At 46.4% G+C, this 70,817-nt stretch overlaps 2 protein-coding genes across 47 annotated transcripts; one reads left to right on the plus strand and one right to left on the minus strand.

Annotated features, from left to right (window-relative positions):
* Positions 1–13,529: 13,529 nt before the first annotated feature.
* On the plus strand, positions 13,530–36,922 carry ZNF268 (zinc finger protein 268). 46 transcript variants are annotated; one of them, XR_012420917.1, is made up of 8 exons: positions 13,530–13,562; positions 13,977–14,061; positions 21,078–21,263; positions 25,737–25,863; positions 26,155–26,250; positions 27,703–27,808; positions 32,192–34,847; positions 36,744–36,922. XR_012420917.1 is itself a non-coding variant. In XM_074008537.1 (8 exons), exons 2-7 carry the CDS (start codon positions 14,029–14,031, stop codon positions 32,208–32,210), a joined length of 567 nt encoding a protein of 188 aa, XP_073864638.1. In that variant the 5' UTR covers positions 13,530–13,830; positions 13,977–14,028; the 3' UTR covers positions 32,211–32,254; positions 36,744–36,922. The 46 variants fall into 41 exon arrangements, 33 of the variants coding, with proteins under 33 accessions (XP_073864638.1, XP_073864623.1, XP_073864634.1 ...); XR_012420920.1 differs by having other exon boundaries at positions 13,530–13,830; XR_012420918.1 differs by having other exon boundaries at positions 13,530–13,830; positions 25,782–25,863.
* A 14,202-nt stretch (positions 36,923–51,124) lies between these two features.
* Positions 51,125–67,117, minus strand: ANHX (anomalous homeobox). Its single transcript, XM_015431893.4, has 9 exons — positions 66,869–67,117; positions 64,004–64,131; positions 60,276–60,399; positions 59,394–59,610; positions 58,776–58,896; positions 57,993–58,285; positions 54,012–54,159; positions 52,039–52,123; positions 51,125–51,733 (listed from the first exon to the last, which is right to left on the minus strand). The coding sequence occupies exons 1-9, from the start codon at positions 67,115–67,117 to the stop codon at positions 51,647–51,649; spliced, it is 1,452 nt and encodes a 483-aa protein (XP_015287379.3). The 3' UTR covers positions 51,125–51,646.
* Between the last annotated feature and the right edge of the window lie 3,700 nt (positions 67,118–70,817).

A 70,817-nucleotide genomic window follows, 5' to 3' on the forward strand; every position in this document is an offset into this window, starting at 1 on the left:
CATTGTGTGTGTGTGTTTGGGGGTGGGTGTTTTCAGGTCTTTAGTATATATTTATTGATAATGATAGATGACAAGAAATTTTTATGCAAATGTGATTTATGAAAAAACATTTTTAAAGAGAACTGGTTGTGGTGGCTCATGCCTGTAATCCTAGTGATTTGGGAGGCTAAGGTGGGAGGATTGCTTGAAGCCAGGAGTTCGAGACCAGCCTGGGCAACACAGGGAGACACCATTTCTACAAAAAAAATTTAAAAATTAGCCAGGTATATATGTTATATATATTATATAATGTAATATACATAATATGATATATATTATACAGTTGCACCCTGTATTCCTAGCTACTTGGGAGGCTGAGATAGGAGGATCACTTGAGCCCAGGAATTTGAGGTTGCAGTGAGCTATGATCGTGCCACTGAACTCCATCCTGAGTAATAGAGTGAGACTCTGTCTCTTAAAAAAAATTTTTTTAAAAGAATAAATGTAAGAAAGACTTTCTAAATATAAGGGTAAATAGAGGTGAAATGTAAGGAGAAGAAAAAATATATACCATGCATACAGTAACCAAAAAAAAAAAAAAAAAAGCTTGCATGTCTATATTAACATCAGACTATGGCAAGAAATATCATGAGAGATAAAGAGGAAAATTTTATAATAATAAATGGCAAACTCGACAGGAAAATCTAAATGTCTTAAATAGATAGCTTGAGACATAAGCATATTCCAGCTTGATTACTGTGACAACTTTCTGTAGTAGAGGATCTGCCAGTGTTCATCAAAACTGTTTGCTTTTTCCTCATTAGCAACTCTTTCCAAACACACCTTAAGTTACATGGAGTCAAGTGACCAAGTTCTGGCCATGGAATATGGGCTAAAATGGGATATACTGCTTTCAGTCCTGTCCCATGTGATGAAGAATAAACATTCTTTAAATTATTACATAGGCCGGGCGCGGTGGCTCAAGCCTGTAATCCCAGCACTTTGGGAGGCCGAGACGGGCGGATCACGAGGTCAGGAGATCGAGACCATCCTGGCTGACACGGTGAAACCCCGTCTCTACTAAAAAATACAAAAAACTAGCCGGGCGAGGTGGCGGGCGCCTGTAGTCCCAGCTACTCGGGAGGCTGAGGCAGGAGAATGGCATGAACCCGGGAGGCGGAGCTTGCAGTGAGCTGAGATCTGGCCACTGCACTCCAGCCTGGGCGGCAGAGTGAGACTCCGTCTCAAAAAAAAAAAAAAAAAAATAATAATAATAATAATAATAAATTATTACATAAAGTGGGAAAGACTGTCAGGGAAACTTGAAAAATAATTAGACATGAATAAAAATATTACTTTGTATTTTCAGTGTAAGTCTAGCATTATTTAACGCACTCTTCCATATTATATCTGCTTTTCATTGTCTTTGAGATATTTTACAACCCTATACTTTATCAAAAACTCATAATACAAGTTATTATTCTTTATAGAAATGCAAATATATTATGTCTAGTTGAATGCAATTCTTTAGTTTTGCATCTTTTCGTAAATTCATCCTAGTATTTCTTTCCTATATATCTGTGGTTCTTTGAATTCTTCTTTGGACTATTTACAACAGCTTACTGGTACACTCATTAATTAAGAAGGTAATTAAAATATTTGGCACATGTTTATGTTTGTATGAGAGTCGTGACTTTATCTTGTTTTTTGAAACAGGGTCTTGCTTTGTCACCCAGGCTGGAGTTGCAGTGTCGTGATCATGGTTCACTGCAGTGTTGACCTCACAGGTTCAGGTGATCCTCTTACCTCAGCCTCCTGAGTAGCTGGGACTATGGGTGGCACACCATCATGCCTGGCTAATTTTTTTTTTTTGGTATTTTTTTTGTAGAGACAGGGGGTCATGCTATGTTGCCCAGGCTGGTCTCAAACTCCTGGAATCAAGCAATCCCCCCATCTTGGCCTCTCAAAGTTCTAGTATTACAGGCATGAGACACTGTGCCCAGCTGATTTTATATTTTTAAAAATCTTGTGACAGTTTATTAAACACCCTGTATAAGTTCCACTCTCTCTCCCATCCACCATTTGCAAGCTGGATTTTAACGTAAGAAATCTTTCAGAATCACATACTGAAAACAGTAGACTCTGTAAACATGGGTCTCTGAATGATTCAGTTTAGCAGAGACTCCCCCCGACCCTCATTGCACTAATATAAGTGAAAACATAAGGTACAAATTATATATCATAAAATGTAACCATTTAATATATATAATTTCATTTTAAAACTATTTTTACAGAATTGTGCAACCATCTCTATAATTTAATTTTAGGGCCGGCCATGGTGACTCACACCTGTAATCCCAGCACTTTGGGAGGCCGAGGTGGGTGGATCACCTGGGGTCAGGAGTTCTAGACCAGCCTGGCCAACGTGGTGAAACCCCGTCTCCACTAAAAAAATACACACACACACACACACACACACACACAAATAGATGGGCATGGTGGCACACACCTGTAATCCCAGTTGCTCGGGAGGCTGAGGCAGGAGAATTGCTTGAACCTGGGAGCCAGTGGTTGCAGTGAGCTGAGATGGCACCACTGCACTCCAGCCTGGGTGACAGTGAGACTCTGTCTCAAAAAAAATATTAATGTTTAGTACATTTTCATATACCCCCCTCCCCAAAGCTTCATATCCACTAGTTATCAGACCTAGGCAACCAATATTCTACTGTTTCTATAGATTTGCCTTCTGAGAACATTTCATGTAAATACTATCATACAATATGTGGTCTTGTAAGACATACTTCTTCCATTCAGTATAATGTTTTGAGGTTTATTTGCTCAGACATGTACTAGTACTTAAGTCCTTTTTTGCCTAATAGTGTTACATTGTATAGATTTGTCTCATTTTGTTTTTCAAACATCAGTTGTTGGACATTTGGGTTGTTTCCACTTTTTGGCTACTATGAATAATGCTTCTGGGAACATTTATGTACATGTCTTTGTGTGAACATTTCTTTGTCTTTCTTCTTTTTTTTAAGAGTTGGAGGTCTCACTCTGTCACCCATGCTGGAGTGCAATGGTGTAATCATAGCTCGCTGAAGCCTTGAACTCCTGGGCTCAAGCAATCCTCCCACCTCAACCACCCAACTAGCTGGGACTACAGGCATGTCACCATACCTGGATATCATTTCATTTATCTTGGGTAATGAGCTTTGCTAAAGAGCACTTTGGGAGACTGAGGCTGGAGGATCACTTGAGGCCAGGAGTTTGAGACCATCCTTGGCAACACAGTGAGACTGTATCCCTCCAAAAAAAAAAAAGAAAAAAAAAAAAGTCAGGCATGGTGGTGCATACCTGTAGTCTTAGTTACTTGGGAGGCTGAGTTGAGAGGATCACTTGAACCCAAGAGTTTGAGGTTACATTGAGCTATGATTATACTACTACACTTCATCCAGGGCAACAGAGCAAGATCATGTCCCTAAAAATAAAAATAAAATTTATAAAATGTTTTAAAGTCTGATTTTTTAAAGCCTGACATACTTCTTTTTTTTTTCAAGAGACACATAGGCTGGAGTATTGTAGCATGATCATAGCTCACTGCAGCCTCGAACTCCTGGCTCAAAGGATCCTCCTGCCTCAGCCTCCTGAGTAGCTGGGACTACAGGTGTGCACCCCCACCCCAGCTAATTTAAACAAATTTTTTAGAGATGAGGTCTTCTCAAATTGCTCAAAGTGCTGTGGTGGCATTAGCCACCACACCCAGCCTAGTTGACATACTTAATCTACCTGAGATTTATTTTAAATATATTGTGAGACAGTCATCTTTATTATATTATTATATAGCTACTTTGTTGTTCCGATACAATTTATTGAAAAGTTTATCTTTTCCATAATGACTTTTCCCCTAATATTTTCTTATGAAAAATTTCAAACTTAGAGAAGAGTTTAAATAATTTTACAGTAAACACTGATATTCCCAATTTTAAGCGGTTATCTACTGTGTTGAAATTTGCACTGATGGTACAAAACGATGGTAGGTAAAACTGCTGGCACTTCAGCATGAATCAAGGTAATAGCAAAAAAAGATATTTATTAGTAGCCATTGTATTCTTCATCACTACACATTCATAGTTTTGTTCGTTTGCTTGAGACAGGGTCTAGCTGTGTTGCTTAGGTTGGAGTGTAGTAGCATGGTCATAGCTCACTACTGCCTCAAACTCCTGGGCTCAAGCAGTCCTCCTGCCTCAGTCTCCTGAGTAGCTAGAACTACAGGTGCTCACCACCGGACCCAGCTAATTTTATTTTATCATGGATGGGATCTCGCTGTGTTATCCAGGCTGGTCTCATACTGCTGGCCTCAAGTGATCCTCCCACCTTAGCCTCCCAAGTAGCTGGGATTACAGAGATGAACCATTCCACCCAGAATTGCATTTTTTAAAGGAAGTCGATTTAACTTCAGGATGTCTTTGATAAAGCAGTCAAGAGTCATTTTATTAAATAACAACTCTGAAATACATCTTTTTTTTTTTTTTTTTTTTTTTGAGACAGAGTGTTGCTCTGTCTCCCAGGCTGGAGTGCAGTGGCTCGATCTCAGCTCACTGCAAGCTCCGCCTCCCGGGTTCACTACATTCTCCTGCCTCAGCCTCCTGTGTAGCTGGGACTGTAGGTGCCCACCACCATGCCCGGCTAATTTTTTGTACTTTTAGTAGAGACAGGGTTTCACCGTGTTAGCCAGGATGGTCTCGATCTCCTAACCTTGTGATCCGCCCGCCTCAGCCTCCCAAAGTGCCGGGATTATAGGCGTGAGCCACCGCGCCCAGTCTAAATACATCTCTTTTTAATATCTGTGCAATGAACATTCTGTGCTGTATACTGAAGTTCCGTAGTTGTCTCAAGAAACAGCATTTGTGTGATTATTTGCATTGGGAGCTGAACTTTAAATTGGGAGCTGAACTTTGCATTAAAGAAGGACCTAGCCGGGCGCGGTGGCTCAAGCCTGTAATCCCAGCACTTTGGGAGGCCGAGACGGGCGGATCACGAGGTCAGGAGATCGAGACCATCCTGGCTAACACGGTGAAACCCCGTCTCTACTAAAAAATACAAAAAAAAAAAAACTAGCCGGGCGAGGTGGCGGGCGCCTGTAGTCCCGGCTACTCGGGAGGCTGAGGCAGGAGAATGGCGGGAACCCGGGAGGCGGAGCTTGCAGTGAGCTGAGATCTGGCCACAGCACTCCAGCCTGGGTGACAGAGCGAGACTCTGTCTCAAAAAAAAAAAAAAAAAAAAAAAAAAGAAGGACCTAGAAAGCTTGGCAGGTATTCTCTCAAAAATCAACCAAATAAACTTGTCACTTAAAGGAAGGCAAATGACAGGGTTTTATTTATTTATTTATTTGTCAATATAAAAGTAGAATTTTCAAGAGAAAAATACAATTTTGGTTTTTTTCCCCCAAGATGGCTGACTAGGGCTTTTTCAGGTCACCTTATCCACTTCCGTGAACCAAAATAGTGTCTGGGCAATCACACTTTGAACATATTATCCAAGAGGGAACATAGGAGTTCAAAAGAAAAGCAAAGGGAAACTCCAGAATCTGGGAAAGAGAAGGAGGGCAAGCAGCCTGCATGTTTGCAACTGGCCAAAAACCGGGAGTGAATCCTGATATGGGAGAGGGTAACTGAGTGCCTTTCTGTGGTCCACTTTCCCTCTAGGGAATTGTGCAATCCAGGCCACAGGAGAGCACTCTGATCCTTCTAAGCCCTGGATCTAACTTGGGAGCAGTCAGTAGACTGTGAGTAGGAGCTGATTTGGGAAGTATCCCACGCGCTCCCCAAGACCTGGGCGTCTACAATAATAAGATGTTATTCTCAATCCTAGCTCTTATAAAACTGTGCTGAGTCCAGGGAGCTAGCAGTGGCATCAGTTGATTGTGCTCGAGACTCATGGTGGGACTCAGGGAACTGGGACTCAAGTTGGTGAGGGACTCCTACAGCCAGAATGGAGAATCGGGTATGGTGTGGGCTCCAACTGCTGGCACTTGAACTGGGCTGTCCCCACCTTCTGACTGGAGCAGGGGGAGAACTTCTGGGGAGGCATGGTATTGAGCCAGGCAATGACTCCTATTGCCTGGGGCTGCATTGCAGAGTAGAAGGAAACTGCAGTGACTGAATAAATATCCAGATTTGCTGACACAGTCTGGGTTGGGGAGTGAGCCTTACTGGGACTGAGATGTGACAGGGAAGCAGGCCCCGCTCTTGCCTGCCATGGCTGCAGTGCTGAGACTGCCCTACTCTCTCCATGCTGAGCCGCTGACACAGGAGCACTTGCCCCTAAGCTGGGCATTTCACTGTGGGCCTGAAGACTGCCCCACCAGCCTTGTCAGTGTTAGTGCATGCACCTGTCATCGGTGATCTCAGTGCAGTCTTGCTTGTTCCAGCTCTATCCAGCCTTGCCATCCCTCTGAGAGGGCATGTGGGATCCTGGCCCCTGGGGGTTTCATGGCCCAATCTACCACCTGGGACACCCAAGTACTTCTTCCAAGGAACCAAGGTTGGGCAGAAATCCCACTGCTACTATTGTAGCTAGCTCATACCTAGAAGTACCACCTACTGGCCTGGATGCTGGCCCACACAGCCCACTGAAACAACTCCTCCTACAAGAGCACAGCACTTAGGAATGAGAATAAGTGGTATGGTTTAGATCTGTGTCCCCATCAAATATTGTGTTACTTTGTAATCCCCAATGTTGGAGATGGGGCTTGGTGGGGGGTGACTGGATCATGGGGGAAGATTTCTCATGAATGGCTTGACACCATCCCCTTGGTGCTGTCCTTGAGGTGGTGAGTGGTTTCCCATGATATCTGGCTACTTAAAAGTGTGTAGCACCCCCCCCCCCCTTACTCTGCCTTGCTCTTGTTCTGGCCTTGTGAAATGCCACCTATCCCTTTACTTTCTGCTATGAATGTAAGTTTCCTGAGGCTTCTTCAGAAGCTAAGTGATGCTAGCATCATGCTTCCTGTACAGCCTGTGGAACTGTGAGCCAATCAAACCTCTTTTCCTCATAAATTACCCAGTCTCAGGTGTTTATTTTTTATTTTTAAATTTTTTAATTATTATTATACTTTAAGTTAGGGTACATGTGCACAATGTGCAGGTTTGTTACATATGTATACATGTGCCATGTTGGTGTGCTGCACCCATTAACTTGTCATTTACATTAGGTATATCTCCTAATGCTATCCCTCCCCCCTCCCCGCTCCCCACAATAGGCCCCGGTGTGTGATGTTCCCCTTCCTGTGTCCAAGTGATCTCCTTGTTCAATTCCCACCTATGTATGAGTGAGAACATGTGGTGTTTGGTTTTCTGTTCTTGCTATAGTTTGCTGATAATGATGGTTTCCAGCTGCATCCATGTCCCTACAAAGGACACAAACTCATCCTTTTTTATGGCTGCATAGTATTCCATGGCATATATGTGCCACATTTTCTTAATCCAGTCTGTCACTGATGGACATTTGGGTTGATTCTAAGTCTTTGCTATTGTGAATAGTGCTGCAGTAAACATACGTGTGCCTGTGTCTTTAGAGCAGCATGATTTATAATCCTTTGGGTATATACCCAGTAATGGGATGGCTGGGTCAAATGGTATTTCTAGTTCTAGATCCTTGAGGAATCACCACACTGTTTTCCACAATGGTTGAACTAGTTTACAGTCCCACCAACAGTGTAAAAGTGTTCCTATTTCTCTACATCCTCTCCAGTGCCTGTTATTTCCTGATTTTTTAGTGATTGCCATTCTAACTGGTGTGAGATGGTATCTCATTGCGGTTTTGATTTGCATTTCTCTGATGATGAGTGATGATGAGCACTTTTTCATGTGTCTGTTGGCTGTATGAATGTCTTCTTTTGAGAAGCGTCTGTTCATATCCTTTGCCCACTTTTTGATGGGGTTGTTTTTTTCTTGTAAATTTTTTTGAGTTCTTTGTAGGTTCTGGATATTAGCCCTTTGTCAGATGAGTAGATTGCAAAAATTTTCTCCCATTCTGTAGGTTGCCTGTTCACTCTGATGGTAATTTCTTTTGCTGTGCAGAAGCTCTTTGGTTTAATTAGATCCCATTTGTCAATTTTGGCTTTTGTTGCCATTGCTTTTGGTGTTTTAGTCATGAAGTCCTTGACCATGCCTGTGTCCTGAATGGTATTACCTAGGTTTTCTTCTAGGGTTTTTATGGTTTTAGGTCTAATATTTAAGTCTCTAATCCATCTTGAATTAATTTTCATATAAGGAGTAAGAAAAGGATCCAGTTTCAGCTTTCTACTTATGGCTAGCCAATTTTCCCAGAACCATTTATTAAATAGGGAATTGTTTCCCCATTTCTTGTTTTTGTCAGGTTTGTCAAAGATCAGATGGCTGTAGATGTGTGGTATTATTTCTGAGGGCTTTGTTCTGTTCCATTGGTCTATATCTCTGTTTTGGTACCAGTACCATGCTGTTTTGGTTACTGTAGCCTTGTAGTATAGTTTGAAGTCAGGTAGTGTGATGCCTCCAGCTTTGTTCTTTTGGCTTAGGATTGGCTTGGCAATGTGGGGTCTTTTTTGGTTCCATATGAACTTTAAAGCAGTTTTTTTTTCCAATTCTGTGAAGAAAGTCTTTGGTGGTTTAATGGGGATGGCATTGAATCTATAAATTACCTCGGGCAGTATGGCCATTTTCACAATATTGATTCTTCCTATCCATGAGCATGTTATGTTCTTCCATTTGTTTGTGTCCTCTTTTACTTCACTGAGCAGTGATTTGTAGTTCTCCTTGAAGAGGTCCTTTACATCCCTTGTAAGTTGGATTCCTAGGTATTTTATTCTCTTTGAAGCTATTGTGAATGGGAGTTCATTCATGATTTAGCTCTCTGTTTGTCTGTTACTGGTGTATAAGAATGCTTGTGATTTTTGCACATTGATTTTGTATCCTGAAACTTTGCTGAAGTTGCTTATCAGCTTAAGGAGATTTGGGGCTGAGATGATGGGGTTTTCTAAATATACAATCATGTCATCTGCAAACAGGGACAATTTGACTTCATCTTTTCCTAACTAAATACCCTTGATTTCTTTCTCTTGCCTGATTGCCCTAGCCAGAACTTCCAACACTATATTGAATAGGAGTGGTGAGAGAGGGCATCCCTATCTTGTGCCAGTTTTCAAAGGGAATGCTTCCAATTTTTGCCTGTTCAGTATGATATTGGCTGTGGGTTTGTCATAAATAGCTGTTATTATTTTGAGATACGTTCTATCAATACCGAATTTATTGAGAGTTTTTAGCATGAAGGGCTGTTGAATTTTGTCAAAGGCCTTTTCTGCATCTATTGAGATAATCATGTGGTTTTTGTCTTTGGTTCTATTTATATGCTGGATTACGTTTATTGATTTGTGTATGTTGAACCAGCCTTGCATCCCAGGGATGAAGCCCACTTGATCATGGTGGATAAGCTTTTTGATGTGCTGCTGGATTAGGTTTGCCAATATTTTATTGAGGATTTTTGCATCGGTGTTCATCAGGAATATTGGTCTAAACTTCTCTTTTTTGTTGTGTCTCTGTCAGGCTTTGGTATCAGGATGATGTTGGCCTCATAAAATGTGTTAGGGAGGATTCCCTCTTTTTCTATTGATTGGAATAGTTTCAGAAGGAATGGTACCAGTCCTCCTTGTACCTCTGGTAGAATTTGGCTGTGAATCCGTCTGGTCCTGCACTTTTTTTTGGTTGGTAGGCTATTGATTATTGCCTCAATTTCAGAGCCTGCTATTGGTCTATTCAGGTATTCAACTTCTTCCTGGTTTAGTCTTGGGAGAGTGTAAGTGTCCATTTCTTTTAGGTTTTCTAGTTTATTTGCATAGAGGTGTTTATAGTATTCTCTGGTGGTACTTTGTATTTCTGTGGGGTCGGTGGTGATATCCCCTTTATCAATTTTTATTGCGTCTATTTGATTCTTCTCTATTTTCTTCTTTATTAGTCTTGCTAGCAGTCTATCAATTTTGTTGATCTTTTCAAAAAACCAGCTCCTGGATTCATTGATTTTTTGGAGGGTTTTTTGTGTCTCTATCTCCTTCAGTTCTGCTCTGTTCTTAGTTATTTCTTGCCTTCTGCTAGCTTGTGAATGTGTTTGCTCTTGCTTCTCTAGTTCTTTTAATTGTGATGTTAGGGTGTCAATTTTAGATCTTTTCTGCTTTCTCTTGTGGGCATTTAGTGCTACAAATTTCCCTCTACACACTACTTTAAATGTGTCCCAGAGATTCTGGTATGTTGTATCTTTGTTCTCATTGGTTTCAAAGAACATCTTTATTTCTGCCTTCATTTCGTTATGTACCCAGTAGTCATTCAGGAGCAGGTTGTTCAGTTTCCATGTAGTTGAGCGGTTTTGATTGAGTTTCTTAGTCCTGAGTTCTAGTTTGATTGCACTGTGGTCTGAGAGACAGTTTATTATAATTTCTGTTCTTTTACATTTGATGAGGAGTGCTTTACTTCCAACTATGTGGTCAATTTTGGAATAAGTGCAATGTGGTGCTGACAAGAATGTATATTCTGTTGATTTGGGGTGGAGAGTTCTGTAGATGTCTATTAGGTCCACTTGGTGCAGAGTTGAGTTCAATTCCTGGATATCCTTGTTAACTTTCTGTCTCATTGATCTGTCTAATGCCGACAGTGGGGTGTTAAAGTCTCCCATTATTATTGTGTGGGAGTCTAAGTCTCTTTGTAAGTCTCTAAGGACTTGCTTTATGAATCTGGGTGTTCCTGTATTGGGTACCTATGTATTTAGGATAGTTAGCTCTTCCTGTTGAATTTATCCCTTTACCATTATGGAATGGCCTTCTTTGTCTCTTTTGATCTTTGATGGTTTAAAGTCTGTTTTATCAGAGACTAGGATTGCAACCCCTGCTTTTTTTTTTTGTTTTGTTTTCTATTTGCTTGGTAGATCTTCCTCCATCCCTTTATTTTGAGCCTATGTGTGTCTCTGCGTGTGAGATGGGTCTCCTGAATACAGCAAACTGATAGGTTTTGACTCTTTATCCAATTTGCCAGTCTGTGTCTTTTAATTGGAGCATTTAGCCTATTTACATTTAAGGTTAATATTGTTATGTGTGAACTTGATCCTGTCATTATGATATTGGCTGGTTATTTTGCTCGTTAGTTGATGCAGTTTCTTCCTAGCATCGATGGTCTTTACATTTTGGCATGTTTTTGCAATGGCTGGTACCGGTTGTTCCTTTCCATGTTTAGTGCTTCCTTCAGGATCTCTTGTAGGGCAGGCCTGGTGGTGACAAAATCTCTAAGCATTTGCTTGTCTGCAAAGGATTTTATTTCTCCTTCACTTATGAAACTTAGTTTGGCTGGATATGAAATTCTGGGTTGAAAATTCTTTTCTTTAAGAATGTTGACTATTGGCCCACACTCTCTTCTGACTTGTAGAGTTTCTGCCAAGAGATCTGCTGTTAGTCTGATGGGCTTCCCTTTGTGAGTAACCTGACCTTTCTCTCTGGCTGCCCTTAATATTTTTTCCTTCATTTCAACTTTGGTGAATCTGACAATTATGTGTCTTGGAGTTGCTCTTCTCGAGGAGCATCTTTGTGGCGTTCTCTGTATTTCCTGAATTTGAATGTTGGCCTGCCTTACTAGGTTGGGGAAGTTCTCCAGGATGATATCCTGCAGAGTGTTTTCCACCTTGGTTGCATTTTCCCTGTCACTTTCAGGCACACCAATCAGATGTAGATTTGGTCTTTTCACATAGTCCCATATTTCTTGGAGGCTTTGTTCATTTCTTTCTACTCTTTTTTCTCTACACTTCTCTTCTCACTTCATTTCATTCATTCGATTTTCAATCACTGATACTCTTTCTTCCAGTTGATCAAGGCAGTTACTGAAGCTTGTGCATTTGTCACATAGTTCTCGTGTCATAGTTTTCATCTCTATCAATTCTTTTATGGTCTGCTCTGCATTGATTATTCTAGTTATCCATTCATCCATTCTTTTTTCAAGGCTTTTAATTTCTTTGCGCTGGGTACATAGTTCCTCCTTTAGCTCTGAGAAGTTTGATCAACTGAAGCCTTCTTCTCTCAACTCGTCAAAGTCATTCTCTGTCCAGCTTTGTTCCATTGCTGGCGATGAGCTGTGTTCCTTTGGAGGGGGAGATGCGCTCTGATTTTTTGAAAAAAATCAGTGGGCGCCTGTAGTCGCAACTACTTGGGAGGCTGAGGCAGGAGAATGGCGTGAACCTGGGAGGCGGAGCTTGCAGTGTTATATATACATAATGGAATACTATTCAGCCATAAGAAAGAATGAAATTGTCTTTTGCAGCATCATGGATGGAACTAGTGGCCACTATCTTCAGTGAAACAACTCAGGCACAGAAAGAAAAATACATGTTTTCACTTTAAGTATGAGCTAAAGGATATGTACACATGGATGAAGAGTGTGGGATGATAGACAATGAAGACTCAAAAGGTGTTGGGGGGTTTCAGGGACAATGATAAATTACCTAAATGGTACAATGCATATAACGTACAATAGGGCATGGATACCTTAAATGCCTTGACATCACCACTACACAATTGATGCATGTAACAAAATTACACTTGTACCCCATAAATTTATAGAAGTTTTTAAAAGCCAAAAACAAAAGAATTTTAGAAAACTTGTATCTGCCTTTGTGAATGTCACCCCTTCCCAATACTTAAGATCAATAATGATGTTAGTGGATATTTTCAGTTGGTGCAAAAGTAATTGCATCTTTTGCCATTAAAGCCGCAATTACTTTTGTACCAGCCTAATAATTCTTTTTGTATAATGAAATGTGTTGACATTTGCAAGAGCTGCAAAGCTCACTAAACTGATATTTTCCAACTGGGCAATGCATGATGTTATGAAATCATGCATGATAAAAGAATCCATTCAAAGTGCAATGTAGACCAATGGATTTTATGTAATAGAGTAGAAAAAGTTCATCTGCATGGCTTAAGATTGTACACTAACAAACCTATCTCTTGTTCGACTTGTATCTTTATATACTTTAACAAAAACAACATATGCAACAGATTAAACATAGAAGCAGATATGAGAATCCAGCTTTCTAGTAAGTCAGAAAAGACTTAAACATAAAACGAAGCCACTCCTTACTAAATTTTTTCTTTTGTAAAATATATGTAATTTTCATTAAAATATTATTTATGTTAACATGTAATGGGAATTTTATGAATCTTTGTTATTAAAATGTGAAGCAAAATAAGACTTTTACCATTTCAGTAAAGCATGGGTTAGAATACTTGTAACTTAATTTACATCCCTCTAACCGTTGGGCAATTGGTGTCAAGTATTTTGATTCCCTTTATAATTTAAAACTCCCAAGTATGGGAGCTCAGGGACTGGGCCAGGAGGGCCTGAGCTTTCGGGTCACTTTAGCACGCCCCCTCCCGGTGGCCCTTGGCCGGGGCCCTCCGGTGACGGAGTAACTCCTCGCAGAGGCCTCTGGGAGTTGTAGTTTTTCGCCTTCGACTCTCAATGACGCAATTCCTGTGCGACACACGTAACGGCCGCCATTGCTCTGCGCCCACGGTGAAACCCTTGTTCCGCAGATAGCGTTCATCACCCGTCGTGGTCACCGGGTTACCCGAGTCTGGAGTGGTTGCGAACCCTCCTGGCTGCAGATTCGGAGGTGGAGGCAGTACCCCGGACTCTATCCTGCCGCCCCTTCAGGGTTTGGAGGAACCGGAGGCGCGGAATTCCTCCAGTTCCAAGGCGGCGGGACGGGACAGAACTAATCTGCCTTAACTCTCTCCTGCTGCAGACCCGGGGCGGTTGCCTGACCCTAACCTGTGTGTTGGTGAGGGGGTGGAGATGGTGAATCCCGTGGCTGTGGGCGGGAAGGAGCCTCAGCTCCGAGAATGGCAGGCAGCCCTGGTGCCTCGGACCCGCCTGGGTTTGGGCACTGCTGGGAGACCGCTTTCTTCACTGTGCTCTCTCTTCTAGTATCCCTTGCGTCCTGTCACCTCCAGCGAAGCACACAAAAGTGACCGTAGGGATGGCCACCAGGGTCCGAACAGCCTCTATTTGGGTGAGTAGGGTTTTCTTTCACTCTTTTTTTTTTTTCTTTTGAGACGGACTCTGTGGCCCAGGCTGGAGTGCAGTGGCGCGATCTCGGCTCACTGCAAGCTCCGCCTCCCGGGTTCACGCCATTCTCCTGCCTCAGCCTCCGGAGTAGCTGGGACTACAGGCGCCCGCCACTGCGCCCGTTTAATTTTTTAGTATTTTTAGTAGAGACGGGGTTTCACCGTGTTAGCCAGGATGGTCTCGATCTCCTGACCTTGTCATCCGCCCTCCTCGGCCTCCCAAAGTGCTGGGATTACAGGCGTGAGCCACCGCGCCCGGCCTTCTTTCATTCTTGAAAAGCTCTCCCTGAATGCCAACGTGCGCGCACTCCATCTACTCCAAAGTCTGAATGTGCGGGGAGCTTTCTCACCCTACCGCTCTTTTAGGCAACTGGATTGTCGTTTAGAGCATGTTAGACTTTTCAGAAATGCTTCTTGTCATCCGACTTCCTTTTTTCCTCCTTTCCTCAGTCTCTTTTCTGACAACTTTGTACTTTGAACGTTTGAGTTAAACAAGGGATACTAACCTCTTTCAGTTTTTTCAGCCTGCATTTACTGAGGGTCTTCTGTATCTGGGATCTTTGAACCTTATTTTGGAAATTACAGACTTTTTTATTCACTTGTTCAACATTTTTGTTTATTTTATTTTGTTTGCTGGACCCTGGGGCAGGTGCTAAAAATGTAAAGATGGGTTGCTCATTATCCCTGTGTTGAAGAACAGTGGTCTAGGAATGGCGCATAAGAAAGACACAATGACAAGTTAATGAGTGCTCTGGGAGCAGGCTGTGGAAATACACGGGGGCATGCAGGAATGAATCAATTTTGGAAGTAAGGACACCCCCTAACCCCTTACTCCCAGATGCTTCAATGATTCAGAGAGTCTTAAACTTGGGTTTGAAAGATGACATACCTAAAGTAGACGAAGGATTAAAACTAGCCTGGGAAAAAGAAGTAACATGCAAATTAGGCTTGAAATGACCTCATATGGTGAACTTTGGGCACTTAAGGGTTGCTGAAATGTAGAGTTTAATGGTGATAGTAGAAGTGTATATTAAAAAATGAGGCTAGAGCCGTAGGCCTAAGATCATAGAGGGCTTTGAGGACCCCATTAAAAACTTGGATTTTATCATATAGGGCAGGCGGTCCCTAACCCTCAGGCTTCAGACTAGTACCAGTCTGTGGCCTGTTAGGAACTGGGGTGCATGTCAGGAGGCCAGTGGCGGGTTAGCATGATCGCCTGAGCCCCGCCTCCTATCAGAGGTGAGTGGCGGGTTAGTGAGCATGACTGCCGGAGCCCCGCCTCCTATCAGAGGCTGCATTAACTTCTCATAGCACAAACTCTGTTGTGAACTGCACATGCGAAAGATCTAGGTTGCGCACTCCTTATGGGACTCTTAACTAATGCCTGATGATCTGAAGTGTAACAGTTTCATCCAGAAGCCATTGCCACTCCCTACTCCCTGTCCATGGCAAAATTGTCCTCTACAAAACCGGTCCCTCGTTGGGGACTGATGGTATAGGGGAAGGAGTTTACTTATTTAAGTGTTTTCACAAAGAGTTTGAGGGTAGAACAGTCTAGTCTGCAGCAGGTAAGAGAATATAAGGGTTTAAGTAAATTAGTCGTTTTGAGAAAAGAGAGGAGGTAGCTGGGTGCAGTGACTCACACCTGTAATCCCAGTTACTCGGGAGGCTGAGACAGGAGAATCACTTGAACCCAGGAGGCAGAGGTTGCAATCGGCCGAGATTGTGCCACTGCACTCCAGCCTGGGCGACAGAACAAGACTCTGTCCCCAAAAAAAAAAAAAAAAAAAAAGAGGTAAAGAGGCAGAAGAAATTAGATTTCATAACTAGTTGGGTGCAGTGGTAACAGAGGCAGAAAAGCCAGGGATGACAACTAGAGTTGTACTCTGTGGGCCTGGTTGGGAATGTCACCATTTGCTGAGTAAGGGAAGACTATCAGAATTGTGATTGATAGAGGGGGGAGATTTCAGTTTTATATGGATTGGCTCCTCTAGGTAGAGGTTGCTAGTGGGCAGGCGGGCAGGCATGTGTTTCAAGAGAAAGGTCTGGATGAGGTTGCACCAATTAGGTGTGGCCAAAGTAGCTCAGGGAGAATGTGTACCATAAGAAGATAACTGAGGACAGTGGTCAGGGAAATGACAAGAGAAAGCAGGGGAAGAGGTGTTGGAGACTGAGATGGAATCCAAGAAAAGTGAGACAAAATAGATACATGTAATTCACACTTAAAGAAAAGGAAACCTCAAAAATGCTTGTCAAGTGACATGTATGAGGGAGATCAAGTAATATTAGATCATTGTCTTAGTCTGTGCTGCTGTAACAAAATATCACAGACTGGGCAACTTATAACAGATACTACTTTCTCATGATTCTGGAGGCTGAGAAGTTGAAGATCAAGGTGCTGGTAAATATGGTATCTGATGAGGTCTGCTGTCTGTTTTTTTTTTCTTTATTTGAGACAGAGTCTCTCTCTGTTCCCAGGCTGGAGTGCAGTGGTGCAATCTTGGCTCACTGCAACCTCCGCCTCCCGGGTTCAAGTGATTCTCCTGCCTCAGCCTCCCAAATGGCTAGGACTACAGATGTGCGCCACCACCCAGCTAATTTTTTTTTTTTTTTGTATTTTTAGTAGAGACGGAGTTTCACCATGTTGGCCACAATGGCCTCAATCTCCTGACCTTGTGATCCACCCGTCTTGGCCTCCCAAAGTGCTGGGATTACAAGCATGAGCCACCACACCTGGCTCTGCTCTCTTCTTTCTTTTTTTTTTTTTTTGAGACGGAGTCTCGCTCTGTCACCCAGGCTGGAGTGCAGTGGCGTGATCTCGGCTCACTGCAAGCTCCGCCTCCCGGGTTCACGCCATTCTCCCGCCTCAGCCTCCGGAGTAGCTGGGACTACAGGCGCCCGCCACCACGCCCGGCTAATTTCTTTTTGTATTTTTAGTAGAGACGGGGTTTCACCGTGTTAGCCAGGATGGTCTCGATCTCCTGACCTCGTGATCCGCCCGCCTCGGCCTCCCAAAGTGCTGGGATTACAGGCTTGAGCCACTGCGCCCGGCCTGCTCTCTTCTTTCAAGATGGCACTTTCTTGCTACATCCTTACATGATGGCAGGGGGCAAAAAGAGAAGACTGCTGTGTCCTCACATGGCCAAAGAGATGGAAGGGCCAGACGGCTCTCTGAAACCTCTTTTAAGGGGTATTAATCCCATTCCTGAAGGAGAGCCCTCATGATTTAATCACTATTAAAAGTCCCCACCCCCCCCCTTTTTTTTTTTTTTTTTGAGGCTGAGTCACTCTGTCGCCCAGGCTGGTGTGCAATGGCAATCTCTGCTCATCACAACCTCTGCTTCCCGAGTTCAAGTGATTCTCTTGCTTCAGCCTCCTAAGGAGCTGGGATTACAGGCACATGCCACCACACCCAGCTAATTGGCCCCACCTCTTAATACCATCACAATGGGGCTTAAGTTTCAACATGAATTTTGGTGGGATGCAATCATTCAAACCATAGCAGTCATAAAAACCTAAATTGAATTTAGTGGTGATGGGCTGTGTGTGGTGGGTCACGCCTGTAATCCCAGCACTTTAGGAGGCGGAGGTGAGTAGATCACCTGAGGTCAGGAGTTCGAGACCAGCCTGACCAACATGGCGAAACCCCGTCTCTACTAAAAATATGAAAATTAGCTGGGTGTGGTGTTGGGCACCTGTAATCCCAGCTGCACGGGAGGCTGAGGCAGAAAAATCGCTTGAACCTCGGGAATCGGAGGTTGCAGTGAGCCGAGATTGCGCCACTGCACTCCAACCTGGTGTCAGAGCGAGACTACGTCTCAAAAACAACAAAAAAAGAAATGACTGGTGGCTACTTTAGCTTGGGTTCTCAGGGAAGGCCCCCACTAAGGAAGTGACATCTAAGTCTGAGTTACAATAGCAAGCCAGCCTTGTTAAGAGCAGGTAGAAGATCATCCAGGATGGGAACAGCCAGGGCCAAGGCTGTAAGGCAGGAGAAGTTTGACGCCTTTGTAACCTGGAAGGAAGATCTTTGTGGCTGGGGGTAGGGAGTGAGAGAGAGGAGAACAGATGAACACAGGTGGCCAGAGGCCAGATCAGGCTAGGAAACCGTGGGGTCCAGGAGAGGGTGTGGTGCTAAGAAAGGGAGCAACATGATCTGCTTAGGATTTCCAAAGACCCTTCTGAGTGCTGAGTAGAGAACAGGTTGTAGGTGGACAAGAGTAGACACAGAAAGGGGGAAACGAGACTGATTAGGTGACTACAGTGGTTCAGACAAGAGGTAGCAGGGATTTTGTGTAGTGTGGTAGAAATGGAGACACTAGTTAGAGTTGGGGGATGTTTGAAGGTGGAGTCCTCTTTTCTAAGAACCAGCATATGCTTTTCATCTTGGTGATTGTCATTTTGTAGTGTGGTTTATTTTCATTAAGTATTCCTGGTTTTTGGTTTTGTTTTCTTTTGCCATTTCAACCAAATGTTAATGCTCAGTGTCTACTACGTATGAGGTTCTGTGCTAAATCTTTTATTAGGTATTACCACGTTAAAACCTCACAGTGGCCAGGCGCGGTGGCTCACGCCTGTAATCCTAGCACTTTGGGAGGCTGAGGCGGGTGGATCACCAGGTCAGGAGATCAAGACCATCCTGGCTAACACAGTGAAACCCCATCTCTACTAAAAATACAAAAAAATCAGCTGGGCGTGGTGGTGGGCGCCTGTAGTCCCAGCTACTTGGGAGGCTGAGGCAGGAGAATGGCGTGAACCTGGGAGGCGGAGCTTGCAGTGAGCTGAGATCGTGGCACTACGCTCCAGCCTGGGCAACAGAGCAAGACTCCATCTCCAAAAAAATAAATAAAGAACAAAACCTCACAGCAGTCCTAGCCCCAGGTGGTGGTGAATACTGTTATTCTCCTTTGATGAGTAAGGATACTGAGGCCCAGAAAGGGCTAGTTGGAGACCAGGTGGCACCCCTGGTCAGTGTAGAGCCAGGACTTAAAACCAGACAGTCTGGCTCTATGTGCATTTTCCTGGCCTGTGTACTCTTATTTAGTCTCTGGATACAGGTTGAGGATTTCTTAAGAGGCAGAGATTCTAGAATCCTCGATCTTGAAATGTAGAGCAAAATGTAGAGTGGGTGGATAGTGCCCAGTGTTCCCAGAGAAGGCTCTGAGAGATAAGCTGTTGGTCCAGGGAATAATCTTTTTTTTTTTTTTTGGAGACGGAGTCTCGCTCTGTTGCCTAGGCTGGAGTGCAGTGGCACTCACTGCAACCTCTGCTTCCCAGGTTCAAGCAATTCTCCTGCCTTAGCCTCCCAAGTAGCTGGGACTACAGGTGTATGCTGCCACGCCTGGCTAATTTTTTTTTTTTTTTTTGTATTTTAGTAGAGATGGGGTTTTACTGTGTTACCCAGGCTGGTCTCGAACTCCTGAGTTCAGGCAACTCACCCGCCTCAGCCTCCCAAAGTTCTGGGATTACAGGCATGAGCCACCACGCCCAGCCTCCAGGGAATAATCTTAATGTCCATTAACGGTGAATGATGAAATGTGATGGAATACTATTCAGCAACAAAAGGAACAAACTATCGATATGTGCTATGACAAGTATACACCTCATTATGCGAAGTGAAAGAAACCAGACACAAAAGACTAGATACTATGTTATCCCATTTCTATGGCAAACACATGCATATACATATACTAGCAATGCCCCTTCTTTTTTTAACACAAAAGCCAGCTTTCTGTATGTGGTATTCTTCCCCTTGTCGTCATCCCTCAGAGTATGTATTGATCATTGTATTATACCAATACTGGTGCATAGAGGTTGTTCTCTCTTCCCTGTCCTGTCACCGTTTACTGCTGTGTAGATGGCCATAGCATTTTCAACCAGTTATGTAGTTACAGATATTTGGGTTATAAAAATGCCTCGGTGAACAGCCTTTTCATGTCGTTTCATTGTTTCTTTTTCTAATTTTTTATTCCCTTTTTTTAGGCTTTCCCTACTTTTCACCTCTGCTGCCTTCTAGGTCATTGCTACTTTTTTGTGTTCCTCCTAATTTAATCTTCATTTCTGAATTTTATTTCCTAATTTATTCTGATATTTCTCATTTCACATTTTCCAGATGTCTAAGCATCTACCTTCTAGGCTCTTTTATTTTTTGTAAATCTGTCCTCTCAAAGTTTCGTTTTTCTGATGTCTTTTTTTTTTTTTTTTTTTTGAGGCGGAGTCTCGCTCTGTCGCCCAGGCTGGAGTGCAGTGGCCGGATCTCGGCTCACTGCAAGCTCCGCCTCCCGGGTTCACGCCATTCTCCTGCCTCAGCCTCCCGAGTAGCTGGGACTACAGGCGCCGCCACCACGCCCGGCTAATTTTTTTGTATTTTTAGTGGAGACGGGGTTTCATTGTGTTAGCCAGGATGGTCTCGATCTCCTGACCTCGTGATCCGCCTGTCTCGGCCTCCCAAAGTGCTGGGATTACAGGCTTGTGCCACCGCGCCCGGCCTCGTTTTTCTGATTTCTTTTACTTCATTGTGAAATGTTGTGTAACAGTTTTTATGTGGTCAGATATTTTGGTTATGTTTTTATTGTCTGTCAGAGCCTCATTTGGTTCCTTTTTCCCTAATAATAATGTTATATTCCCGCTGCCCTCCCAAACCAGCCTATTAAGACGTCATTTGGTTTGTGGCAGGAAGTCCCTGTTTGGAGCTAGGATGAGCCAGGATCTTTCTGTAGCTTTGCTGTTTGAGGGCCCTGCCTCTGTTTTTGTCATGAAGGGCTCAAAACACGGCCTGAACTCTTGGTGCTAAGCCTTGTCAGGAAGCCATTTCTTTTCTACCTCTAACCCTGCATTTCCTGAAGTTAAACCTGCCTTGTTTTCTAATGTGTTTCTCTCACGTTTATGTGATGTGACCCCTATTTCCTTTTTCCAGAAGTAAATTATGCTTCCTAAAGTAAATTTGCTCTTGAGTCCACAGGTCCCACCTCTCCAAGAACGAAACAGTTCATGGGATAGGATCAGAAAGCTCCAAGGGCAGGAATCCGTCTTGGGCCTGCAGCACCTCCCTGGAGCACCCAGGCAGAAGCGGAAGAGTCGCAGAACAGAGAAAGTCCTAGAGTGGCTGTTTATTTCCCAAGAGCAGCCAAAAATCACCACGTCCTGGGTGAGCTTCTCATTTGTTTATTCCTAGTGTTTTATTTATTACTTTTTTTTTTTTTTTTTTTTTGGTGTGGAGAGGGATGGAGATCCTTAGGTCAAAGGGTTAAGTTAATCACTCCTCAGTTCAGGTCAAGCACCCCCCCCAACTTTTTTTTTTGTGACAGGGTCCTGCTCTGTCGCCCAGACTGGAGCGCAGTGGTGCAGTCATAACTCGCTGCAGCCTCCAACTCCAGGCTCAGGTGATCCTCCAGCCTCAGCCTCTTGAGTAGCCTCTTTAGTGCCACCATGCCTGGCTGAGGTTTTTTATTTTTTATTTTTTTATTTTTTTATTTATTTTTTTTATTTTTTTTTTGTTGAGACAGAGTCTCGCTCTGCCACCCAGGCTGGAGTGCAGTGGCCGGATCTCAGCTCACTGCAAGCTCCGCCTCCCGGGTTCACGCCATTCTCCTGCCTCAGCCTCCCGAGTAGCTGGGACTATAGGCGCCCGCCGCCTCGCCCGGCTAGTTTTTTTTTTGTATTTTTAAAGTAGAGACGGGGTTTCACCATGTTAGCCAGGATGGTCTCGATCTCCTGACCTCGTGATCCGCCCGTCTCGGCCTCCCAAAGTGCTGGGATTACAGGCTTGAGCCACCGCGCCCGGCCTGAGGTTTTTTATTTTTAGTAGAGAGAAGGTCTCCCTATATTGCTCAGGCTGGTCATCAACTCCTGAGCTCAAGCGGTCCCCCTGCCTCAGTCTCCCAAGGTGCTGTGATTACAGTCATGAGCCACTGTGCCTGGCCTGTGGTCCTTTTATCATTGGTTCATGTAAGGTCCTTTATGCCTTTATTTATATATTCTCTTATTTCCTCATCATCAATGTCCATCTCCTTCCCCATCCCTAAAAAGTTATTTTGTGTTTTATTTGTATCCTGTTTTCAAAAAAATGTGTGTTTACAAAATATGTATTGTTCTGGAAGCTTGTTAGAAATGCAGAATATCAGAGTTCACCTCAATGCTGTTAATATAAGACTCTTCATTTTAACAAGATTAAGTGATTCATGCACATTAAAGTTTAAAACAAACTTTATATGAAGCCTATATTCAAATTTTTACCTGGGGTGCTTGTTTTACTTCCAATATTGGCTTGCTTTTTTACTCTCTTAATGCTTACTTTTGATGAACAGGTATTTCTAACTTTTACTGAGTCTGTATTGCACATTTTTTTCTTTTATTGCTAATGACTTTTGTGTCCTATTTTTTTCTTATCCTAAGCTCATAAAGATCTTTTTTTTTGTTACTTTATTACCTTACCTTTAACTTTTAGATTTACCGTACGTTTGGGATTGAGTTCAAATCCATGAACACAGGGTCCTCCCATTATTTAGATCTTTGATTTTTTTTTTTTTTTTTTTTTTTTGAGACGGAGTCTCGCTCTGTCGCCCAGGCTGGAGTGCAGTGGCCGGATCTCAGCTCACTGCAAGCTCCGCCTCCCGGGTTCACGCCATTCTCCTGCCTCAGCCTCCCGAGTAGCTGGGACTACAGGCGCCCGCCACCACGCCTGGCTAGTTTTTTGTATTATTTTTTTAGTAGAGACGGGGTTTCACCGTGTTAGCCAGGATGGTCTTGATCTCCTGATCTCGTGATCCGCCCGTCTCGGCCTCCCAAAGTGCTGGGATTACAGGCTTGAGCCACCGCGCCCGGCCTAGATCTTTGATTTTTAAAAGTCAGTGTTTATAGTTTTGAGCATACAGATCCTACACAGATATTTTAGATTTATATGTAAGTTCTTTCTGTTTCGTTGTTGCTGTTGTAAACAGTATCAGTATCTTAAATTTTTTTTTTTTTTTTTTTTTTTTGAGGAGTCTTTCTCCGTCACTCAGGCTGGAGTGCAGTGGCACGATCTGGGCTCACTGCACCCTCCGCCTCCTGGGTTCAAGCAGTTCTCCCGCCTCAGTCTCCTGAGTAGCTGGGACTACAGGTGCGCACTACCACACCCGGCTAATTTTTGTATTTTTAGTAGAGACGGGGTTTCGCCATGTTGGCCAGGCTGGTTTCAAACTCCTGACCTCAAGTGATCCACCTCCCTCGGCCTCCTAAAATGCTGGGATTACAGGTGTGAGTCATGGCACCAGCCAGTTTCTTAATTACAAAATAAAATGATTTATTGCTGTTATATAGACATATAGCCAACTTTTATGTATTGACCATGTATCCTGTGACCTTGCTACATTCACTAGTTAGTTCTAGGAACTTTAGATTTTTTGATATTTTCTTTGTAAACAGTCATGTCATCTTAATCTTTTTGTTGACATCGTCAGTTTCCTTCTTACTCTCTCTGTAAAAAAGGACAGTTTTGTTTCTTTCCAATCTGTATGATGTTAACTGCAAATTTTATTTCTTTTTTTTTTTCTTTTTTTTGAGATGGAGTCTCACTCTGTCACCCAGGCTGGAGTGCAGTGGCACCATCTTGGCTCACTGCAAGCTCCGCCTCCCAAATTCACGCCATTCTTCTGCCTCAGCCTCCTGAGTAGCTGGGACTACAGGTGCCCACCACCATGCCTGGCTAATTTTTTATGTTTTTAGTAGAGATGGGGTTTCACTGTGTTAGCCAGGATGGTCTCGATCTCCTGACCTCGTGATGCACCCGCCTCGGCCTCCCAAAGTGCTGGGATTACAGGTGTGAGCCACTGCGCCTGGCCCAAATTTTATTCCTTTAATAGATATATAATTATTAATTAAGCTTATCTATTTGTTTGTTTGTTTGTTGTCTTGAGATGGTGTCTCACTCTGTCGCCTAGGCTGGAATACAGTAGCACGATCTTGGCTGACTGTAACCTCTGCTTCCCGGGTTCAAGTGAGTCTCCTGCCTTAGCCTCCTGAGTAGCTAGGACTACAGGTGTGTGCCACCATGCCCAGCTACTTTTTTGTAGTTTTAGTAGAGACGGGGTTTTACTGTGTTAGCCAGGATAGTCTTGTTCTCCTGACTTCGTGATCTGCCTGCCTTGGCCTCCCAAAGTGCTGGGATTACCGGCGTGAGCCATCCTGGCCCGTTTATCTGTTCTTGAGTAAGTTTGGTAATTTGTGTCTTCCAAGTAATATGTCCTTTTCATCTAACTTACCAAATTTATGTGCATAGAGTAGTTTGTCTTTTCATGTCTGTGGGTTCAGTAATGATAACTTCTTTTCATATATGATACTTGCCATGTATGTCTTCTCTTTTTGTTTTAACGTAAGTTTTCATTTCATTTGTATAAATACCTAGGGCGTAGTTGCTGGATTATATGGTAAGACTGTTTAGATTTGTGAGAAGTTGCCAAACTGGCTTCCAAAGAGACTCTGCCACTTTTCATTCCCACCAGCAATGAATAAGAGTTCCTGTTGCTCCACATCCTCTCCAGCATTTGGTGGTCAGTTTTTTGGATTTTGTCCATTCTCGTAGATGTGTAGTGGTGTCTTACTTTTGTCTAGATTTGCAATTCCCTAATGACATATGGCATTGAGCATGCCTTGTATGCTCATTTACCATCTGTATATTTTCATGTCTAGGTCTTTTATCCCACAGAGTGGCTGCTACTTACGGCAGTTACCTTTTTAGTCCATAAAGTTTTAATGTGTCTTTTCTTCTAGGTACCTATAGTACCCTTTCACAGATTCCACCTGACCCTGTCAAATAGCATTGCTTACTTCTTCCTTTGTGCCCATGTTGTAATCTGTGTTCTTTTATTTTAACTTCGTTGACTTCCAGTTGCATTTGCATATGTAGCTTTCCTTCCTTGTGCAGTGCTGAATGCTTCTTGGGGGCAGGACTCTATTTCATTCATTTTTATATTCCCGGCACCTAGAGGTCGGTAACTGTATTGCAGATGTAGGAGTGATCATTCGAACTTCTTTGTCTGACTGTCCTGCCTTTAGTACTGAATGTCCCATGTCTGAGGACCCTTGTATAGATGGTTTCTAGGATAGCTTAAAACTTTAAAGAGAGTTTATTGCATTTGTTAAAGAGAGTTTATCTAGTTGTCAAATGTTAAATGAAAGATGACTGATTTATGGCCAGGCGCGGTGGTTCACACCTGTAATCCCAGCATTGTGGGAGGCCCAGGCGGGCAGATAATGAGGTCAGGAGATCGAGACCATCCTGGCTAACACGGTGAAACCCCATCTCTACTAAAAATACAAAAAATTAGCCAGGTGTGGTGGTGGGCACCTGTGGTCCCAGCTACTAAGGAGGCTGAGGCAGGAGAATGGCGTGAACCCAGGAGGCGGAGCTTGTAGTGAGCCAAGATCACACCACTGCACTCCAGGCTGGGCAACAGAGCAAGACTCCGTCTCAACGAAAGAAAAAAAAAGAAAGATGACTGATTTAATGCACATTGATGCATGTTTTCAGTACAATTTTTGTTCTCACAAAGTTGAACATCAGTAATAGACACCCTAAGCAGCTAGTTTTCCACAAACCTAGTAAAATAACTTGAGATTGGATGAGAGTATTGTATTTCAGGGACCATTGTCATTCATGGATGTGTTTGTGGATTTTACCTGGGAGGAGTGGCAGCTGCTAGATCCAGCACAGAAGTGCCTGTACAGGAATGTGATGTTGGAGAACTATAGCAACCTGGTGTCCCTAGGTAAGTGCTGCCTCCCTGAGGAGGTGTGTGCTTGATCTCCAGGCTTCTTCTTGGTTGCTGAAAACTGGAGGCCTTCTGTGAAATACTTAGTGATTTTGGACTTAGATTTTAAGGCCAGATTTTCTTAGTTCCCTGTTGGCAGCAGAGTATGCCAGTTGAATGGTCTTTACTTTGCCAAATTGCAACAAGGCAGCTTCATCATGCTACCTCCAAACCAAATCTTCCCCATTCTTCAGAATCTCTGAATCCCAACCTGTTTGTTCCAGGTTGTCTGTGATTTTCTGTTTATAGGGTATCAACACACCAAACCTGATATCATCTTCAAGTTGGAACAAGGAGAAGAGCTGTGTGTGGTGCAGGCCCAAATTCCAAATCAGTCCTGTCCAAGTGAGTGATGGAGACAAATCTTTTCCTCTTTATTCAGAATTAGCATGAATTCTAATGTGATGTACTCCTCTTGTTTGTACTGTGCCTCACGTAATACCATGCGCTCTTTTTTTTTTTCTTTTTTTTGAGACAGAGTTTCACTCTGTTTCCCAGGTTGGAGTGTAGTGACATGATCTCGGCTCGCTGCATCCTCTGCCTCCTGGGTTCAAGCAGTTCTTCTGCGTCAGCCTCCTGAGTAGCTGGGATTACAGTTGTGCGCCACCACGCCCAGCTAATTTTTGTATTTTTAGTTGAGACGGGGTTTCGCCATGTTGGCCAGGCTGGTCTCGAACTCCTGACCTCAAGTGATTTGCCTGCCTCAGCCCCCTGAAGTGCTGGGATTACAGGCATGAGCCACCACGCCCAGCCTTACCATCCACTCTTAATCTTCTGGTTGGCGTCCTTATTTCCCTCCTTACTCTGTCTTGGTGATAGACTCACTTCATTATGCATTTTAGCAAACCTTTCCTCTTTCCTTCACTTGATGTGACTCTCATACTCCTTCTCTTTCCTTTCTGTAGTTTGAAAATTACGTTTAAATCCCTTACACATAAATTCAACAGCCACAGTCCCATCTTCCTTCTTTTTGAAACCTGTTAGTAGATTCTACCCCTTTTATGCTTCTCTATGCTAATGGCCTTTTTTTTTTTTTTTTTTTTTTTGAGACAGAGTGTCACTCTGTCGCCTAGGCTGGAGTGCAGTGGCACGACCTGGGCTCACTGCAAACTCTGCCTCCCGGGTTCACGCCATTCTCCTGCCTCAGCCTTCCGAGTAGCTGGAACTACAGGCGCCCGCCACCAAGCCTGGCTAATTTTTTGTCTTTTTAGTAGAGGCAGGGTTTCACCATGTTAGCCAGGATGGTCTCGATCTCCTGACTTCATGATCCACCCACCTCAGCCTTTCAAAGTGCTAGGATTACAGGCATCAGCCACCGCGCCCAGCCTTGCTAATGGCTTTAACATTAATCACTCTGTACCTTCTGAGCACATTCCTTTGTCATTTGATAGTGCCCATGATCCTGCAGTGACACCTGTTGATCCTGCTCTTGTGCTGCATGACCAAGCACTTTTTCCCTTCATGTTCTCCTGGGCTTCTCTTGCTCTTCTGAATCCAAGGGGTCTTTATTCTTCATTTCCCTCATATAGTGTAACTTTTAAAAGGCTCACATATTAGCTGAGCATGGTGGTGTGCACCTGTTGTCCCAGCTCCTTGGGAGGCTGAGGTAGGAGGATTGCTTGAGCCCAGGAAGTTGATGCTGCAGTGAACTATGATTGTGCCACTAGACTCTGGCCTGGGTGATAGCGAGATCTCATCTCAAAAAAAGAAGACTTCTGTCTGAGTCCATTTGTGTTGCTATAATAAAATACTACAGACTAGGTAATTTTATAAAGCACAGAAATTTATTTCTCACAGTTTTGAAGGCTGGAAAGTCCAAAGCCAAGGTGCTGGCAGGTTTGGTGTCTGGTGAGGGCCTGCTCTGTGCTTCCAAGATGACTCCTTGTTGCTGCATCCTCTGGAGGTGAGGAACACTGGGGGACAGAAAGAGGGCAAAACAGGCCTAAGATCGTTCCCTCAAGCCCTTTTAGAAACCACTAATCCATTCATTAGGGCAGGACTTTGTCTTCTTCTCTTAATACCACCACAATGGGGATTAAGGTTCAACATGAATTTTAGAGGGGACACATTCAGACCTTAACAACTTCCATTCGGAAGATTTAAGCTCTTTTCCTCTACTGGTAATTGATAGCCACAATGGTCTTTTATCTGCCCTTTGGTCCTGGTTTAGATTGATTCACTGGCATCTTCCTTGTACCACTCCCTGGCCTCATTTTCAGAAACTGAAATTGTCTCTCCCACTGCTCCATAGCCACGTACATACCACCTTCTTTTCATCTTTCTTTTTGTTCATCCTGCTGTTTCTTCCATTTTAAGGTTTTTTTCCTAACACTGGATAAGTCAGCTTGAATTTCCTTTCTGTGCAGGGCTCCCTTACTAGTTTTGGTACAGTCTGTTAGCATTTTGTTCCTTTAAAAAGAGGTCTTTTAAAACCCTCATTGTCTCAATTCCCACTCAAAAAGAAGCCAATATTGTCATGTCTGGATTGTTGTACTTAGCTAAATTTATTCATTTTACTCTTTTTATACTAATTCATCTTTGGTGTTACTGTCAGATATGTTTCCCTGAACACCCCATTTATTCTATCACTAGCTTGACAGCATAAATCAACAGTTAGTCCTTGTATTACTAGGATTGCTTCAGCTGCAGTTGTTGGTCAATCCCAGACCAACTAATTTAAGAAGTGATTTATTATTACACATCACAAAAAGTCCTGAGGTGGGGCAGCTCCAGGATCAACTAAGTGATTGACTCACTCAATCACCAAGGGCCCATCTAGGTATGTTGGCATTTTCCTTAGGTTATCTTCTTTAATGATCCTCAAATGGCTCTTGCAGTTCTAGTTGATGCCTGTGGATATACCAGTGGCTAGTGAAATAAAAAGGGCTGTTTCTTCACACATGAGTCTGTCAGACAAGAAAACTCATCCCAGGAGGTCTCAAGCAGACTGATCGTGTTCAACAGGCTAAATTTTTGTCACATGCCCCTGTCTGAGGAAGGCTCTGGAAAGGCAAATGGGGCTATCTCTGTTGGCTTAGATAAATTATGCTTTACCTTTTGGAAGCCGGGCTGGGGATAGAAATGGGTCCTCACTTCCCTGACTGAAGCACATCACCGTAAGGATGGGGGTGGAAAAGAATCAGGTTACTGCCAGCCAGGAACAGGGCAGAAGAACCACTGGGTAAGCAGCACTGTCTGCCTTCACCTTCCTTGGCCAGGCAGCACCTGTCACACCCTTCTTCCCAACCATCCATCTTCAAATATTTGCTGCAACCCATATGTTTATTCTTGTACTACATTAATACAAGTCTAGGATCCTGTTCCCATTCAGAGCTGGGAGTAGTTATCTATGGTCTATAGACCTATAATCAAAGATAAATTAAACACATCCAGTCATCCAAATGTAGCGGGATAGAGACAAGTCTAGGGTCCCCCAGTTCCAGGAGGGCAGCAGCAGTGAACATCACATGGTAGCCACTGGTTTACACTCTAGGCTTTGTCAGGATTTCTTTCTGTGGCAGTGAAATAAGCTACCTGAGGAACCTTTGTTTCTGCTCTGCAAGCATAATTTCCTTTTCCATCATCATCTGTGATTAAACTCAAGATGGTCACTGGGGAGACTGCTTTTCTGTAGCTTCAGAATCTCAATTCTCTTGGTGTTTATTTGGGTTCCCAGTGATTGCCTTTGGACCACAGCCAGGAACCATATTTAATATGGTCTTGAATCATATTTAAATAATTTTCAAGCTTTAGAATGCCTGGGCCGGGTGCAGTGGCATTTGTCTGTGATCCCAGCAGTTTGGGAGGCCAAGGTAGGAGGATCACTTGAGGCCAAGAGCTTAAGACCAGCTTGGGCAATATAGTGAAACCCCAGCTTTACCAAAAATTTTTAAAAATTAGCTGGTCATGATGGCTGTTGCCAGTGGTCCCAGTTACTTGGGATGTTGAAGTGGGAGGATCAATTGAGTCTGGGAGGTTGAAGATGCAGTGAGCAATGATTGCACCACTGCACTTGAATCTGGGTGACAGAGAGGGATCCAGTCTCTTGTTTTGTTTTGTTTTGTTTTGAGATGGAGTCTTGGTCTGTTGCCTAGGCTGGAGTGCAGTGGTGCAGTCTTGGCTCACTGCATCCTCCACCTCCCAGGTTCCAGCGATTCTCCTGCCTCACCTGAGTAGCAGGGATTACAGGTACGTGCCACCACACCTGGCTGATTTTTGTGTTTTTAGACAGGGTTTCACCATGTTGGTCAGGCTGGTCTCGAACTCCTGACCTCAGGTGATCTGCCCGCCTCAGCCTCCCAAGGCGTTGGGATTACAGACATGAGCCACTGCGCCTGGCAAACCCTCTTTAAAAAAAAAAAAAAAGGCCAGACACTCTGGCTCATGCCTGTAATCCCAGCACTTTGGGAGGCTGAGGCAGGTGGATCATGAGGTCAAGAGATCAAGACCATCCTGGCCAACATGGTGAAACCCCATCTCTACTAAAAATACAAAAATTAGCTGGATGTGGTGATGCATGCCTGTAATCCCAGCTACGGGAGGCTGAGTCAGGAGAATTGCTTGAACCTGGAAGGTGGAGATTGTAGTGAGCCTACATCACACCACTGCCCTCCAGCCTGGTGACAGAGTGAGATTCCATCTAAAGAAAAAAAAAGAAGCCTGTCTTTTAGTTACTGGGTTTGGTATTCCCTGATTTTTTAAATTCTTTGAACTCCACCTTGGGGTGTCAAGTATAATCCTATTTTTGCCATTATTGTTACAAAGAGCATGCTGGAGAGAAGATACATTAGATTTCAAATGATGAAAGCAGAGCTATAGGAACCAAGCAAAGATAAGGATGGGTATGTTACCAGCAACAGAAGGAATGGAAGGATAAAATATAGGATTTGATAGTTAGGATGGCTTCAGTATCAAACAGCTGTTTGCCTACCCTGTGCCCATTCTTTTCTATGACTGCTAGAGAAAACATCTTCAGTGTCTTTTTAACTCTTGTGGTAGTTGCCTCCATATTTCTAAATAACCAGCTTATTCTGCTACACCTTGGCTTTCTCCCCTAATGATTGCTCAGTATAGAAAGGTGATTTACTTCTCTTTCACTCTTCTCCGTCCATACCTTCCCACCGTATGCACACTTATGATGGAGACATGTCTCTTCACGTGTTCCCATACCTCCATCATTCTGATGCAGTTATTTCATGTTTTTGGTTAGATCTGTCTTCAATTTTTATGTTGGTATGACTGTAATTTCTGTTTATAGGTAAATCATGAAAGTATACAGTGATTTATATTTGTTTCTAAATTTGTATTTTTTTCTGTAGTTAAGTTTTTGCTTGTTTAATTTTGTTATCATTACGGTATTAATCATGTATTTAACTGCAGACTCTCCTTTCAGTATCTGAATATTCTTGGCTGATACTTTCAGCCAAATTATTAATTGTATTCCTTTTTTCTTCCTAGTGATACTGACTGCTAAGTTTTTCTGACTTCCTTCAGAGTAGCTTAGTTTTTCTTAAGACCTTCTGTGCAATTTTTATCCTAGGATCTCCTTTTTGATTTTATTTTCTATATCCTGTGTCATTTCTTTTCTTGGAGCAACTCGAGTAGCTTCCTGGAAAAGGGTGATAGAAACATTGAGACCTCTGTATCTGAAAATGTTTTGACTTTATTCCTCATTGCTCTGTTTTCTGTCCTCTAGTTTTCCTAATGAGAAGTCTGATGGCATTCTAATTTTTGTTACATTGTAGGAAGCTTTTTGTTTCGGTTTTGATTTCTCTGAATAGTTTTAAGAACTGCTTCTTGTCCTGTTAGGGAATGATGTTCCCTCTCAGTTTATTTTTATCCATTTGCTAGGTATTGAGATGTTATTCCCAGGAGGACTGTGCAGTAATCTGCATTATCCTCTGCCATTTCTTTAGAAGGTAGCATAGTTTTTGGCACATAGTAGGCATTTAATAATTATTTTTTGAATAAATCTAATGTTCATAGATCCCTAATGACATCTTTATATTATCTTCATTGTTCCTTGTGCCTATTTTGCCTTCTTTATCCAATATGCAAAACTTTTTAACTTCTTATCAGTTTACTATGCTTGTCTTCAGTTTGGTTTTTTTTTTATTTTTCTCAGTATCCAGTAGTTTGAGTGTTTTTACACCTGAGAATTTATTTATATTCAGATCTGATATCTGAAACTAAAAAACCTCATGATATGGCATTTCATAGGCAACTTTCTAGTATACTACAATCATGTTGTTATTTATAACATATGACTAATTGTTCTCATTTCTAGACACAGTCTGGAAAATTGATGATCTTATGGAATGGCATCAGGAAAATAAAGACAAGCTGGGAAGTACGGCAAAAAGCTTTGAATGCACTACATTTGGAAAACTATGTCTTCTTAGTACAAATTATCTTTCAAGACAAAAGCCTCATAAATGTGGCACGCATGGAAAGGGTTTGAAATATATAGATTTCACTAGTAATTATGCTGGAAAAAATCCTAATGGGTTTCAGGTACATGGAAAATCATTCTTCCATTCTAAACAGGAGCAAAGTGTTATAGGAATAAAATACTGTGAAAGTAATGAATCTGGAAAAGCTGTCAATAAGAAATCGCAACTTATGTGCCAACAAGTGTATATGGGCGAAAAACCCTTTGGATGTAGCTATTGTAAGAAAGCCTTCAGCAGCAAGTCATACCTTGTAGTGCATCAGCGAACTCATGCAGAAGAGAAACCCTATGGGTGTAATGAATGTGGGAAAGACTTCAGTAGTAAATCATACCTCATTGTACATCAGAGAATTCATACAGGAGAGAAACTGCATGAATGTGGTGAATGTGGGAAAACATTCAGTTTCAATTCACAACTTGTTATACATCAGAGAATCCACACAGGTGAGAATCCGTATGAGTGCTGTGAATGTGGGAAGGTCTTCAGTAGGAAAGACCAGCTTGTTTCACACCAGAAAACTCATTCAGGACGGAAACCATATGTGTGTAATGAATGTGGGAAAGCTTTTGGTTTAAAATCACAGCTCATTATACATGAAAGAATTCATACAGGAGAGAAACCATATGAATGCAATGAATGTCAGAAAGCCTTTAATACAAAGTCCAACCTTATGGTACATCAGAGAACCCATACAGGGGAGAAACCTTATGTTTGTAGTGATTGTGGAAAAGCCTTTACATTCAAATCACAGCTCATTGTACATCAGGGGATTCACACAGGAGTAAAGCCCTATGGGTGTATTCAGTGTGGGAAAGCATTCAGTTTGAAATCACAGCTCATTGTACATCAGAGAAGTCACACAGGAATGAAACCTTATGTATGCAACGAATGCGGCAAAGCCTTCAGGAGCAAGTCTTACCTTATTATACATACAAGGACTCATACAGGAGAAAAACTCCATGAATGCAACAATTGTGGGAAAGCCTTCAGTTTTAAATCACAGCTCATTATACATCAGAGGATTCATACAGGAGAGAACCCCTATGAATGCCACGAATGTGGGAAAGCCTTCAGTCGGAAATACCAGCTTATTTCACACCAGAGAATTCATGCAGGAGAGAAGCCTTATGAATGCACTGACTGTGGAAAAGCTTTTGGTTTAAAGTCACAGCTTATTATACACCAGAGAACTCATACAGGGGAGAAACCATTTGAATGTAGTGAGTGTCCGAAAGCCTTTAATACAAAGTCAAACCTGATTGTACATCAGAGAACTCATACAGGAGAGAAACCCTATGGTTGTAATGAATGTGGAAAAGCCTTTACGTTCAAATCGCAGCTCATTGTACATCAAGGAGTGCACACTGGAGTGAAGCCCTATGGATGCAGTCAATGTGAAAAAACCTTTAGTTTGAAGTCCCAGCTCATTGTACATCAGAGAAGTCACACAGGAGTAAAACCATATGGATGCAGTGAGTGTGGGAAAGCCTTCAGGAGCAAGTCATACCTTATTATACATACGAGAACTCATACAGGAGAGAAACCACATGAGTGCAGGGAATGCGGGAAATCCTTTAGTTTCAATTCACAACTCATTGTGCATCAGAGAATTCACACTGGAGAAAATCCCTATGAATGCAGTGAATGTGGAAAAGCCTTTAATAGGAAAGACCAGCTCATTTCACATCAGCGAACTCATGTGGGGGAAAAGCCTTATGGGTGCAGTGAATGTGGGAAAGCTTTTAGCAGCAAGTCATACCTAATTATACACATGAGAACTCATTCAGGTGAGAAACCATATGAATGTAATGAATGTGGGAAAGCCTTCATTTGGAAGTCACTACTCATTGTACATGAGCGAACTCATGCAAGGGTAAACCCTTATAAATGCAGTCAATGTGAGAAATCCTTCAGTGGGAAGCTACGCCTTCTTGTACACCAGAGAATGCACACAAGAGAGAAACCATATGAATGCAGTGAGTGTGGAAAAGCCTTCATTAGGAATTCTCAGCTCATTGTACATCAGAGAACTCATTCAGGAGAGAAACCCTATGGGTGCAATGAATGTGGGAAAACCTTCTCTCAAAAATCAATTCTCAGTGCACATCAGAGAACACATACAGGAGAGAAGCCTTGTAAGTGCACTGAGTGTGGGAAAGCCTTTTGTTGGAAGTCACAGCTCATTATGCATCAGAGAACTCATGTAGATGACAAACATTGATAATTTTATGAAACTCCAGAAAGTGAATTCACAAGAAATCACAAAGTCATATATAAAGAGAAACTCTGTAAGTGGAATCATCTTGTCATCTTCCAGAAAACTCATACTGAATAGAAACTTCATGAATACACAGCATATGGAAAGGCATCTACAGAAAGCTGTTCTTTACATACAGAAAAAATAGTAGAAAATACACAGAAAACTGAATTTAGTAACCACTCTGAAAATTCTCAGCAGCAAGTCATACCTTTTTTAAAAAGTTCATACAGGTGAGGAACCATGTTAAACAAATGTTGTAAAGTCATTTATTAACATAAGATTCACAAAGAGGAAACTTCATGAACCAGATGAATATATAATAGACTTCTTTGAAATTCATAGTTTACAGGATTTTAATGAGAGAAATTATTGAGCTAATGAATAGCAGAATTAACAAAAGTACAAACATTTTATGTATCGGAAGCATATACCTTGGAGGAACCATGCTGTAAGGGAAAGTTTAAATCTGGAAATGACAGACCCCTAGGGAAAAAATATAGGAGTGAACATCTATGAATGTATCATATAAGCCACAGCTGGACTGTTAACCTCACCTTATATCAGAAGCTTCATTCTAAAAAAAAACCCCAACCTATTATTATATTTTAATATTAATTTTGAAGAATGATTTCCTTTTGGAATCATTTTAAGAGAAATTGTATTCCAGGTGTTCCAAATTTTCAGGAAAAGATTTGAGTAAATTATAAGATACAGATTATTTCATTGTACAAGTGAATCTAGTAAGGCGGTTAACAAGAAGAAGTTACATACCAGAGCCTGCAGGGATATTTAGATATCTTCCTATGTATACTACATAATATGAACTTGGCAGTTTGGCATTTTACTTGTGAATGCCGTATGTGAGACAAAAGTAAATATCTTCCAGAGATTTCTACTCTGCATACCAACATTGTTTCTTTGTGGCTTACCAAATATAACTTGTTACTAGAATGACTTAGTAAAAATGCATTTCCACACTGCAAACATTTTGTTGTGTATCTTCTGCCCTTTGGAAGCAGCCTTGGCAGCAACGTCTTTAGTTATAGTAATCAATATAAGGCATACTTCATGTGTTTGTGTAGCCTGGAATGTATTCTACTGTCACTGGTTAGAACATCTTGATTTCCTCTTAGAGAAACATTCCCTCACAGTATATGCAGTCATGATGGAACCACCATTCAAGATGCCCTGCCAGGGACTTGGCATGAGCACTGTTGTCAGCTGAGGCTCAGAACTGTACATGGTTAACAGGTTTTTCAGGTTCAGAAAAAGCAACATGAGCTTTTGTTCTATGGTGGTATCTTGATGTAATAAGTAGCTATTTCAGTAGAGGTTCCTAGAACAGCTTTTGTTACTGTCATTTTCTTAACCTTGTTCACTTGTCTTTTATTTTGAGCTATTGGGTGTGCTTTTAATACATTCCTTGTTGGATTGCATTAGCCATTGTGTATCTGTGTATGTAGCTTACTAAATCAGACTGCTTCAGAAATGGGTGGTAGAGAGAGGTGTAGGCAGAAGCTTGCAAGGATATGTGGATATTTGGAAACGGCTGTTTCCCAAGACAGGATGGAAGTCCTTCAAGTCTCCATTTATATTCCACAGCAGAAACTTGGCCCATGCTATGAAGTCATGAAATGAATTGTTGGCATCATGTGCTCACTGAGGCTCTGGGGAAATGGATAAGTTGTCACTGAAAAAATTTAAACAATTCTGGAGTGTGGTCAAGAGGGACTGCTTTTGATACCCATGTATATAATGATCTTAAAACTTCAATTTAAAATTGCGTGTTGTCAGTGATACTACTTAGTTATGTGTAGCTGTAGAGTCAGAGTGGTGAAAAATTCTGCCAGTTGCTTACTCACAAAATTAGTTTTATTCACTACCTCATCAGGTTTGTTAGGTGAGTGGGCATTAATCTGTGAATAGTGCTACCCTGGCAGTTAGATTAGGGCTATCTTGGAGGAATATGAGGATTCAACACTGCAAATATTTCTGAAACACCTTCTGCTTTGTACTCTATTAGAGGAGGGAACCCTGTCTCTTGCCCAAAGAAATTGTCATCCTTGAAGGTGAGGAATTTTAATGGTTTCTGAATACCTAACTATTATTGTGTTCTGCTTATACAGAATCCAACCTCAAGATACCTTGGGTGAAGAATGATGATTCACAGAAGGGAAGAGAAATCTTACATAAACAAATAATTGCAGATATTTGCTAAAGTGTATCCCCCAATCCGGGAAATACTGTAAAGGTGTATATTATTATTGATGTACCAAAGAAGACAGAATAAATTCATAAGAGAAAATTTATATTCAGCTTACTACTACCTAGGGTTAGATTTTAGTTTGTTGCTAGTCTACACGCAGCCTTGCTTGGTAGAAGCCAGAAGTGTTGACAGTATTGAGGACAGCACTCAGATACTGTGGGAAAGAATAATACTTGATTAGGACTTAATACTGTTTAATGAAATGAAAATTTTACAAAATAGAAATTGAGTCACTGGTTTGTAAATCTACCTACTCTTTCTACCCCAGTCCCAGAAAAAAAAAAAAAAAGACATTCCAGAGACTTTTCAGGAATAATTATTAGTTACAAGAAAAATCCAAGGAAAAGATAACCCCAGTATTTTACAACTTCCCCATCAAATAGGAATTTAGGAGAAAAAATGACTTGCAAACCATATTTGTAAACATAGATTTAAAAATTCTAAGTGGAATTATCGCAAAGCAATGTATAGCTAACAACAAGAAAGTCATGATATTATTAGGTTTAACAGACTATTAGTGATCGAACTTCCTTTGTTCATTACCAGCAGAATCACTATTATTTATAATGGCAGTATGCCCACTTAAAAAGAGAGAGATAGGGCCAGGCACAGTGGCTCACACCTGTAATCCCAGCACTTTGGGAGGCTGAAGTGGGCGGATCACCTGAGGTCAGGAGTTCGAGACCAGCCTGGCCAACACAGTGAAACCATCTCTACTAAAAATACAAAAATTAGCCATGTGTGGTGGCAGTGTGTGTGTGTGTATGTATGTGTGTGTGTATATATACTGCATATGTATGTGTTATATACATACTGCATGTATGTGTGTATATACACTGCATATATTTGTGTATATATACTGCATATATATATATATATATTATTTTTTTTTTTTACTGTCTTTGCTGCCAAGTGTGGCCATGCTACTAAGGTTTGAATAATGGAAGTTGTTGAGAAGATCTAATGGGAAGGTCCCTTAAAAAGGTAAGCAGACAACTGGGGAAAGCCCCTTTGTGCCTTTTAACATTTTTTCTTTTTTATCTGCATTATTTAATCTCCGATGGTGTAGGAGATTCAGCAATTATCATAGCACTTAAACTCATCCTGAAGATTTAGGCCATCTGCTGGAATGTATAGCAGAAAAAGTGATGTGACTCTGATAAACAGGATGCTATTTTGCCAGCTTTAGACTACCTACATCTTGGTATCTTTTACATGAAAGAGAAATGAACTATCTTAAGGCACCTTTTCTCTTTGGGATTGGAGGGGAGTTGGTTCTGTTAAATTGGGCTGAACCTGATCTTAATGGAAACAAAGTAGTATGTTTGGGTTGAGTGTGGTGGCTCACAGCGGTAATCCCAACACTTTAGGAGGCCAAGGTGAGTGGATCATTTGAGGTCAGGAGTTTGAGACCAGCCTGGCCAACATGGTGAAACCCCTGTCTACTAAAAATACAAAAAAATAGCAGGATGGCAACAGGTGCCTATAATCCCAGCTACTTGGGAGGCTGGGGCAAGAGAATCACTTGAATCCAGGAAGCGGAAGTTGCAGTGAGCCAAGATCATACCACTACTCCACCCTAGGTGACAGAGCGAGACCCTGTCTCAAAAAATAAGAGAGTAGGTTTGGAAGATTTAATATTAGAAAATATTTTAATTAACTTCATTACCAGATAAAACTCATAGGGATTGTCTCAGTATATGCTGATAAATCACTTGATGGAATTTAATACCCATAGATGACTTTCAAATACTATTAAATTGGGAATAAAAATTCCTGTAACTTGGTAGGGAATATATGTTCCAAAACACATGTTTGGAACATACGTTCTGAAAACACAAGTCATACTTAATGATAAAATAGATTTCATTTAAAGTAAAATTAGCCAGGTGCAGTTCCTCATCCCTGTAAGCCCAGCACTTGGGGAGGCTGAGGCTGGAGGATTGCTGGAGCCCAGGAGTTCGACACCAGCCTGGCCAACATAGGGAGACCCTGTCTGTACAAAAACTTTTTAAAAAGATTAGCCAGGTGTGGCCAGGCACCGTGGCTCACACCTGTAATCCCAGCACTTTGGGAAGCCAAGGTGAGCAGATCACTTGAGGTCAGGATTTCAAGACCAGCCTGGCTAACATGGTGAAACCCTGTCTCTACTAAAAATACAAAACTCAGCCAGGTGAGGTGGCATGTGCCTGTAATCCCATAAACTTGGGAGGCTGAGGCAGGAGAATTGCTTGAACCCAGGAGGTGGAAGTTGCAGTGAGCCAAGATTGTGCCATTGCACTCCAGCCTGGCCGACAGAGCAAGACTCCATCTCAAAAAAAAGATTAGCCAGATGTAGTGACATGTGCCTGTAGTCCCAGCTACTGAGGAGGCTGAGGCAGGAGGTTAGCTTGAGTCCAGTAGTTCAAGGCTACAGTGAGCTATGAGCATGCCCCTTGTACTCCATCCTGGGCAACAAAGTGAGACCCTGTCTGTAAAAAAACAAAACAAAATTACAAGAGTGTGCATCACTTTTATGAAATGAGTAACATCTAGCCAATGTGTGAAAACAAGGAATGTAAGGAATTAGGGATGGGTGCAGAAACAAAACTGCCATGAATTGGAGATGCAATTGTGTAATTAGGAAACCCAAAGTAAACCACAAACAAATGTTTAGAACTGCCAGTAGAATAGCAAGTATGCCATTGTCACTCAGCATCCATGGAGGATTAGTTCCAGGACCCACCCCCCAACCACATGGATGCTCAGGTTCCTTATATGGCATAGTATTTGCATTGTGTGTGTGTGTGTGTGTGTGTGTGTATGTGTGTGTGTTTTTGAGATGGAGTCTCACTCTGTTGCCAGGCTGGAGTGCAGTGGCACGGTCTTGGCTCACTGCAACCTCCGCCTCCTGGGTTCAAGCGATTCTCCTGCCTCAGCCTCCCAAGTAGCTGGAATTACAGGCATATGGCACCATGCTCAGCTAATTTTTGTATTTTTAGTAGAGATGGGGTTTCACCATGTTGGCCAGGCTGGTCTTTAACTCCTGACCTCGTGATCCACCCACCTCGGCCTTCCAGAGTGCTGAGATTATAGGCGTGAGCCACCAGCCTGGCCAGTATTTGCATATTTTCTATGCACATTGTTCTGTATACTTTAAATCATCCCTACCGATAGTACCTAATCCAATGTAAATGCTATATGTAAATAGTTCTTATACTGTATTGGTATTTATGTTTTCATTGTTGTTAATTATTTATTGGTTTTTCAAATATCATTGAGCCAAGGTTGGTTGAATCCATGAATATAGAGCCCATGGATTTGGAGGTCCCTGTGTGTGTGTGTATGTGTGTGTCTTAAATAATACCACTGTGTCCTGCAAAAGACATCTTACTAAGCAGAAATTAATGTCACATCATTTAAGATTGTCACTGTGTCATGAAAGATTTTGTCAAACATGACAATTATGTCAATTGAAAACAAGGTAAGTATACTTTTAAAATATCGTTGACAAAAATTAGCAAAAGTACATAGGATTAACAATTTTATGTAATCCCAGCACTTTGGGAGGCTGAAGTGGGAAGATTGTTTCAGCCTATGAGTTTGAGATCGTCTGGGCAACATTGCAAGACCCTGTCTCTACAAAAAAATAAAAAATTAGCTGGGTGTGGTGGCATGTGTCTGTAGTCCCAGCTATGCGAGAGGCTGAGGTGGGAGGATCACATGGGCCTGGGAGGTTGAGGGTGCAGTGAGCTGTGATTGCAGCACTGCACTCTAGCTTGGGCAACAGAGTGAGACCCTGCCCCTAAAAAAGAATTGTGTAAAATCTAGAAAAAGGAAAAATTAAAAGTCAAATAAGAGAAACCTATTGCATCAAAGTGGAAACCTAGAGGAAATGGTTGATTTCCTAGTACAAATACACATGTTAAGACCGTGAAGGAAAGTATTAAAAAATTAGCATAGAAAAGCTTAGAATACTGCTTCGAGAGCGCCCATTGAAAAAGTCCCCAGGGTCACACAGGTTCACAGCTGAGTGTTAACTAACCTTTAAGAAATTGATTTTATTTAAAATGGTCAAGCCCTGGGGGAAAAAAAGGGTTGACTTCAATTAATTTTATGGCATAATATCAATTTTATTTTATATATTTTTCTGAGACGGAGTCTCACTCTGTTGCCAGGCTGGAGTGCAGTGGCACAATCTTGGCTCACTGCAACCTCCGCCTCCCAGGCTCAAGTGAGTCTCCTGCCTCAGCCTCCTGAGTAGCTGGGACTACAGACGTGCACCACTACGCCCAGCTAATTTTTGTATTTTTAGTAGAGATGGGGTTTCACCATGTTGGCCAGGTGGTCTCGACCCTCATGATCTGCTCCCATCAGCCTCCCAAACTGAGGATTACAGGCATGAGCTACTGCACCTGGCCTAATATATTTCTAATGTATGATGTCAGTGTTTGTAAAACAATCTTTTATGCACGAGTATAGCTATAGAACCAATTAACTGTGACCTTCTCAGGAAAAGAAGGAAAAATGATGAGTTAACATCTGTTAAAGCCACAAACTCATTTTTTTTTTTTTTTGAGACAGAGTCACTCTGTTGCCCAGGCTGGAATGCAGTGGTGTGATCATGGCGCACTGTAGCCTCAACCTCCCCTGGCTCAGGTAATCCTCCCACCTCAGCCTCTGGAGTATCTGGGACCCACAGGCAAGTGCCACCATACCTGGCAAATTTTGTGTATTTATTTATTTTTGAGATGGAGGCTTGTACTGTCGCTTGGGCTAGAGTGCAGTGGCGTGATCTTGGCTCAGTGCAACCTCCTCCTCCCAGGTTCAAGCGATTCCCCTGCCTAAGCCTCCCAAGTAGCTGGCTTACAAGCACCTGTCACCACGCCTGGCTGATTTTTTGTATTTTTAGTAGAGATGGGGTTTCACTATGTTGGCCAGGTGGTCTCAAACTCCTGACCTCATGATCTGCTCTCCTTAGCCTCCCAAAGTGCTGGGATTACAGGCGTGAGCCACCAGCCTGTACTTATTTTTCTTAATTCTTTGCTAAAGGGCCAGGTAGAATTATTGATTAATTGATTGATTGTAGAGATGGGGTTTGCCATGTTTTCCAGTCTGGTTTCAAACTCCTGGGCTCAAGCAGTCCACCTGCCTTGGCCTCCCAAAGTGCTAGGACTACAGGCGTGAGGCACTGCACCCAGCCATAGATCTTAAATAAATTCTGATTTTGGTATAAATGATATATTTAAACTTAAAGTTGCAAGTTTTAACATGTCTATTCTTTAATTTTCAATATTGTTTCAACTGCTTGTTAGAAACACCATTAAAACATTAATAAAAAGGCTGGGTGGGAGGCTGAGACAGGAGAATGGCATGAACCCGGGAAGGTGGAGGTTGCAGTGAGCCAAGATCGCACCACTGCACTCCAGCCTGGGCGACAGAGCGAGACTCCATCTCAAAAAATACATAAATAAATAAATAAATAATAATAAAAAGGCTGGGCATGGTGGCTCATGCCTGTAATTTCAGCACTTTGTGAGGCTGAGGCAGATTGATGTCTTGAGGTCAGGAGTTCGAGACCAGCCTGGCCAATAGGGTGAAAGCCCGTCTCTACTAAAAATACAAAAATTAGCCAGCTGTGGTGGCACACACCTGTAATCCCAGCTACTCAGGAGAACTGCTTGAACTGGAGAGGCAGAGGTTGCAGTGAGCCGAGATTGTGCCATTGCACTCCAGCCTGGGCGGCAGAGTGAGACTCCGTCAGGAAAAAATTGATAAAAGCAAGTACATAGGGTGCACATTTGCCCTTCCCTGTTGGGATCCAGGGTGGCCCCACAGGTGCTTGTTCATCTCCAGCTTTGACCTGGACTGTTCTAGTGTTTTGTCTCAGTGTTTCTCCCTTTTTTGTACCAGGATTTCTCCCCAGAAACAAACACACATGTATAAAAAGTAGTTTGGCTTGCTATAAAAATGACTAGTGGAAACCTCAATAGAAGTATGATTTCCTAAAATAAATCTTGTTCAAATATTACAGGACAAAGTAAAACACACAGCAAAGCTCCCTCCCCAGCACTCAGGGTGCAGGCCCCGCTTTTCCTCATCTTTTCCTCCTGTGGCCCCCATGTATCCCAAAGGTGAGGTGACATCTCCCCAGATGGGTCTGGAAAATGCTGTGGGTGTACCCACAGGAGTCTTCAGATATGTAAGCTCTGGATCTCACTGTGATGTGCCCCCTGGGGGCTCCGCAGGTTGGGAGGAAAAGGAAGCTTTAGTCCTCACTGTGGTTGCATCCCCCACCAGTGGCCCTCAGGTTGGTCCTGAGAAGGAAGTTCCGGTGCTCAGTGTGATGTACCCCCACCCAGAGGTCCCCAGGTCCTGAGGAGAAGGAAGCTCTGTTCCTCACTGTGGACGCAGCCCCCAGGGGTCCCCGGATCAGTCCTGAGGAGGATACTTTGGTCATCGCTATGATCTACCTCCCAGGGGTCCCCAGGTTGGACCTGAGGAGAAGGAAGCTCAGAACCTCACTGTGGATGTGCCCCACGAGGGTCTCTAGGTCAATCTTGAAGAGAAACAAACTCCGGTCTTCGTTGTGGTTGTGCCCCACAGTGGTCCCCAGGTTGGCCAGTGGAGAAGGAAGCTCTGGTTCTCAGTGTGATGCACCCCCCAGGTTGGTCCTGAGATGAGGGAAATTCTGGTCATCACTGTGAAGTGCCCCTCGGGGGTCTCTGGGTGCTGAGGAGAAGGAAGGTTTGTCACTGTGGATTCCCCCCTGCCAAGGGTCCCCAGGTCAGTCCTGAGGAGAAGGCAGCTCTGGTCTTTACTGTGATGCAGCCCCAAGGATCCCCAGGTCCTGAGTAGAGGGAAGGTCTGGTCCTCTGGATTCAGCCCCGAGGTCTGTGAGCAGAATGCAGGTGCTGCAAGCAGGCTAGACAAGGTGTGTGTGTGCACCCCTTCCTGATACCTAGGCACAGTCTCGGATGGTCAGTGTTTCCTGTTGGTGATGGCCATGTGCCCCCTCTTGCAGTCCCAGTGAACCCCTGAAATTCAATCTTATGATTTTCCATGCCATAATTTTGGAAAATGAAACTGAAATAGAGCCCACCATTCCATGCCTTAATTGGAATGGATAGAGACAATAAAAGGCCAATAGATAAAAGTCAAGTGATTTTCTATATATTAGAAATAATGTATAGGAATAATTGGAATTTGTAATGAAAAAAATCATTCAAAAAAATCTGAAAAAGTGTATGCCAAATGTACCAAAAAACCTAAAATTGAACAAGAAGACAACCCAATTAAAAATGGGGGCAAATCCAAATATATACTTTCCAAAGAAGATATACGGATGGCAAATAAGCATACCAAATAATGCTCAATGACACTTGTCATGAGGGAAAAGCAAAATAACAATGAGAGCACTGCACATCTATGAAAGTGACTACGATCTAAAAAGTAAATTTGCAATTGCAACAGAAACTGTCATTCATTGCTGGTGCAATGCATAATAGTATAGCCACTTTGGAAGACAGTTTGACTTTTCCCCAAACTAAACAAAGCTTCACAATATGAGCCAACAATCACACTCCTAGATATATAGATAACTGCTTTGAAAACGTAGGAGTCTGATCTAAACAAAACCCAGCATGTACTTATGTAGAGCAGCTCTTTTCATGACAGACAAATACTTTAAGGAGTCAGGATAACCTTCAATAGCTGAATGAATCACTAGGCTGGGGGTACATCCATGCAATGGAATCCTGTTCACAAGAGCAAACTGTGAGGCCATGCAGGACATGGATGAATCTGATAGGGATATTGTTAAGTGAGAGAGGCCAGTGTGAAAAGGCTGTATGATCCTATTTCTATGGTGTTACAGAAGAGCAGAAACTACAGAGATAGCAAACATATCTGTGATTGATGGTGGTTTGTAGAGGGCAGGGAGTGAGTTAAATAGAATAGGATATAATGATAGAAACAGGCACAAATGGGCCTTTGGAGAACGTACTCCCTCTGCTTGGTGAAATCATGCTGGGTGTGTGTGGAAGAGCCTGGGATGTATAATGCCAGCATGAACAAAAAGGCCACTTAGCACTCCAGGAGAGAAGGGTCTTCTTTCATCACACATGAAATTATTTCAGGACCAGTTCCAAGGAAGACTTGTGTGTGTGATTTTATATATATATAAATAAATATAATATAAACATATATATAAAATAAGAAAATTTACCATTTTAACTATTTTTAAGTGTACACTTCAGTGGCATGAAGTACATTCCCATTATTGTGCAACTATCATTTTACATTCCACCAGCACTGCACAAGGCTTACAATTTTTCCATATACTTGCCAATATTAATTAGTTTATGTTTGTCTCTCATTTCATAGGCATGATCATGGCTCACTGCAGCCCCAGCCTCCTGGGCTCAAGGGATCCTTCCACCTCAGCTTTCTGGGTAGCTGGAACTACAGGTGCATGCCACTATACCCAGATAGTTATTTGTTGTTTTTTGAAATGGAGTTTCACTCTGTCACCCAGGCTGGAGTGCAGTGGCACCATCTCAGCTCACTGCAAGCTCCGCCTCCTAGGTTCAAGTGATTCTCCTTCCTCAGCCTCCTGAGTAGCTGGGATTATAGGCATGTGCCACCATGTCCGGCTATTTTTTTCGTATTTTTAGTTGAGACGGGGTTTCACCATCTTGGCCAGGCCAGGCTAGTCTCAAACTCCTGTCCTCAAGTGATCCACTCACCTTGACCTCTCAAAGTGCTGGGATTACAGGCTTGAACCACTGCACCTGGCCTACATATTTTATATAATATACACTCTAATGGGTATGAAATGGTATCTCACTGTGGTTTTGATTTTCATGTTCCTAACGGCTAGTGATGTTGAAAATCTTTTCATCTACTTGTTGGCATTGGATTTGGCAATGATTTCTTGGATGTGACACTAGAAGCATGGGAAACAAAATTAAAAATAGATAAATTGGGCCGGGTGCGGTGGCTCAAGCCTGTAATCCCAGCACTTTGGGAGGCCGAGACGGGCGGATCACGAAGTCAGGAGATCGAGACCATCCTGGCTAACACGGTGAAACCCCGTCTCTACTAAAAAATACAAAAAAAACTAGCCGGGCGAGGTGGCGGGTGCCTGTAGTCCCAGCTACTCGGGAGGCTGAGGCAGGAGAATGGCGTAAACCCGGGAGGCGGAGCTTGCAGTGAGCTGAGATCCGGCCACTGCACTCCAGCCTGGACCACAAAGCGAGACTCCGTCTCAAAAAAAAAAAAAAAAAGATAAATTGGACTTCATCAAAATTGAAATCTTTTGACATCAATGGACACTATCAAGAAAGTGAAAAGAGGCTGGGTGCGGTGGCTCATGCCTGTAATCCCAGCACTTTGGGAGGCCAAGGTGGGAGGATCACTTGAGGTCAGGAGTGTAAGACCAGCCTGGACGACTTGGCAAAACCCCATCTCTACTAAAAAAAAAAAAATTAGCTGAGTGTGGTGGCATGTACCTGTAATCCCAGGTACTCCAGAAGCTGAGGCAGGAAGATCACTTGAAGCTGCAAGTGGAGGCTGCAGTCAGCCAAGATCATGCCACTGCACTGCAGCCCAGGTGACAGAGCAAGAAAGCAAGATTCCGTCTCAAAAAAAAAAAAAAAAGGCCAGGTGCGGTGGCTCACGCCTGTAATCCCAGCACTTTGGGAGGCCAAGGCGGGCAGATCACGAGGTCAGGAGATTGAGACCATCCTGGCTAACATGGTGAAACCCCATCTCTACTAAAAAATACAAAAAATTAACCAGGCATGGTGGCGGGCACCTGTAGTCCCAGCTACTCATGAGGCTGAGGTAGGAGAATGGTGTGAACCTGGGAGGCGGAGCTTGCAGTGAGTCCAGATCTCACCACTGCACTCCAGCCTGGGCGACAGAGCGAGACTCTGTCTCAAAAAAAAAAAAAAAAAAAGTGAATATGGGAGAAAAGACACTGTAAAATAATATACCTGATGAGGGTCTAGTATCTGGAATATATAAAGAACCCTTACAACCCAACAACAAAAAGCCCAAGATCAAAATGAAGAGACTTTTCTGTAAATAAGATACGCAAATAGCATATGAAACAATGCTCAACATAACTAGCCATCATGGAAATATAAATAAAAAATATAATGAGATAACATTCCATACCCATCAGAATGGCTATTATTTTAAAAGCAAACCAGAAACAAGTGCTGACAAAGAAGTGGAGAAACGTGAACACCGCTGTAAAATGGCAAAGCTGCTGTGGCTGACCCTTGCTACAATATGGAGGAAAAACATTGTGCTGAGAACCCAGCACAGGGCCACACACCTTAATCCCAGCTGCTTGGGAGGTTGAGGTGGGAGGTCGCTTGAGCCTGAGAGTTCAAGTCCAGTCTGGGCAGCAGAGCAAGACTCCATCTCTACAAAGATAAAAACAATGTGTAGAAAGAAGCTGGACACAAAAAGGTCACATAATGTATGATACCACTTAACATGAAATACCCATAATGGGTAAATCCAGAGACAACAGGCTGTCGGGTCGGAGGGAGGATGGAATGTGTGACAGCTGCTTAATGGAGAGAGGATTTCCTTTGGAGTGATAAAGCTATCTTGGAACGAAGAGGTGGTGGCTGCACAATGTTGTACATGAACTAAATGTCACAGAAGTGTACATTTTTAAAAGTTAATTTTATGTGTAAATTTTACCTCAATAAAAAAATCTAGTCCGCAGCATTCCCTCACCAGGGTGAGCCCTCTTAGCCTCGCGTTTAAGCCCCTCCACAGCCCAGTGCTGCCTGGGCCTGGCCAACCACATTTCAGACATGTGCTCCAGCCACACCATCTGCCAGCTCCTAAACCTGTGGCTGTTTCGTCATTCCAGGTCCAGGTCACCTTCTCTCTGATGCCGTCACAGACACCGAGTGATCAGCAATGCCTCCTTAGGGCACACGGGGTCTTCTGAAACTTGCTTTGCTGTAATTCATACCTCAGCACATGATCTCCCAGGGTTGTCCCGTTTCAACAAGGAGAAATCAGTGTTTTCTGACCACCACCATGCAGGTGTCTTGCTCAGGTGACTCACGGCAATCTGCTAGGTATGGCTAGTTCCTTTTGCAGAGGGGAGGGCCAGGCTCAGGTGACTGAATGATTCACCTGCAATCACACAGCCTCCAAGTGGCTTCACATTCAGGTTCCAGCCCAGAACCCAGTCTCCAGGTGCCACTCAAATTTGTGAGTCGTATGAACCTGTGTCCAGGCCACACAGGAGAGGTAACCCAGCTGTGGGGGCGCTTGTCTGGTCATGAGATGGCTCAGGCTCCGCGTGAAGCCTCATGAGCCACACAGACCCTATCATAAATACACCAGCCTGGGGCTCCCCAGAGGTCAGCTCCAGGAAGTGGAATCATGCTAGTATTGTAATATTTAGTTAGAACTGATACCACCTGCACCTCGCTGCCATCCACACCCCTTCCACTCTCTGTATGCTAAAGATCAACTCTAGGGCCTGCCTCAACCCTGATGATTCAGCTCCACTGAGGTCCCCTAGAAAACCTCAGGGGCTCTGCAGGCAAGCAGAGTGGGAGGGATGCCATCTGAGTCAGAAGGGGCTTTTGCCTTTGGGGGCCTGGGACTGTAAATACTTTCTGCCTACGCCACAGGAGGCATGGGAGCCCCCAGGAGAGGTCCCCTGCTGTGGCTCAGCATCCAGAGAAGGACCAGCCTCTGGTTTTTCCTGCCTTCAAAACACCAGCACCTCAGCCCCAGAACAGTCTGAGTCCAGCCTTTACTGGGCAAGGGATCCCAATGCCAGCCCCAAATCCAGCAGTTAGGCCCTCCGGTGAACTGCCTGGAGCACCAGGTACAAGGATGGGGCACCCTGGGAGGGGCCATGGTTACCTGGCACCAGCAGGGATGTGGAGATCACCGGCAGAGACAGACACACTGCTGGGATTGAATTATATCCCCCAAATTCATATGTTCAAGTACTGACCCCCAGTAGCTGTGAATGTGGCCTTACATGGAAATAGGGTCTTTGCAGATGATAAATGTGAGATGAAGTAATTACAACCAGCCTTAATCCACTATGATTGTGTCCTTATAAAAAAGGGGGAATTTGGACACAGACATGCATACAAGGAGGAAGGCTTGTAAGACTGAAGCTTCGATGTCACAAGCCAAGAAACAAGCAGAACTGGGGAGAGGCCTGGGGGCGATCCTTCCCACTCTTCAGAGAGAGCATGACTCGGTCTCCTGGATTTCCCAACTCGGAGACGACAAATCTCCATTGCTCTAAGCCTCTCAGTTTGTGGTGCTTTGTTACAGCAGCCCTAGGAAAGGAACACAGGCATGCTCCATCCACCACTCTCTCCAGACCACAGCTGCCTCCTAAGCCCACCCGAGAGGGTGAGTCAGGGAAGTAGGGCTCTTCATGGGCCACCACTGCTATTGGGTGGTCATTTCCACTCTGTCTGGAAGTCCTGGTATCAGTTCTCAGTCTCCTGGAGCTGTTTTAGCTTCCACCCCACTGTCCCTGGGGCTGTCCTGAGCCTCCACCCCGCTGTCCCTGGGACTGTCCTGAGCCTCTACCTTGCTGTCCCTGGGGCTGCACCTGAGCCTCTACCTTGCTGTCACTGGAGCTGCCCTGAGCCCCCACCTTGCTGTCCCTGGAGTCCAGAAAGCCCAGGGCTGGTCAAACCCCACCCCTCATACCTCTCTTGGCCCCTCCTCCCAGCCGTCAATCCACTGGAACAGCCATTATGTCTCTTCATTCTCTAGACAGATGCCTCAGGAAGGCACAGAAAGGGGTCACACCACTTGGTTATGGTGCCTCACCTGTGTCCACTGGACTCAAGCTGGTCCTTTAATGGAGTGAGGGCAGAACAGGCTGTGGGGCCACATGCCATTGTCACAGAGGCCAGGGATAAAGCCAGAAAGGAGACGGGAAGGAAGGGCCTGTGGGTAGCAGCTCCTCCTCACAGGTGAACAGAGACAGTGAGGAGCGTCCAGCTTCCATCCTGGCAGGACCTGCAGCCACTGCTAGGGATCCCCTTTCAGGAGGTCCAGTCCTAGCCAAGGGCTGGCTCCAGAGACTTTAGTCCATTTTCTCTAGAATGGACATGATACAGCTGAGTCAGGACTCTAGAACGTTCAGGATAGACCTGCTGAGGACAGGAGGGAACAACATGCCCTGGAGATCCTTGTGCAGCCTGGGCCTCTGGCTGTGACCAGCTAGCACCCAGTGCCTCTTTGCTGGGTCTCTGGGCCCTGCTGGTTGCAGGAAAGGCCCCAGCCCAGGGCTGGGTTAGGCCCAGGCTCTGTGTTTCCTGGGAGGGCCAAAGGGTGGTGCCTCCCATAGCAGCCCAAGGCACAGTAGTCACTGCCGCCGCTTCTGCCCTCTGAGTCTGGGGGAGCCGGCCTGTGGGGAACATGGGGGCCGGTTCTCCTGCGACAGGTAGGCAAGCAGCTGTGCCCTCCACTCCACACCACCCTGCTGGCAGCACATTCTTCAAACTCAGGATGGCTGGGAAGCTGGTCCCAGTGCCCTCCTGCTTCTCCAGGCCTGGGGATTGCCAGGGATGCATGGGGCCACAGGTGAGCAATGCAATGGTCGCCAGATACCAAAGCTCCTGTTCTCTTTGCCACACTACCCCATTCCCTTCCTATCACAATACCCTTCTCCAACCTCCGTCGATTCTCCTGTTCCCCCGACCCCCACCGTCAGATCTCCCAGCCATGGCTCCTCCTCCTGTTCCACCCATGACCCCACAGGAAGGTTGGTATTTGTGCTCCTGTCTCTCACAGAGCAGCCTGGGAGCTCCTGAGAGCAGGGCCAGAGTCTGAATTCTCTGGGTTAAGGGCTATTGACCTCAGCCCAGACCACTTGTGGCTCTCCCCTGAGATGTGCACGTGGTCAGGTGAGCACAAGGTCAGTCACAGACACTCCAAAACCCACAGTCCACACCTAGGGCTACCATAACCGACCCAGAAATTCAGCTTCCAGGAATTTATCCTAATAATAACCAGGTGAAGGGCAAAGGGCAGAGGACAGGGTTGCCCACCCAAATGCTGCATATAAAACAGACACTAGAAACCATCCAGATGTCCATCTGTCGGACACTGCTGCATGATTAATGTACACCCACATCATGAAACGCTGGCCCCGGGTGGAAAGGCTGATGTTCATCTCTGTACTTTGGCATGGACAGATGCCCAGGATACATGGTTAAGTGAATACAAGGGAGTTCAAAACATTAAACTTTAATTGACATTTGTGTCATAGACACAGTGAATTACAACCTGAAGGGAAAACCCAGCCTGGGCCATTCGCAGACAGGTCTGCCTCCCAGTACTCGAAGTCCCTACACACAGAAATCTCAGGACACTCCTCATACCTCACTCAGTTAACTTGGTGGAGAAGTCCGGCCTTGTGCATGGGCAGATGGCAAGGCAGCCAGCAGCGGAACACTCCCCTCTCTAGAATGGCCTTCTCTGCCCACAAGTGCCCTGGAGCCTGACTGATCCAGAGCTGCCTGAGTGGGACACCTTTGACTTCTGATCCCATGAACATTTCTCAACTACAGGAAATTGCCAACCAAACTATTCAAACATGGCAGTGGGAAAGAATCAATGCTTTTCAGCAGAGCCCCCAGGGGAACTCTAGGGACCTTCATTTTGTATTCAGGATAAAGCTCTGCAACTCCTTGTGTTGACCAGCCAGACCATCCACACCTGCTCCTCCTGGGGTGCCGCCTGGCTCCTGAGGATAGTTCAGCCCAGGCTGCTCCCTGAAAACTCAAGGAGCATCCTGGCTCCCCAGAAGGCATCACCAGAGGCCTGGCTGTTGGAACACTGCACCTGGAAGAAAACACAATGTTAAACAGAGGCTTCCTTTCCAGGCTCAAGATCGGCCTTCGCACCTGGGCACCTCCTGACCTTGGGAAGACCCCCCCAAGTCTGGGCTCAGGAGGGAACTTTGCCCCACAGCATCCCTCACCCCAGCTCCCAGTCCAGTAATGTCTAGCCACAAATCATCCTTGTCCCTTGTTCATCTTTGCCTGGTGTATTCCCTCCAGTGGCACGAGCTGAACCCTCCTCAGCACCATGAGCTGCAGATCCAGGAGTAAAGAGGGAATCCTTTGGTGCTCACAGGGAAGCCTCACCTGGCTGGAGGGCAGGGCCTGGCTCAGCTCCATGGCAGACACAGGGCCAGGGAAGGCAGATGGGGCTGGGGCCAGCTCCAGAGGGCTGGAAAAGAGACAGTGTAAGGATGGGCCCTGTCTCAAGGGGACACTGGGTGACAAAATCCACCCAGCTGTGCTTTCTTCCTCAACAGGAGCCATTCTAACACTTGACTTATCAGAACACTCTCTTCCTGCAGGGTTGTAATGTATGTAGGGTGTTAGGAGGGGAATGTTACACGGACAGCAGGGTCACCTGGTGGGTCATAGGGGCAACTGCATAGAGGGCTCAGAGCAGGCTCATGGAAGAGCCAGTGAGCAGAAATGTGGAGGAAGCAGAGACCTCAAAGGAGGAACAGGCCTGGGCTGTGGAGACGAGACTTCAGGCAGCAGGAGGGAGAGCAGGGATGCACGGCACAGTCACTCAGGGCAAGGGTCAGTGGTTCCTCAGCAAGGTCAACGCATACCTAGCACGTGACATGGCCACAGCTCTCCTGGGCATGCACCATGAGAAAGGAAAGCAGGTGTGCAGACTATACACATACAGGATGTTCACAGCAGCCTTATCTGTGATGCCCCCAAATCCCCATCCATAGGATGAGGGTGAAGAAGCTATAGCACATCCATGCCGTGGCACGTCGCTCCACAGAGAGGAATGAACTGTTCATGCATCCACAACACAGTGACTCTCAAAGTTGTCATGCAGAGTGAAGGAAGCCAGACCAGACCAAAACAAAGACCCGAAAGTATACCATATTTACGTGAAATTCTATAAAATGCAGCTAATCCTTAGTGACAGAAGCAGATCCATGGTCCTGGGTGGCCAGGGAGAGGCGAAGGGCAGAAGGGTACACTGAAGACCTTCATCACAGTGGTGGCCTCGTGTGGATGCGAAAGTCACACTGAGAAAATTCAGGTGCTCCATCTACACATGTACAGCCAATCACACCACAACGAAGCCACTCTGAACGAAGGAACTGATGTTCTCAGGTTGAAGCATGGCCTTCAGATCGGAGTGGGGAGGCATGGGAGTTGGGGGAGCAAGAGGAGGGGTCGAGATGGCCACGTGGAGAGGTCAGGCAAGACACGGGACACCATGGCCATGGCAGACTCTGCCTGGTGTCAGCTCTTAGCCATGAATGGAAAAGTGAGTCCATCTGTGTGGTGTACATTTTCTCACAATCTGGCTGTTTCAGCAAGCAGACCATGTGATTTAGGGGCCGTTCCCCCTTTTCTCCTCTGTCCCCCTGTAATTCTGCCCTCACTAGCACGAGCCTTGAGTCAACCTGGTTTCAGCTCCCTGATGAGGGAGACCCCACACCCTCGGGACCTGCTCTGCTCCTGGTGGCCCTCCTGTAGAGAAGATGGGGCGTCTGCTAGAACAGGAGTGGTGGGGGTGATCGCCTCCCCACCAGAGGACCCCAGGCCACCCTGCCACACTCCTCCATCCCTCCTGTCTCTGCAGGATCCCACCTGCTGTGCTGGCCCCGAAGGCCCTGGTCATCTTCTGTTCTGAAGTCTACAGCACTAACACTATCAACAGCAAGTGTCAGGGAGGCTGTTCCAGACCCCCCAAGTCCCTTTAAAACTACAATTCGGAATAGAAAATCGGGATCTTGATTCTGCTCAAAAACTGACAGTGTTTGCTCAGGGAAAAGGAAACCCTAGCAAGAGGCTGCTGGGGTCCAGGGTGATTTGTGGGGAAGGGTGAACCCTGATTATGACCAATAAATGGGATGCCCACATCTGCTCTGATGTTTTGGGGTGCTCTTTTGAGAGAAAAACTACCCTTTTCTTCGTAGATGTAGGCTGGGGGGGACTGTTACAGTTTTCAGCAATCCAAAGGAAAGGGCCCTATCTGCACAGTCTGGGATGGTGAGTCTATAAATTGGGCATTACCATACCTTGTGGCCCGTGGTAAGTATTGTCCAGGCCTGTGGCTCTTCAGGGCTTACCTCTGGGTGAGGATGAATTCAGGAGCTTGCAGTGGGGGCTGTGTCACCAGGAGGCTGCCCACCCGTAGCTCTGTCTGTCCACCGCTTGTGCCCAGACCCTCCTCCAACTGCATGCTCTGGGGATAGCCACTGGGGGGGCCAGCAAACCCTGCATGTAATGAGATTCCACAGCACACTGGCAGGAGAAAGGAGCACAGCCCACGTGTGACGCAACCAAGACCTCAAAGCAGATGCAGCCTGCGGCCCCACCAGCCCGGGCCACGTGAACCAGACTCACGGTCCCCGGGCCTCAGTCTCCCTCTCTGAGGAAGGAACTGTCGCAACCATCGATCTCAACAGCCTTTCCAGGCTTCCAGAGACCAAGATGCGGTTGCATTCTGCTGACTTTAAACGCTGCTGTCATCACAGACCTCATGTGCCTTCAGTGCCAGAGTCAGAGTCTGCAGCTTGCTCCGCCCTGCTGGTGCAGAAGAATGTGCTAGGAGCCCTCAGTCTCCTTTTGTGGCTGGTTCACGGAGTGCTCGGCCACCAGCCCTTGGTGGTTTCCACTGTTACCTCCTACCAAGGTTACCAAGATGCCACTGAGGTATAAGCTGTCACTAGTTTCCACTCCCGGTGACTTTCCAGAGCGTATCTCAGAACATCACCCGCTCTTAGGCAAGCTACTGTGGATTTGGTCAATTCTGGGTGGACATTTAGGAGAGCTGTGGCCTGAAAAGGCAGGATTTTTTCCTGCCCTGAGTCTATTAGGCTGTAAAACAAGCATTAAGATAGCCCTGATCTAAAGACACAGAACAACAGGCCTCGGGGTGGGGCTCATGTGGTCCTCCTTCCTGTACAGCAGGGTGACCACCTATCCTGGTGCCCAGCTGCCCAGGGCCTTCTTAGGTCACAGGGACCTTCCTGACCATGTGCCCGCTTTCTGCTATTTCTTCTTTCATGCAGACCTGACAGACACTCCGGAGAGAAGAAATAATGTTCAAGCACCAGTTTGGACATTCTGCTTCCATCCATCATAGTACAGCAATAGATTACACATTCTCTTTCCAAGAGAAAGGGAAAGCCATGAGCACAACGTCCACTTTGTGCAGCCCATGGGGATGGGGTGTCTGGCAGGGAGCTGGGGTGTGGGGCAGGGGCTGAGATTCCCAAGGAGCTCAAGAGAGGGAGAACATCCAGGTGCCCAGGCAGCAGCAGGGAACCTGAAGGCAGGGGTTTCGACAGACAGAACAAAGGACTTCGCTGATTCCCACACAACATCCCCCCTCACTTATGCAGGCCCCAGGTTTGAAGACCAGCTCCTCTTGTCCCAGTGTGAACACATCCAGTGACCGTCCCCACTCCAGCCTCGTTAAGTATAGACAGGCACATGTGAGTCTCCAACAGTTAAATAAAAAGGACAGCAAAAAAGGCAAGGTCAGTATGATCAAACTGACAAGTCCTCTCCAGAGCAGTGAGCCCTAAGATCCCTTCCTCTTTCTGGCCCTGCATCAAGGAAGGGCCAGAATCCACAGTCCCAACAGTCCTGCGTTCAGTCAATGAAGCACATTAAAAAAAATTATTATTAGGAACCTCAGAGAAGTATAAGATATTGCATCCATAGAAAGTAACATAATCTATGAAGGAAGAAGAGTTCAGAGATCTGTAAAGAAGGATTGAAATTCTCTTAAGATATACAACTGTTGGCCGGGCACGGAGGCTCAGGCCTGTAATCCCACACTTTGGGAGGCTGAGACAGGTGGATCACTGGAGGTCAGGAGTTCGAGACCAGCCTGACCAACATGGTGAAACCCCATCTCAACTAAAAATACAGAATTAGCCAGCATGGTGGCACATGCCTGTAATCCCAGGTACTTGGGAGGCTGAGGCAGAAGAATCGCTTGAACCTGGGAGGCAGACGTTTCAGTGAGCCGAGATCGCGCCATTGCACTCCAGCCTGGGCAACAAGATCGAAACTCCGTCTCAAAAAAAAAAAAAAAAAAAGATATACAACTGTTAAAACAAAAAAATCAGATAACAGAATTTAAGAAATACCCAAAACACACATGCAATTAAAAAGATACAAGATAAAAGGTAAATTCTCTGGGAGACTGGTCCCAGAGTTCCAACATCCAAATAACACTTGTGCTTTAAAGAGAGAGCTGAAAACATGGAAGCAGGAACTTATCAAAGATATTATCAAAGGATATTAGAAAAAAATGCCCAGAGCTTACAGGAGACCTTATTATTATTATTTTTTGAGACAGAGCCTCACTCTGTCACCCAGGCTGGAGTGCAGCGGTCCAATCTCGGCTCACTGCAACCTCCACCTCCCGGGTTCAAGTGATTTCCTGCCTCAGCCTCCCATGTAGCTGGGACTACAGGCGCACGCCACCATGCCCAGCTAATTTTTTTATATTTTTGAGTACAGATGGGGTTTCAGCATATTGGCCAGGTTGGTCTCGATGTCTTGACCTCATGATCCGCCTGCCTCGGCCTCCCAAAGTGCTGGGATTATAGGCGTGAGCCACTGCGCCCAGTCAGGAGACCTTATTTTTTAAGATTAAAGTCTTAACAGCAAGATGAAGTAAAAAGACCCACACCTCGGACCCTCAGTGTGAAATTTCAGAACTTTAAGACCAAAAAAAAGAAAAAAAGAAAAGAAAAAAAGAATCTAAAAGCTCCAAGAAATTATGAGGGGTAAAAAGTATTTCAACTCAGAATTCCGTCCTTGCAAAATTGTTAACCAAACTTGAGAACAGACTAAAGACATTTTTCTAACAAATGAGGACTCGGATAATTTATCTTGCAGGCACTCTTTCTCGCAAAGTTAACTGAAACCGTTGGCAAACGAAACAAGGGAGTCAAATAAAGAAAGACCCAGACCTGAATTTCAGGACACCCTGGAGTAAACCCAGGGACACAGCATGGGAGCACTGTGGACAGTGGCTTCACTCCAGGCCTAGGGAGCTGCCACTTGGATGGGAAAAGGAAAATGGAGGGCCCCCAACAGTGAGTTTTTAGATGGGATGCTTCAAATGCTGGAAGATGTTAAAAATGTGATAAAAACAGACAATGTAAAAAGAAAAAGGAAAGGCATGGAAAAGCTCCAAGAAGAAAAAAAAGCTGAAGAGAAAAGATGTATATACCCATAGAATATTAAATATAGGTGAATTTGGCTGGGCACAGTGGCTCACACCTATAATCCCAGCATTTTGGGAGGCTGAGGTGAGTGGATCACTTGAGGTCAGGAGTTTGAGACCAGTCTGGCTAACATGGTGAAACCCCATCTCTACTGAAAATACAAAAATTTTGCCGGGTGTGGTGGCAGGTGCCTGTAGTTCCACCTACTCAGGAGGCTGAGGCAGGAGAATTGCTTGAACCCAGGAGGCAGAGGTTTCAGTGAGCCAAGATTGTGCCACTGTACTCTAGCCTGGGCGACAGACTAAGACTCCATCTCAGAAAAAAAAAAAAAAAGAAATTTCATAGAGCCAATTTCCTCCTTACAAAGTGAGAAATCACACGATTCTGGACAAAATATACATCTAAATACATATTCTTTAAATGATTTTACAGCTTCAGTAACTTAGAAACTAAAATCATGGGATCTCTACTACAGGTAAGGGGGGTGGACAAGTGGGGAGTCTAAGGAGCTCAGCCTCCTCTGCTGCACCCGGTGTTAACAGATAAATCAAGTGGACTGCAGTGGAGAGCAGAGGATGGTAGCTCCTTCCTTTCAACTTAACTCTTCCTCTCCAGTGATATGCATACACACATACACACCCACCCACCCACACACACACACACACACTAAAATAGATGAGAAATAATCTGGGATGTTTGTGGGAAGAGTCTTTGTTCTGGCTACATTGGTTCCAGGTCTAATGAAATACCATGGGTTCAAGCCATGTGGCCCTACCCACACTTCTATCCCCTCAAACAGGACCTGAGTAGTCACAGTGTCTGGTGCTGAAACTCATGGTCTGTCTGCAGTGGACCCACCTGTAGGGCTGGGATCTCCAAGGGTGGCAATGGACACAGCCACAGCGGTGTCTGCAGGGCCCATCATGAAGTCCAGCCCGTGGCTGTGGACCAGCTGCCCAGTCTGGAAGGAAACTTCCTTGGAGGACGCCAGTGCAAGAGACATCAGCCAAGATTCAGGGGCAGCCAGAGAGGGGTCCAGCATGTCATTGCCAGCAGCCAGAGGGCAGAGGCCAGGGCCAGGGCAGAAGACGGGGAGGGTGGCAGGATCATGGCCAGGCCCCTCCTGGTACATCTCGCCACCCGGCAGAGACCTGGGGGACATGGAGAACACTGTCTCTTGGTGGGCAGAGCCTCCCTCAGGGCAGGGCAGGAGGGAGCACAGGGTGCACAATGGTGCTCAAACAGCACTGGTGTGCAGTAGGAACTCAACTGGCTAGTATTAACTCAATGAAAATCAAAACGGACGAAGTACTAGAAACAAACCACAGGGACAGCTGGGTTTGTCTTTAGGTGGCCGGCCTGCATGTGTTTCTTTCTAAGTCTGTCCCCACATTATCCAAGATAGACATGAACTCAGGAGATGAGTCAGGCGGCAGGAGCACATGTGGGGTCAGAAGAAGCTGTCCCCCACCCTAGTCCCTGACATGGGCTCCTTGCTGGTGGCTTCCCTCTCCCTGGGGTCTGACCTGATCCCAGTGTGGGGGTCCTGTCACCCCTATGCCTACTCCATGCCCCAGTCTCCACTTGAGGAAAGGGAACTGAATAAGTGAGATGATTCCATGGCTGTGGAGATGATAGTACCTGACATCCACTGGCTTTGAGACTGTCTCATCTGCAGGAAAGGCTGTGGCTAAGGCCAGTGGCTCCCATGGTCCTTGGGTGGTCTGTGGGGACTGTGGAGGCCCCTTTTCCTCACGTTCCTCTGAAAGTAATGAGATGGGAGGGGAGGCTTAGTGAGGCTCTGGTTCCCAGCCTCCTTCCCAGCAGGTATGAGCAGCCCTGCCGATGGAAAAGGTTGTTGCCATGGGGCCATCCCAATATTTTTGCTTCTTGTCCTATCTTTGGTGTGAACCAACGATCCCTAATTGCCAACCCAGGACACCCCAAATCCTGGTGCTTGGTTCACTTCTCAAACTGACTCACCAACTCCTCCTCTGGCCACATGATACCCTCCTCCCCAGCCCAGCTCCTGGCCCGGCCACACAGTGACCTCGAAATGCAGAGGGGCAGCCACAGCCCAGCCTGTGCCAGTCTTGAGCCTCAGACCCTCAGACCCTGTGATCTTGCTCCCACAGAGGGACACCTGGAACCTACTGATTGGGGGAGGGCTACCCCTGTAACCAGCGTGGCTACCTAGGCCCGGCCCATCAGAAATCAGCTCCCCAACTACCAGGAGACTGGGGCCCTCGGGCCACTCACCTGACCACTGAGGCCTGTCCACAAACCCAGAGTCAACATGGGGGTTGCCTGAGGGCTGCAGGAGGTCAGGACCCCTCTCCCTTGCACCAGGGTCTTCAGCTGTGGCCTGCTGGGCTGGCTCCATGTGCTGGGGAAGGGCTCTTTGGCGGCGCCGGTAATTGGCAAACCAGTTGTACACCTGCTCAGGGGTCAAGCTTGTCTCCAATGCCAAGTTCTCCTGCCCCCAAACAACAACACTTCTAGCCCTGCTTCCATTCCCTGAGGACAGGGGGTGTGTAGAAGTGGCTCTGACAGCTCATTTACACCAAGAAAGGGGCTGAGAGTCCAGCTTAACCTCTCCAAGGACAGCAGGGAGCAGCGAGCATGAGCAGAACATGCAGGCCTCACCTCCCTGGGCTGATCCCCATGCCCTGAGCAGTGAGGCCAGGTCAGGCTGTCTGCACAGCCACACGTGCACGTCCCCCTGAGTGGGGCCCTTGCTAGGTCCACCCAGAAAACATGCCCGGGGCCACCCCAAGCCAGTGGAGGGAACCACACTGCCTGTGCCTGGCACAAACCCACTGTGCAGTGGAGAGCATGTCGGCCGGTGGATGCCTTGACCCATCGTCCCGGTGCCTGGCACACAGTGGGTGCTGAGTGAGCAGCCGTGGGGCCACAGACACGATGTTATGACTCCATGTGAGAAAATGAAACCTTTCATGTGGCAGACAGGACAGTCTGCAGGGGCTGCCTCTCAACAAGGTCCCTGTCCAGAGGAGCGGCTGAAGCCAACAGCACCCTGGGGGATGGGGCCACTGAGGAGCCTGGGGTGGGGGTATCCCCTTGGGGGAGGGGGAGGCACCAGGCGGGGACCCCCTGGGTCCTGGTGTCTTCTATTCTTACCCTCTCAGTCTTGCTGGGGTTGGTGTTCACCCTCACAGCGAAATCGTGCAGCTTCTCACGCACCTCTCTGGGGAAGTTCCGGCTCTTCAGCCCCTCCGGGCAGAGGGAGGGGGGCGGAGGGTTCCTGGGTGAGGACAGTGAGGAGGTGGTAACAGACAGGACCCCTCCAAATCTGTTCCCTTCTCCAGGCCTGGCCCTTTGCAGAAGGTGACACTTCCTTCCCTGTGCCTCCTCCTGGGGGTTGCCTCTCTCTGCCTCCAGTTAGTGAAAACTAGAGTCTCCCACAGACATGTACAAGCCCTGACATACACTGTTCCAGAACATCTATAGGCGGCTGTGAGGAGCACCCTCTGCGGGCCCTTGCAGTGCTCCTGGGCCCATGGAGCTCCCGTGGATGGCCCTCCTGGACATACACACAGGCATCCTCACCCATGGAGGCCTCGTGCACGGCCTTCCTGGACGTACTCACACACAGGTGTCCTCAGCCCACGGAGCTCCCGTGGATGGCCCTCCCGGACACACACACACACACTGTTGTCCTCAGGACTTGGCTGCCACCCTGTGTGTGCTTTCCCATGCAGTGCTTTCTGTTCATCGCTGGTTTCCAGGTATCAGCCCCATTCTTGCATGAGTCCTCTGAGGCTTGCAGCACTCACACCCCTGCCACCCTGCATGGCCACGTCAGCTTTCTCCCTTCTTCTCTCACCCCCAACACCTCCTCCCAAGACTCACTGTCCTTGGGTGATCTGGTTGTCATTTCACCAACATGTTCTCAGAAGAGAAGCATCACCTGTGCCCCCACCAAACCTGCCAGCCCTTCTGCACTCCCCAAATGCCTGTGGGGCCCCTGGTGAGGGGGGGCTCCAGCCGTGGCACCTGCTCATCCCTCACATCACTAAGAACGCTCCCCTGAACTAACTCCCTGCTTCCCACCATCAGAATTTCTTCTAGTAAGTCATTCTCATGAGCTACTAAGCTCTGTAAATTTCTCACCTCCAGTGGTTACCCCATGACTCTGCTCCCGTCCCAGCTGAACTTCTCAAACAATGATCTTGGATCACTGCCACTGTCTCCCTGTCTCCGTGACACGCCTGGATCCCTGCACCTTACCACTAAAAGCACTTGCCCAGTTCACAAAATCCAAAGTTCATTTCTCAGCTCTCCTCTTAACTGGCACCTCCTCAGCCTCACTGGTTTCTGAACTCTGTGTACTTCTGGATTTCCTCTTCCTCTCACTGGCCATGTCTCAGCTAAATCTTCCTTATCCTCCTCTGGGCTGCAAAGTCCCAGAGGTCTGTCCCCTGAGCATAGAGGACCCCTCCTTTCTCTGTGCCCTACCAGGGTATCAGTGTCACTCACAGAGATGACAAAGGGACACATGTCTGAGAAGTGCTGGAGCTGGACACCGGGGGTGTTCCAGCTGGTTATGCTCCTCTCTAGTGCTGAGCTGATTTGAATACTTCATAAGAAAAAGATGACATATGCACCAATATTACTTGTCTATAGAAGACGTGTCATCCCAGTGCCTACTTGGACATCTAAAATGCGTCTCACACATCACGAATCCCAAAAGAACTCCATCCCCCTTCTCCAAACTTTTCCCCAGACCCTGTGCACCTCAGTGAAGGAACCCTCATGCCCCTGGTGGTTCCCACACAGGCCAAGAGCCCTGGAGTCTACTTCAGTCCTCTCTTTACCTCCTTCAATGTGTTCAGCCCACCAGCAAACCCCCCAGCTCCACCTCCAAAATCTACCCTGACACAACCCTGTCCACTTTCCCCAGCCACTATCCCAGCCCTGTGCCATGCCTGGAACCTCTTAGAAACTCCAGCATCTACTCCAGATCCCTGTATCTGCATCTGGTGTGACTCAGATGCCATCCCTTCCTGACACCCCCTGGGGACCATCAGCATGGTCATAACCCAAACCAGCAGCTACCATGGCTGCAGGCCCAATGTCCTCCTGCTGCTCATCAGCCTCTAAGGCAGGGTGGGTGAATCCATTCCACCACCTGCTTCTACAGTCACAGGCTAAGAATTGTTTTCACATGTTTCAAGGGCTGTGAACACATACACCCCGAAATATTTCCCATCTGGCCCTGAACACCAAGCTTCTCTGACCCCAAGTCTTTGAATGTGCTGCCCCTTCCTGGAAACTTCTGCGCATGTGGCTGGCACGTCACCACACTCAAGACTCTCCTCCAAGACTAGGACCAGCCTGCACTGACCACCCCATCTAAAGCAGCCAACCTCGCACAGCCCTCTTCTGAACCTATTCTCTGCATAGCACTTCTCACTCTCTGAATTATGTGATCTACTCTATTTCCTCGTCTGTCAGCCATTGTCCACATCCCAATGTCAGTTCCATGGAGGCAGAGCCTGGCCTTCATCCCCAGCACCTCCCAGAACCCAGCAGGCAGGGGACACTTAACAAACATGTCGACAAGATGACAAGATGACACCACTGCACTCTGGAGGGCTGCCAGCATGCCCACGGAGGGCTACAGTCACATCCCCTGAAGACCCCACAGCTGATTTACTGCAGGGCTTCTGACGACTTGTCTTACTGCGTCACTCTGTTTGATGGGTACCACACAAGAACATTCTCTGGGCCAAAAAGGTACCCAGGTCTTCTTCCTCCAGCGACCAGTGTTCTTACCGACCAGGCCCTGTGGCTCAGGAATCTTTCATGACTTGGGCTGTCAGGAGTCCACAGCAAGATCTACAGCCCTTTCCTGACCAGTGGAGAGCACCTGAGATGAAGAGTAAAGGCTACCAGGAGTTTGAGACCAGCCTGGGAAACACAGCAAGACCCTGTCTCTACAAAAAATTAAAACTTAGCCGGTCATGGTGGTCACAGCTGCTTGGGGGGCTGAGGTGGGAGGATCGCTTGAGCCCGGGAAGTTGAGGCTGCAGTGAGTTGTGACGGTGCCACTGCATGCTCGTCTGGGCAATGGAGCAAGACCCTGTTTGAATTTTTTTTAAAGGCTCCAATTTCTCAGTGTCTGGGCTAGAGTCCTGGCTTTGCACCTCTCTCTTGTGTGGAACCTCAGGTTACCCTTTCTGTGCCTCCGTTTCCTCATCCGTAAGTGGTGACGATGGCGATAATAATAATTACTAGTAGTAACATAGATTTAGAGCTGATAATGGTGGCGATGACAAGGACTACCACTTATTTAGTGCCTATCATGTGCCTGGTACTGTTCTGAGCACCTGGCATGTAACTCGTGCTAACACTGGCAACATTCTCACTCTCACTTCTTTGAAAGCCCTTGCAGCCCCTCAGTGGCCACCCAGAGCCCAGATGTGGGGATTAGATGACCTGGGGACACATGCTGTGCCGCTCCCACCTGCCTTCCACCTCCACTGTTCCTGGCCCGAGGGCCCCCTTTCTGGCCAGTCCCTGGGTGGATGCTGGGCGGAGATGATCAGGATGCCCACCTCCTGGCCTTAGCCTCAGTCACCCTGCGGTCAGCCATCCATTTCCGGCCAGCAGCTAACTGAAGCAGCTGGTGGAGAGTGCAGCTCAGTGACCAGCATCCAGCACAGGTGTGACCCACACTGAAGCCATGTTATGCTGACTACACTGTGACTATTACTGCTCTGCCGGACACTTCCCGTCCGCACCTCCTCACCTCTACTTTGCTTCAGCCCCTCTGGGGTTTGCACGGTCCGTCTAATCCCTCGGGATCCCCATGAAATATGCACAAGTAAAGGCTTCTGGGTTACCTCTTCCTGCAGCGGAACTTCTGCACCGGGGTGAGCGCAGCCACGCCCAGCCTCCTCATGACCAGATGGTAGTGGATGTCGTTCCAGAGCTGCACCAGCTCCTGGCTGCCTCCTGGCACCTGGCACCCCTGCCAAGAAGAGTGTACTGAGCCCTGGCCACCTGCCCATCCTGGAACACTGCTGGGACCTGCGTCTGCCATCCCAAACCGACTCAGCCTTGGGGAAGGCAGTGATGGGAAGAGCAGGGTTCTGGGTTCAAATCCACTGATTTTGCAAAGTGCCAGTGTGGCCACGCAATGCAGGCGTGAGTCAGACGGCCCCTGCTCCATTCTCAGCAGGCTCAGCGGTATGACCCTAGGCCTGCCAGGTCACCTCACAGACTTTGGGCAGATGCACTCACATCAGTCTGCCTTTAAACCTTCAACCCTCCCCAAAACACAAGATGAGCACAGCTCCCAGCTGTACCTCAAAGGTAAGGCACACGTGGCAAGGGAAAGTCCAATAATTCTCTTTTGGCCAACAGCAAAGGAGAGGTGGAGCAGTGGTTATAACCACATGGTGTGATCTGAGGGCCTGATGTGTGATTCAAGTCTTATGTGAATGACCTTTGTCTCCCAGCAGTAGTACTGGCCCCTCGGGTACTTGGCACATTCTAAGGTGAGGGGGGTGAAGGGGTCCCGTCCACGTAACCAGACTGCTGATGATGGAAGATGCCTGGTGCTGGTCTCCCGTGATTCCTGTGTGGCTCCCATAATTTCCTCAATTCCAATAATCTGCCACAGGAGTGATCCCTGTGGCCCCACACTGGCCTTTAACTACAGTGTTGCCGGGACCATCCTGGCAAGGGAGGTGCTGAGAATCATTCAGCTTTCTCTCTGAGGCATCAGAGAGGCCCAGTCTTGCTCAGCAGTGACCCCACAGAGCCGATGGCTCTGTGCCCCCATCTCCTCTCAGCACGCAGCCTTCAGGGAACCTGCATGGGAACCTCCCCCTGCCCTGACTTGGGGGCAGGACTGGGCAGGAACACCCTGCACAGGCTGGGGTTGCTGCCCGTTCTTGACGTGGTGGTCCCTTCATGCCATCCAGGTCTCAGCCACAAGTCACCTCCTCAGACATACTCATGGGTCACCCTGACTGAGCTTCTAATTCCTCTCCAGGGGGTTTTCATCACTGATGCCAGCGGTTGCCTTCACCGCAGTTGTTACAACTCTAACTCTGCACTCCCTCGTTTGTTTACTTCATTTATTTTGACAGATTTGAAAGACCTTGAGCCCTGCTAGGTTCTAGGTGTCATGCTGTGTGTTAGCCAATCTTGCAGTGAGAAAGGCTGTGGCGGCCCTGCCTTGTGGGCCTTCAGTGCAGTAAGGGAGGCAGATGGAAGGCACAGTGACAAACCACCTTCTTTTTTTTTTTTTTTTTTTTTTTGAGACGGAGTCTCGCTCTGTCGCCCAGGCTGGAGTGCAGTAGCTGGATCTCAGCTCACTGCAAGCTCCGCCTCCCCTCAGCCTCCCAAGTAGCTAGGACTACAGGCGCCCACCACCTCGCCCAGCTAGTTTTTTGTATTTTTTAGTAGAGACGGGGTTTCACCGTGTTAGCCAGGATGGTCTCGATCTCCTGACCTCGTGATCCACCTGTCTCAGCCTCCCAAAGTGCTGGGATTACAGGCTTGAGCCACCGCGCCCAGCCGACAAACCACCTTCTAGTTACAAACACAAGAAGGGACAGAAAAGGATAATGAGGGGGCAATACTGGAGCGTGAGGGAGACACCACCTCCATGGGCTGCCATTTAAAGTAGAAACCAGAAGGGTAGGAAGGCACCAGCCACACGGAGAGCCAGGCGCCAGCCTCTAACAGAGGGAAAGACACCTGCAAAGGCCTTGGGACAGGGAAATATCTCGGGAGTTGGAATGGCAAGGAGACTGGTATGGCCACTGCAGAGGAGGCTGGGAGGAGCCAGAGGTGAGAGGACGGCAGCAGGCTCAGGCCCCGGCTCTGGGAGCCACTGCTCAGGGGCACACCATGACACCATCTGCATTGTAAAAACTCCCTCTGGCTGCTGTGTGAACAGGTGGAGGAGCAGGAGGATACCACACTAGCTTGGTGGAGGGGGGGGTGGGGTTGGAAGGAACTGAGTATCTTGAAGGTAAACTCACAATGAATTATGCATGAACTGTATTACAGGGTCAAAGAAAGGAAAAATAGGCATTCAAATTCCATTTTGGAAACCCTTTGGGCCACACGTTTTCTGCAATTCAGAATTTTTCAGATTTCAGCAAGTAACACAGGCATCCGGCACATGACATGCACCACTCAGCACCACCTGGGGCAGTGTCCTGTCATCAAGCATACAAACCGTTCAGTGGTCACATTAGTTGGAATAATAAACACTGTAAATAGCTTCAGATCAGCACAGGTCAGGTTCAATGCCTAATGCGTTGAGGTTGAAGGTACCAGCAGGTGAGTGACAAAGACACTTTTGTTTTTCAGAGTTCTCCAATGCAGCCAGGGAATGAGAGGGGGTCTGTCTGAATGCCTTGCTAAGATGTTGGCTCTCCAAAGGCAGGACTGCATTTTATTCACTCACTTTGTTGGCATCATGCCTGTCACAGATCACCACTCAATAGGGATTTGACGAATGAGTAGTTTTAACTCAGATTACCAAGCTAGTTAGAGTTCAGTAACATGAGAGTGGACTAAGCTTATATAAAATCCGCCTCCCACGTTTTTCCAAGGCCTGGGGTTGGACCTCCAGCCAACGGGTTCCTACTAACTCCCGGGTATTACTGCAGTGCCTGGCATGGGTGGAGGCTGCCTGGAGAAGTTGCTACTTCTCTCTGTACCCCACGCCTGTAGCCCAGGCCTACCTCCAGGAGCCGGCAAGCTGCCTGCTGCTGCTCCTGCTGGTCCAGGACACGAGCACACGCCAGGGCCACATCTGCATTGTCCAGCAGGTGCAGGCGGAGGGGGCTGTCCAGAATGGCTGCGACCAAAGGCTGCACTTGGGCAAGGTCATCCTGGAAATCTCGGCACAGTCTGCCTGCAAGGGTTACCAGCTCTGCTGGGGGTGCGTGGGTGTCCTCATGCTCCTTCAGCAGAGTCAGGAAGCTCTGCATCCTGTGCTGGGTCGTGGCCACTCTGCCAACACAGAGAACAGTCACAGGAATGGCCAACACTGACCATGTCCTTTCCATCAATCGCCCAACCCACTCTGCAAAGCAGGTGATGCCAGGGCTCGTGAGCCATGGACACTTGTAGAGTAGGAATAAGACCTCACACATTCCGAGAGAGGGCACCACCATAGCAGACATCCTCTAGAATTTCCTTCTAATCCCCAAAATACTTTAGTCCTTAACAAACACGGCTGTGCACCAAGCACTGGGCTGGGTACTGTCTGCAACAGCTCCTCCACTTCTCTGAACCTTCCACCTGGCACCCTGGTCCACAGCCCACCCTGTTCCTCTCAGCTCTGCTTGCCCTTCCTTTCCTCCACGCTGTCATACACGTCATGATTATGTTTCATCTCACTCCTTCTCTGGGCTCAGTAGGGTAGGGACCTTGTGTGCAGGGGTCACCAGTAGATGCCAAGGCCTTCCATGTGAATCCACATACATGCACTTGTTTTAACAGCAGAAACTGCTTATGCCAATACTTAATCCAAACAGTGTCAAAGACACACTTCGCAATCACACGCTTGGTCCTGCATCCACACAGGAGGAACCTTGACTTGTTCTAACGGGGCCTCACCAGAGGACATTTAGGCAGCTGCCAGTGACTGCTTTTCCCAACATAAAACCTTTCCCAATCGATCTTACTTCTGCGGAATACACTGTTATTCCAAAAAGTTTGTAAACCCTCACGCCTCAAAGAACCAGCTAGGCTGTGCGCTCCCTGGCGAGGGGTTCTTTCTGCCTGCATCATCTCCCGTGCCCGCCAAGGGACACGACCTCGTCTACTCCACCCTTCCTGGGCTCTAGCGCCATCTCACCCAGGTCCCAAGTCAGGGCTCTGCGTTTCCAGCTGCCACAGTGGGCAGGAGGCCCTGGAGCCGGGGTCCCTTGGGGGAACAGAGGCTGCAGAGGCCTTGGAGGAGGCAGAGGAGGCTCCCAGGCCTGGGTTTCCTGCAACGCCAACCCCCACCGGCTCTAGGAGGGGCGGGGTTCCTGCCATTTCAGGAAGGAAAAAGGTTCCCGTGGGGTACCTTGGCCTGTCCGCCCAGTGCCCTGAGGGGCACCCGGCTCCGGCTGAATGGAGGGGAAGGGTCGCGGGAGGTGGCTCTGCGTGGCTCCCTGACTGTGGCGGGACCCCCCCCTCCATGGCCCCCGCCTCCCTACCTTTCTGGCGCGCGGCTCCCTGAGGCCGAAACTGCTGCCTGGGGCTCCAGCCGGGGAGGCTCCGCCCTCAGCCTCACCCCGGCCCCCGCGCCCCCCTCACCCTCCGGGGGCCCCCTTACCCTCAGGGACTCCTGCCCTCGTGCCCCTCACCCTCCAGGACCCCTCTGCCCGCGCGTCCCTCACCCTCCCGGACCCTCCCCTGCCCGAGCGCCCCTCACCCTCCGGGACCCCTTCAGCCCTGGCGCACGTGCTTGGCGCGCACCCGGGGCTGGCGAGGAGGCGCGGGGCAGCGCAGAAGGTGCGGGTGCTACAAAGTATCCAGGCCGCGGCCAATCCCCGCGAGGCCCCGCCCACAAGCCGTCCCGGGGACCCGCGCCCCTCAGCCTCCCGGGCAACCGCGGAAGCCGGGTGAGCTGAGGGGTCTGTGGGAGATCTGGTGTACGTGGCATCTGCGGGTCCGAGGAGTCCCGGGCGTCCCGGGGGACCTGGGGTTTCTGGGGTGCGCAGTGCGGGGTCAGAAAGGCCTGGAGCTTTGCGTTCTCGAGCGCTGGAAGGAGCAGGCCTGCGGATCGCGGGGTGCGGGGTGGGTGGGGGAGGGCGCCGTGACCCCCGCCCTGCAGCGGAGCCGAGGGAGTCGTGACCCACGGGTGACCCTGCGCTGCCCGCCCTGGTGCTGGCGCCGGCGCAGGCGCAGCCGAGTCAAGCTGGGGTCGCGGCTCAGCGGGGCGCAGCGCTTTCCCCGCGCGGGGGAGGAGGGCGCCGCTGGAACAGACCCCCAGGGGACGCGCCCGGGTCCAGGCGGAGTTCCGACCTCAGCCTTGGCGGGGGCTCCACCCGGGTGGGCCCTGCGGGCGGTTCCCTCAGGGGAAGCCTAGAGCAGCCTGACCACGGCTGACCTCCGTGACCCCCGGCGCTCCGGGCACAACTGGGCGATCCGGCGGCGGGGGTGGGATCCTCGCAGACCTGGTCAAAAGGTGGCTGGGAGATGACTGAACACCCCAAGTCCTGGCACGGGCACAGTCCAGCCTCTGCCGTTGTGGAGTTTATAGTTTTTTTGTGTGTGTGGGTTTGTGTTTTTTTTGTGTGTGTTTGTTTGTTTTTGGGGGGGAGGGGTTGATGTTTTATACAGTAAGTTCGGAAGGTACCCGGCAATGCAAGACCAAAGACCTTGAGTTGTTTGTTTAGAGGCGCGGCCTCGCTGTGTGGCCCAGGCTGGAGTACGGCGGTGCAATCAGAGCTCACTTCAGCCTTAACCTCTTGGGGTCAAGTGATCCTCCCGCCTCAGCCTCCCAAACCACAGGTGCGCGCCACTGTGCCCGGCCTTGAGTTGGTTTTCAAAGGTAGTCAAGGTCTAACTGGAAGGAAGAAAGTCAGTAAATGCATAAGACACGCAGGATAAACATTTCAGTGTTTGTTCCAGTGAAGATGTGAAAACAATCCAAGTCTCTGGCGGAAGATTTGAGAAATAAACCAGGTTCAGACAGGGGATGGGTTCCTGGAAGGTTATTAGTAGCGATGCTGAGGTCGCTTGGGCCCAGCTGATGATCGTGATACATTGTACAGCAGAATGCTGTGTTCTAAGACAGATGTAGGAGTCCACGTGGAAAGCGGAGATAAAATGATGCATGCCACATCCTAAACCCTGGTGGCTCTGGAGTGATTCAATTACCACTTTGTTTCAGTATCTTCTTTAGGCATTTTAATTTTCTTCTTTTTGCTTATTCACATTTTCTAATTTTTATAAAATACTTCTGTGGTTTTCTATTTTTTTTTTTTGAGACGGAGTCTGGCTCTGTCATCCAGGCTGGAGTGCAGTGGCCGGATCTCGGCTCACTGCAAGCTCCGCCTCCTGGGTTTACGCCATTCTCCTGCCTCAGCCTCCCGAGTAGCTGGGACTACAGGCGCCCGCCACCTCACCTGGCTAGTTTTTTGTATTTTTTAGTAGAGTCGGGGTTTCACCGTGTTAGCCAGGATGGTCTTGATCTCCTGACCTTGTGATCCGCCCGCCTCAGCTTCCCAAAGTGCTGGGATTACAGGCGTGAGCCACATCACCCGACCAATGCAGTGTTTTTAAAAAACCAAAATATATGTTAAAAAATCTATGATGAACAGAATATCAAAATTTAGGATAAGACAATGTATATTATTGAGTTTTCCTTTACCTGAAGCTTCAAAGAAGCAGTAGTTGCTTCTTTCCCTCGTAAGTCAGGTACAGGATGGGGAGTGGTGTTGGAAAGTTCAGAAGTATTTTTGGAGCATATGTGCCAGGTCATCAAATGCTCCCATGACACTGCCATAACTGCGACATGACAAAATGCCCACCTGAGGTAAGTCATGGGTCTGCAGTCACAGAAATGGTACAGGGGTGGTTTGATTAAACCAAAGCATTTTAAGTTACCAGAATATTTCCTGTGAACAGTGGTTTAGAGATAAAAGCCAATGAAAATAAAAGTACATCGTGAAAGGACAGAATGATAAAGAT

This window comes from Macaca fascicularis, chromosome 11 (genome assembly GCF_037993035.2).
Source record: "Macaca fascicularis isolate 582-1 chromosome 11, T2T-MFA8v1.1".
Taxonomy (NCBI): Eukaryota; Metazoa; Chordata; class Mammalia; order Primates; family Cercopithecidae; genus Macaca; species Macaca fascicularis.

Excerpts from the sequence above, each read along its gene's own strand:
- ZNF268 (XM_045366211.3), top strand. The coding sequence starts at position 14,029 with ATGGCCACCAGGGTCCGAACAGCCTCTATTTGG. Across the intron at positions 25,864-26,154 it reads TAGCAACCTGGTGTCCCTAG|GGTATCAACACACCAAACCT; the intron begins GTAAGTGCTGCC and ends TTCTGTTTATAG. Across the intron at positions 26,251-32,191 it reads TCCAAATCAGTCCTGTCCAA|ACACAGTCTGGAAAATTGAT; the intron begins GTGAGTGATGGA and ends TCTCATTTCTAG.
- ANHX (XM_015431893.4), bottom strand. The coding sequence starts at position 67,117 with ATGCAGAGCTTCCTGACTCTGCTGAAGGAGCATGAGGACACCCACGCA. Across the intron at positions 64,132-66,868 it reads CAGCTTGCCGGCTCCTGGAG|GGGTGCCAGGTGCCAGGAGG; the intron begins GTAGGCCTGGGC and ends TCTTCTTGGCAG. Across the intron at positions 58,286-58,775 it reads TCAAAGCCAGTGGATGTCAG|GTCTCTGCCGGGTGGCGAGA; the intron begins GTACTATCATCT and ends CATGTCCCCCAG.